General features: G+C 54.3%; 7 protein-coding genes across 11 annotated transcripts in view; 5 read left to right on the top strand and 2 right to left on the bottom strand.

Moving 5' to 3' along the window:
• LOC121340762 (5-hydroxytryptamine receptor 3A-like) overlaps positions 1-4,752 on the bottom strand; it is a 6,668-nt gene extending 1,916 nt beyond the window's left edge. Inside the window, exons 1-8 of the mRNA XM_041413730.1 lie at positions 4,686-4,752; positions 2,681-2,844; positions 2,503-2,547; positions 2,060-2,169; positions 1,325-1,494; positions 967-1,127; positions 527-737; positions 161-394 (exon numbers count right to left, since the gene is read on the bottom strand). Coding sequence (XP_041269664.1) covers positions 161-394; positions 527-737; positions 967-1,127; positions 1,325-1,494; positions 2,060-2,169; positions 2,503-2,547; positions 2,681-2,844; positions 4,686-4,752 — 1,162 coding nt within the window. The remainder of the gene's footprint in view (positions 1-160; positions 395-526; positions 738-966; positions 1,128-1,324; positions 1,495-2,059; positions 2,170-2,502; positions 2,548-2,680; positions 2,845-4,685) is intronic.
• A 6,816-nt stretch (positions 4,753-11,568) lies between these two features.
• Positions 11,569-32,706, top strand: USP28 (ubiquitin specific peptidase 28). 3 transcript variants are annotated; one of them, XM_041413708.1, is made up of 26 exons: positions 11,610-11,639; positions 14,245-14,322; positions 14,579-14,711; positions 15,189-15,300; positions 15,493-15,655; positions 16,591-16,677; positions 17,112-17,249; positions 17,660-17,733; positions 18,231-18,307; positions 18,425-18,573; positions 20,572-20,699; positions 20,872-20,967; positions 21,331-21,510; positions 22,192-22,406; positions 22,643-22,713; positions 23,026-23,254; positions 24,619-24,822; positions 25,335-25,474; positions 25,665-25,850; positions 26,761-26,856; positions 27,703-27,881; positions 27,975-28,053; positions 28,356-28,435; positions 29,409-29,532; positions 30,027-30,225; positions 31,583-32,706. In XM_041413708.1, the coding sequence occupies exons 1-26, from the start codon at positions 11,625-11,627 to the stop codon at positions 31,756-31,758; spliced, it is 3,408 nt and encodes a 1,135-aa protein (XP_041269642.1). In that variant the 5' UTR covers positions 11,610-11,624; the 3' UTR covers positions 31,759-32,706. The 3 variants fall into 3 exon arrangements, with proteins under 3 accessions (XP_041269644.1, XP_041269642.1, XP_041269643.1); XM_041413709.1 differs by lacking the exon at positions 11,610-11,639 and adding an exon at positions 13,787-14,024; XM_041413710.1 differs by lacking the exons at positions 25,665-25,850; positions 26,761-26,856 and having other exon boundaries at positions 11,569-11,639.
• Positions 32,707-34,360: 1,654 nt separating this feature from the next.
• Positions 34,361-35,470, bottom strand: CLDN25 (claudin 25). The gene has a single exon (XM_041413724.1). The coding sequence runs from the start codon at positions 35,430-35,432 to the stop codon at positions 34,758-34,760; it is 675 nt and encodes a 224-aa protein (XP_041269658.1). The 5' UTR covers positions 35,433-35,470; the 3' UTR covers positions 34,361-34,757.
• Positions 35,471-36,763: 1,293 nt separating this feature from the next.
• On the top strand, positions 36,764-39,657 carry LOC121340750 (G protein-activated inward rectifier potassium channel 4-like). Of its 3 annotated transcripts, XM_041413715.1 has the most exons (4): positions 36,764-36,927; positions 37,611-37,832; positions 37,935-39,120; positions 39,338-39,657. In XM_041413715.1, exons 2-4 carry the CDS (start codon positions 37,656-37,658, stop codon positions 39,634-39,636), a joined length of 1,662 nt encoding a protein of 553 aa, XP_041269649.1. In that variant the 5' UTR covers positions 36,764-36,927; positions 37,611-37,655; the 3' UTR covers positions 39,637-39,657. The 3 variants fall into 3 exon arrangements, with proteins under 3 accessions (XP_041269649.1, XP_041269650.1, XP_041269648.1); XM_041413716.1 differs by lacking the exon at positions 37,611-37,832; XM_041413714.1 differs by lacking the exon at positions 36,764-36,927 and having other exon boundaries at positions 37,346-37,832.
• A 1,962-nt stretch (positions 39,658-41,619) lies between these two features.
• On the top strand, positions 41,620-51,762 carry UBE4A (ubiquitination factor E4A). Its single transcript, XM_041413711.1, has 20 exons — positions 41,620-41,679; positions 42,016-42,180; positions 42,277-42,453; positions 42,567-42,679; positions 43,592-43,744; positions 43,829-43,988; positions 44,195-44,397; positions 44,585-44,776; positions 45,588-45,921; positions 46,202-46,328; positions 47,263-47,570; positions 48,141-48,273; positions 48,487-48,674; positions 48,760-48,860; positions 48,958-49,071; positions 49,753-49,927; positions 50,068-50,248; positions 50,449-50,596; positions 50,832-50,989; positions 51,122-51,762. Exons 2-20 carry the CDS (start codon positions 42,057-42,059, stop codon positions 51,261-51,263), a joined length of 3,231 nt encoding a protein of 1,076 aa, XP_041269645.1. The 5' UTR covers positions 41,620-41,679; positions 42,016-42,056; the 3' UTR covers positions 51,264-51,762.
• ATP5MG (ATP synthase membrane subunit g) lies at positions 51,631-53,251 on the top strand. The gene is made up of 3 exons (XM_041413725.1): positions 51,631-52,036; positions 52,352-52,512; positions 53,073-53,251. Exons 1-3 carry the CDS (start codon positions 51,646-51,648, stop codon positions 53,169-53,171), a joined length of 651 nt encoding a protein of 216 aa, XP_041269659.1. The 5' UTR covers positions 51,631-51,645; the 3' UTR covers positions 53,172-53,251.
• A 10,475-nt stretch (positions 53,252-63,726) lies between these two features.
• KMT2A (lysine methyltransferase 2A) overlaps positions 63,727-65,766 on the top strand; it is a 33,349-nt gene continuing 31,309 nt past the window's right edge. Inside the window, exons 1-2 of the mRNA XM_041413707.1 lie at positions 63,727-63,748; positions 64,790-65,766. The exon at positions 64,790-65,766 is cut by the window's right edge and continues 1,689 nt beyond it. Of these exons, the coding sequence (XP_041269641.1) occupies positions 64,909-65,766 (858 nt within the window). The 5' untranslated portion in view covers positions 63,727-63,748; positions 64,790-64,908. The remainder of the gene's footprint in view (positions 63,749-64,789) is intronic.

Below are 65,766 nucleotides of genomic sequence, written 5' to 3'. Positions count from 1 at the left end.
ATGTGAAAAACCTATTTAGACAGAGAACTGGGATTTGTGAGGGTGAACTAGGCACCCAGTTCACCCAGGCACCCAGTTCACCATGCAAAGAATGGCTATGTAGGTGTAGATGGCTACAGAGCACCTAGACTCCTTCAGGCCCCCTCTGTGCCACCCTTACCTGTGCTGTCATTGTTCTCCACCTGCCTGGAGGTGTCCAAGCTTTGCATCCTGCTTTGGCTCAATTTCTTCCTGTCCCGGATACAGAGCAGGATGGTGGCTCTCTCCAGCAGCAGGCGTTTCACCCACTCAGGGACGTGGGGCTGCAGGTCTTGCTTGTGCACCAGGTGCACAATCAGGATGGTCTCTGTCAGGCTGATGACGAGCAGCGCCATGCACACCACAAAGTAGATGCCTGCAGAGGCATCAGTGAGGTGAGTGACCTGCAAAGGCTGGTGCACAGAGCAAACCCTCCCTGCTCAGCTCTCAGGGCCCTGTGGTCCCTGCCCACAGCTGCCGTGGCAGCTGGGTGGGAGAAGCAGCGTACCTATCAACGGGGTGCCGACGGCCGTGGCTGGCAGCGTGTCAGATACAATAATGAGGAAAACCGAGTAGCCCAGCAGGAGAGTGATCTTGAAAGAGACCCTCTCACCGCTGTGGGGAGGCAGGTAGAAGCCCACAATGTCCATAACCATCAGGAAGATGCTGGGGAGCAGCAGGCTGACCGTGTAGAAGAGGGGGCGTCTGCGGATGACTACCTGCAGGACAGAGACAGAAAAGGCTGTGAAGGGTGAAATGAGGCCTTCGGCTGGTGTGGCTCTTTGCCAGGGCAGGTGAGGATGGTGGGGGGCACTAAGGTGAGGAAGGGCTCACTAGCAGGAGCCTCCCACCTGCAGGCAGGAGCTGCAGCACAGAGCAGCGACAGGGATGGGGCAAGTCCCCTCCCTCGTGCCACATCCCCGAGAAACACGGGGCCGAGGCTCTTACATAGAACTTCATCTCAGCGTAGCTGTCACTGCTCTTGACACTGAACTCCTGGAAGTGGCTGAGGACGTAGAGCAGCTCCCACTCGCCCTGGTTCATGAAGACACTTCGGTCGAACTTGAGGAGCTCCGGCTGACGCCACAGCGAGAGGTTGATATCACGAACTGGGGGGGCAGAGGAGAGCTCGGAACTGGGGGCACCCCGCCCGAAGCGCCGGCAGCTGGCGGTGCCTGCCCTCCCCGCACGCTTCCCCGATCCGCTGGGGCCATCTAGAGGGACGAGCTGCCTTCTGCACGGAGCTGCGGCCAGCACGGCCCCTGCCGCCCCCGAGCCCCCCGGCCGTGCACCGCCCGGCACTCACCGTGGTGCAGCCAGCTGGTGAAGGTGAGAGAGCAGTTCTGGATGTCGAAGGGGAAGTTGTAGATGTCCAGGCTGCAGGAAGTCATCACCTGGATGGGTTTGAGGTTCTGCACCTCCCCGTGATGGCTGACGTAAACGTAGGGGACGTGTGGGGACTTTCCAACATCCACACTGAGGGACAGGAGGGACAGAGATGTGGGCTGGAGAGCACTCTGGGCAGGGCTTCCTTCTGCCAAGTGGAATTTCAGGGGGGAACTGCCCAAGAGCCAGGGATTTGCCTCCTGTTCTGCTTTTTTGGTAATACCCTTGCAGGCATTTCTGCCTCGCATCACCTCTGCACTGCCCAGACTGCTTCCTTCTCCCAGCCTGAGAAGTTCCAGAGCCCTTAGGAAGCACTGGGAGCACCTTAAATCCCCACGGAGTGGGAAGGACACCAGATAGCTCCACGGGAAGGGCCAGCAGCTCTGCAGCTGCCCTGGCATTGTACTGTCTTCACAAAGCCTTTCTCCTGATATCTGGATCTCACCCCCAGCACAGTGAGGGTAATTACTGATGGTTGTGGTTAGCCAGCATTGGAAATGGCCCAGCTGCAGAGCCAATCCCCATCTGCAGCTCCCCGATGTGGGGAGGCTGCCAGCTCTGTGCCAGGAATACAAAGCACAGGAGGGTACGTGCCCGTGGTGGGTGAGGAGTCCCAGCCCCAGCCCGTGTCCCTGGAGACTTTGGCTGCACTCACAACTCGTTGATGAGGATGTCGGGCACCCAGATGCTCTCTACAGGGAGGGAGATCTGCGTCAGGTTGTCGAAGTGAGCTGGGTCCCACTTGAGGAACTCGTCTGTCCAGTGCTGGGGACAATGGAGAGGGGACTTGGTGGGTGAGGTCCTTCCACTCTGCCAGCACACAGACCCCAGGCTAGCCCCAGGCAAGCTTCCCACCCGTGGGAGGGAGGGAAGAGTGATCCTTCAGCTTGCACAGCAGCCAGCAGTGCAAAGCAGGGAGCATGAAAGCTGAGCCGTGGGGTGCATGTGCTACAGAGGCCTCGCCAGCCCCCAGGATGTTTCCCCCCACGGCTCTCCTGCAGGACTGCACACTCCTCTCACAGGAAAACACGGGGGTTTGGGGGTGCTGGACCCCGAGGGGGGCCAGCAGGGAAGGAGTGAGGTTTCGTGGCTACTCACCTGCCTGTACCAGATGTAGGTGGTCAGCACCTGGTCCTTCTCATCCTGTGAAGATGCGAAGGGTCAGAACGGGGGGCTGACACTCGGGAAGATGGGCAGAGCACGCTGGGAGCATGCTGCACGCCAGGTACCACTCCCCTCCCTGCGGCCAGGCGCGGGATGGGAGCAGGGGACTCACCACGCTGAGGATGGCATAGACCATGAGGTCGATGGCCACGTTGGTGGTCGTTCGCCAGTCCCGCACAGGCCGGGTGCCCTTCTGGTAGTGTGCCAGGAGGTGGTGGCACAGGCGGCGCAGGGCGGGCTCGGGGGGCTCCGGGGTCCCGGCCCCGCGCTGGGAGCCTGCTCAGCAGAGGGAGAAAGGGGGCAAGGGAGGCTGCTCCCCCTGCCACCACCCTGGCTGTGCCACGGGCTGCGGCTGCTGCCAGCTGCCTGCCCTCACTCACCAGTTGGGGTTTCCCATCCAACTTTAACAGGAGCATCCTGATGGGAAACGAGCCTGGACACCAGAACCATCACCTCGTATGCTACTGGCATCCTGTGCCGTGCAGGTCGTGACCTTCCCCAGCCTCAGAGGGCACAGCTGCCAGCCCTCACCTCTCTAGACAAGTGCCAGGACAGCAGCAGCGGGGAGCCACGAGGGACACACTGCCCCTGGGAAAGTTTCATACCATTCGCTCCCGCCAGGGGCATTTCTTTGCTCAGCAGGTGGAGATGGTGAAGGTTAGAGATGAAGCGGGATGCTAAATTCATTTGTTAGCTATCTTGGTGTTTGCTTCCTGTGAAAACAGTCCCTTCACTGGTGCCAGCAGCATCAAGCAAGGGCAAATTGCTTTCAGCACCATGTCCTCACTGCCAGGCACCTGGAATGCCACAGCTGGGCCGGGGCAGCCGTGCTGCACTTGTGGCTGTGCTCTGTAGCACACCCAGCCCCAAGTACAATTCTGGCATAATGAAAGAGACTAATTGGAATAGATCTATGGGAACTTGGGAAAAGCTACTGGAAGGGAATTTTAATCTGTATTTTAAGCTTAAAAAAAAGAAAAAGCAACAGCCTCAGCCCCTCTGACGTTGCTCGTGAGTGGTAGTACTGGGGAGCCAGCTGGGTGCATGAGGCTCGCCCAGGCAGGCAGGAACTAACAGAGGCAGTGAGATGGGGGATGAGGCAGCAATTAGGGTGAGGGGAGGAAATACAGCTGCTGCCATCACCACAGCTCGGCCAAGTGACCTTTCCTGCTGCAGCTGGTGGCAGCTGGCTCGTGCTTGCTCTCCTCCACCTTCTCCTCACATCCACGCCACCCCTATCTGCATCAGGATGTTCTGGCAGCAGGGAAATGGCTTTGCAGAGGGAGGACTGGGCTGGGTTCACCTCAGATGCTCTTTGCCTCTGCTCCACACACCATGCTGGTCTGCCCAGCCCAAATCTGTGCCAGGGTTGTGCCAGCAACTCACCTGGTGCAGCTCGGCACAACCCTGGCACAGCCCTAACACATGGGGATCTGTCTGCACAGCCCTTCCTGCCTCCTGGCCAGCATTGCCAGGGTGAGCACATCACTGCTCCCACTCCTTTTCTGCCACCTGAGCTGTGCTAACAGTGGGAGAGGGCTTGGGAGATGGGTGACAGGAGCTACATGACCTATCCAGAGGTTTGAGTCAGTTTGAGCTGAACATTTTCAGCTGGGCTGGTGCAAAACAGCTCAAGGATTTTCGTGCTATTTCCCAGGAACATTAGATGAGAAAATAATAATGGAATAACAACAAAATATGTTGGCTGTCAATTTTGCACTGCGCAGAGCTACAATTACAAACTATAGGCACAGCATCGTGCCCAAAACCCAGCTCTTGGTTATGAAGGGGGACTAAACATTATATTGGAGCAAGCCCTTCATCGGGCAGGGGGCTCAGGCAGCATCTCTCAGGCAGAGATGATCTGGAGATCTCCCTCCAGAGCACCTCAAGGTCCCAGAGAGCAGAGCTGGGTTCTAAGGCTACGTCACCTTGCTGCCAGTGTTCCCCGGGCAGGATGCACCTCCAGCCTCTGCACCGGAGCTCTCCCACGCTCCAGCCTCTCCCAGGTAAGTCACTTCCCAACAGCACGAAGGTTTCCCCGCAGAGCAGCCTTTTCTGGGAAGGTCCCGCTGCGCCTCAGCTCCCCAGCCCTGCCCACGGGTCCCCCACCTTACCTGGGCTCTGCAGCGTCGAGGCCAGCGGCAGCAGGGCCAGGAGCGCCCCGAGAGCCGTGGGCACCATGGATGCGCTGGCTGCAGCTCGGCGGAGCGCTGAGCGGAGCAGGGAGGCAGGCGGCACTCCTGTGGCTTTCCCCCCGCCGTCGGCTTTTTGAGAACGCCCAGTTAATCTCGCGATCAGCCTCTCCCGCTGCATCAAGTTTCAGGCTGGGAGGGTGCGAGTGGGGCCCACCCCCGCCCAGCTTCCAAAGAGCTGCCCCGTCCTCTGCCCAGGTGCCTGCTGGTGGCACAGCGGGTTTTGGGGTGCGAGCATCATGCCCATGTGCAGCGGGGGGCACGATGGGGGCAGAGGGCGCTGCAGGTGCCAGGAGATGCTCAGCAGCTGGAAAGATGGGGAAACCCCCCGAGAGGCAGGGAGGGGAGCCTGCCCAGGGGCGTGCCACTGACACAGGGTGGGTTTCCACCAGCAGGGGAGAGGGGAGCTCTGGATGTACCGGGCTCCCCTTCACACCCTGCGTCAGGTGGCTCTGACAGTGGCTCTGACAGTCGCAGGTGAGGGCAGCATGTGCAGCCAGCCCTTGGCACCCCTGCCTGGGGCAGCAGCTTTCCCCCAACCCCTCCGACCTGTGCCTATACTGGAGTCTGTTTTCACCGCAGAAATGCGCATTTGTTGTAAATTTCAGCAAACAAAGTTCTTCCTACTGTTTTCAGCTTCCCAAAATATTTAACGCCTTGGAGCAAACAAGACTAGAGGCAAAGCCTGCTCAGGTATTACGGAGAGTCAAAAGGCCCTCGGTGTCACCCCTGCGTGGGTGCCCTGCTCAGGCTGCACACTCATCCCTCCATGTCACAGCATCACAGCCTTGGGCTGGGCAGTGTCCCTCTGCCTGGCAGGGGGGCTTCCCCTCGACCCTAAGGCTCTGTAATCTTCTGTATTCCTGTATGTCTGCACTGTGCTTGTGCGTGCTGCAGGTGCCTGTGCCCCCACAAAGCTGCCAGCTGCTGGAAATCCTGGGGAAGCGGCGGCCAGGGACCAAAGCCTGCGGCGGTGGCGTGGAGCAAATTGCATCAGATGCCGACATGGAGTCACTTAAACGAGATAAGAATTAGTGCGGGGCTCTGATGAACTCCCCGTTGGCTGCCGACAGCGGTGTCAGGGAGAGAGCGAGAGCAGAGCTGGGGCTAATTTGATTTCTCGGCTCCGTTAGTGGCTGGCAAGTCACCTCCCAGGGAGCGCCAGCAGCTCACGGCGCTCTCCCCTTATTGAATCTGGGTAATGAGAATCACGGGCAGCGCCACCGTGGTGTTGGGGACTGTGCCCCGCTCTGCCCCCTCTCCTGCAGCCTCCTGCGTCTGCAGCCGGCAGGACGGGGCCAAGGGGGCGTGGGCTGCTCCAGTGGAGCCTCTGCTGCAGCATCGTTAACTCTGAATTTTCTCCCTCGGGTTTTACATCTTCATCTTAAAGAGATTTTAATGTAGTTCCTATCAGCCCTCCTGTTATTGGATATCTAATTAGCGTGATCTACGGTGGCTCGTGTTCCGCGCGCACGCGGGGGCTCTTGCGGGACGCTTTGTGGGACGGCTGATATCAATCGGCAGCGCCCAGATCAGATTTACTTTCCGAAATAGCATAATGGGATTTTATTAGCCCTGTAATCTGCTGCACGGTAATTGCTTTTCTGGGAATCGAAGTGCTCAGCGCCTGGGGCTTCCCACAGCGCAGCCCTGCGTCCTGTCCAGGCCCCGCTGCAGCCAGGCACGGCAGCATCGCTGCACTGCCATGGACGGGCACTCAGGCCTCTCTCCTGGGGCAGCCACAACGTGAGCACGTTCCCTGGCTGGGCAGGCGGGTATTTAGCCCAGAGCAGCAGTTTCAGAGGCTGGGGGGAGCACAGGGGCACAAGCACAAGATCCCCAACATGTGATGGCACAAACGATGCTCTGCATTCCCTCCTCACCCCGACCTGACCTCATCCCACGTCCTGGGTGTGCAGCACCATGCACTGTAGTCCTTTGGCAGCTCCCAGCCCACGCCGTGGGATGTGCTGGGGGCTGTGGAGCTGCGGCAGGGGCATGGCTGGGCTCTGTGCAGGATGGGGTGCTGTGGCCAGGCTGGGGACCACAGTGGAACAGGGAGGGAGGCCTCAGCTGTGGCGCTTGCCGGTGCGGAGCGGGCAGGAGAGGGAAGCAGCTCTCCTCCAGGCTGCCAGCGCTCGCCTTTCAGAGCGCGTTTGGAGCGTCAAAAACAATAAAGCATCAGCAAGGAGCCCTGGCAGCACAGCTGCCTGATGGCCCCGGCCCCATCACGCGCCCGGGGCCGCCCATTAGGGAGCCTGGCGCTCCCCGAATTGCATGTCTGCTGTGATTTAACGCTGCGAGACATGAAACAAACACCAACACCGCGGGCAGGCAGGACCCTGCCTGTGATTTAACGCTAACGCTGCGAGACATGAAACAAACACCGCGGGCAGGCAGGACCCTGCCCCCAGGGACAGCCCTCCTCCGGGAGGCTCGGGATTGCTGGCATCCCTGGGCACTGCAGAGGGCCGGGGGACACAGGATCTCTGCTCTGGGCTCACCTTGTGCAGCTCCAAGACCGAAGCACAGAACAAATGCCTGCTGGTTTTGGCACCCTTGGCTAATTTAATTTTATTTAGGGATGCTGGTAGCTTTGTCCCTTGGGTGCAAACTGCATGGCCCTTGGAGAAGCCAAAAATTGCCCACTCCAGCTACCAAGCCCATCCTCACCCCAGTGAAGGAGCCCAATGCTTTTGAATCCCCCAGAGAAGGGATGGGAGTGTTTTCCTTTCAAGTCCTCTCTTTCATTAGACACCCTTCAGATGTTTGCAATATTCTGCCACTGTTTCATTACCACTAAAGGCAGGCAATAATAAGCACATGAAGGTATTTGGAGCCCGTTGCTGTTAATGAAGGAGATCTGGCTGATGCTGAGTGGGATGGCAGTGGTGCATCACAGGCTGAGCACCATCTCAGGACGTGGAAGGAGAGGGCAGGTCTGCAGCCTGCTCTGTCTGACCGTGTACAATCTCCCCCTAGTAAATTATCTTGGAGGTAACAGTGCTGTGACTGCACTTAATGCTGCAGACAAATTGTTCTACACCCTAGTTAATTGTCACAGCATTAATCAGGCTGCTAAACATTAAACACAGCCTGGACAAACCCGGGGCTAGAAATAGGGGTCTGAGTTTATCTTTGTGACAGGGGCATTCAGAATTTTTATGGTTAATAGTTTTTTAAGGTAGGAAAATCCTGGGGACCCTTACCTCAGCAACGCAGTTTGGGTAGAGCACCATTCCCTCTGCAGTGCATGAGGGTCTCAGAGAGAAAATCACAGTGCCCAGCACTACCTCCCTGTCCCTGACTATTAATAGCTTGGCAGGCTCCCCAAATGAGTAGAATTTCTTACTTTGTTGCATTTAAGGATCACTGTTTGTCTTGTTTATAGTTTGTACATCAGGGAAATTGTTGAACACCAGCTTCCTCAGTTTTTCCTTATCTACACGGCCACCTCCTCCCTCTTCCCTCCCGAATTCCTCATCTGGAGTACCTGTGAGAACCAGGAAACCAGGACAGTCTCGGAGCAGTCCACAATAAGGTCCCACACCTCTCCCAAAACAAAAGGCAAAGGACAGTCTGTGACTATCCAGGACAAATCCAAGTGTGGGAGATGCCCACCCAGCTGGGAAAGGGCACCTTCGAGGGAGAACTGGCAGCCAGGGCATGGCACCGCAGTGCCACAGCTCTGCTGGAAATGCCAGTGCCGCCGGAGCTCCAGTGCCCGGTGGGGATTGACACATTCCTGATGATGCAGGACAGGTTTTCGCCGGTTTCCCCCAAGAGAGCTGAGCCCCGCTGGCTCGTCAGGTTGCCCAGGTGCCTGGGCCACATCCCATCAGCAGGTCGAGCTGCTGCACTGCTGACAGCGTGGGGTCTGCACTCGTACACCTGGATCTGCACAGCCCCGAGGCTCGCTGCTGGGACATCTCTGCTGCACTGCTGACAGCGTGGGGTCTGCCCTCGTACACCTGGATCTGCACCTGGATCTGCCCAGCCCCGGGGCTCGCTGCTGGGACATCTTTCAGTGTCCTTGCACTGAGAGAAAGCTAGAATGCAGGCTGTGCCCTTTGGCTCAGCAGATCTGAGAAAAGCTATTTCCTGCTGCCTCACCCAGGCCCAGAGGAGCATGGGTTTGGCTGGAGCAGAAAGCAGGTGCCGGCCACTCTTGCTTTGAACCTTTTCCTCGCGGTTTTTCCCTGGGGTGCATCCACCCCTGGAGCATCCTGGTCCCCTCCTGCATCCTCCTCTTGCCGCCTGCTCGCAGCCTCCCGCCGGCCAGTACCGACAGCACAGAGCATCACCGGGCAGCACCGGCAGCACCGGGCAGCACCGACAGCATAGAGCAGTACCGGGCAGCACCGGCAGCACCAGCAGCCAGGGCAGCATAGAGCATCACCGGGCAGCACCGGCAGCACCGGCAGCACCGACAGCATAGAGCAGTACCGAGCATCACCGGCAGAATAGAGAAGCACCGGCAGCACCGACAGCATAGAGCATCACCGGGCAGCACCGGCAGCATAGAGAAGCACCGGCAGCACCGGGCAGAACCGGGCAGCACAGAGCAGCACTGGCGGACACCTGCCAGACGCAGGACCACAACAGGGGAGGAGGGTTTATTACTATTGTAAATAAAACAAAATCATTCACTTTTATCAGTACAGAGGGGCGCGGCCGGGGCAGAGCGCCGGCTGGGCCGGTGTTGATGCAGGACAGGTTTTCGCCGGTTTCCCCCAAGAGAGCTGAGCCCCGCTGGCTCGTCAGGTTGCCCAGGTGCCTGGGCCACATCCCATCAGCAGGTCGAGCTGCTGCACTGCTGACAGCGTGGGGTCTGCACTCGTACACCTGGATCTGCACAGCCCCGAGGCTCGCTGCTGGGACATCTCCTTTCAGTGTCCTTGCACTGAGAGAAAGCTAGAATGCAGGCTGTGCCCTTTGGCTCAGCAGATCTGAGAAAAGCTATTTCCTGCTGCCTCACCCAGGCCCAGAGGAGCATGGGTTTGGCTGGAGCAGAAAGCAGGTGCCGGCCACTCTTGCTTTGAACCTTTTCCTCGCGGTTTTTCCCTGGGGTGCATCCATCCCTGGAGCATCCTGGTCCTCTCCTGCATCCTCCTCTTGCCGCCTGCTCGCAGCCTCCCGCCGGCCAGTACCGACAGCATAGAGCATCACCGGGCAGCACCGGCAGCACCGGCAGCACCGGCAGCATAGAGCATCACCGGGCAGCACCGGCAGCACCGACAGCATAGAGCATCACCGGGCAGCACCGGCAGCATAGAGCATCACCGGGCAGCACCGGGCAGCACCGACAGCATAGAGAAACACCGGCAGCACCGGGCAGAACCGGCAGCACAGGCGGACACCTGCCAGACGCAGGACCACAACAGGGGAGGAGGGTTTATTACTATTGTAAATAAAACAAAATCATTCACTTTTATCAGTACAGAGGGGCGCGGCCGGGGCAGAGCGCCGGCTGGGCCGGTGTTCCCGGCTGCCGGGGGAAAGAGCGGGGAGAACGGGCTCGGCGGCCGGGACGGTGATCGGCGGCTTGTCGGGGGGGAACACGGCCGGACACACGGACACACAGACACACGGACACTCGGCCGGACACACGGACACACAGACACACGGACACACAGACACACGGCCGGACACACGGACACACGGACACACGGACACTCGGCCGGGCACACAGACACATGGACACTCGGCAGGACACACAGACACACGGACACACGGCCGGACACACGGCCACACAGACACACGGACACACGGCCGGACACACGGACACTCGGCCGGACACACGGACACTCGGCCGGACACACGGACACTCGGCCGGACACACGGACACTCGGCCGGACACACGGACACTCGGCCGGACACACGGACACTCGGCCGGACACACGGACACTCGGCCGGACACACGGACACTCGGCCGGACACACGGACACTCGGCCGGACACACGGACACTCGGCCGGACACACGGACACTCGGCCGGACACACGGACACTCGGCCGGACACACGGACACTCGGCCGGACACACGGACACTCGGCCGGACACACGGACACTCGGCCGGACACACGGACACTCGGCCGGACACACGGACACTCGGCCGGACACACGGACACTCGGCCGGACACACGGACACTCGGCCGGACACACGGACACTCGGCCGGACACACGGACACTCGGCCGGACACACGGACACTCGGCCGGACACACGGACACTCGGCCGGACACACGGACACTCGGCCGGACACACGGACACTCGGCCGGACACACGGACACTCGGCCGGACACACGGACACTCGGCCGGACACACGGACACTCGGCCGGACACACGGACACTCGGCCGGACACACGGACACTCGGCCGGACACACGGACACTCGGCCGGACACACGGACACTCGGCCGGACACACGGACACTCGGCCGGACACACGGACACTCGGCCGGACACACCGCGGCCGCTCGGGGCCGGCCCGCAGCGCTGCCCCGCTCTGCGCGCTGCCGGCGCCCCGTCCCGTCGGGCAGCGCTGCCGTCCGCGCGTGTTTCGTTGGGAATAACGGGCTCCGCGCGCGGTGCGCCGGTACCACGGGAAGGGGCTCGGGCGGGCGCTCAGACACCCTCCGCTCTGCGGGGAGCTCCCCGCCGCTGAGCAGCATCTCCTGGGGCAACTTAACGAAAACTGCTGCTCCCAAACTTCAGGGCGCTGCCCAGACTGGCTCTGAAGGGACCCGGACAGGACCGGACACAGCGAGGCTGTGTCAGTGCCCACGGGACTGAAGCCCAGACCAGCCCGGATTGAGCCAGGGCTCTGCACTGTCCTGTAGCATCTCGGTGCTCTTAGGACCCAAGAGATGCGTTTCAGAGAGGTCAGAGTTACAGGGCGGGATGGGGTGAGGGTATCAGCCCTTCGCTGGTGCCTGAGCAGCGGCGTTAGTGCGGCAGCCGTGCCCGGGTCTGGCGGGGACGGTGCCCGGACCGTGCCCCCTGTGTGCATCTTGTGCACCTTAATGCAGGACGAGCTGCGTGCTGCTTCTTGTTGTGACGGATGTTGGTTTGTGCAAGCCTTGCCCAGGAACGTGGGCTTTGTTCCTGCTGCCGCCGGTGGGTTTCCAGCCCTCTCCATATCCATTCTCCCCCAGTGAGAAGTGTGGCTGAGGAGCAGAGGCTGAAGGCCAAGGCTCTGTGTGCCTCTTCTGTGCTGCAGCCTTCCTCCTCCTTGCGTGCAGTTATTTCTGGAGCCCCCTTGAATCTCTTGCGCTGCATTTGCTCCTTTCCCTGTTCACAGTTTCTCATCAAAACAAACTTCTGAGGGCGGTGAGTCACCTCAGAGCAGGGAAAACAGCAAAACCTTCCTATTCTATCATTCCTGGCTGACCTTGTAATTTTATCTCTAGTACCCTCCTTCCTCCCAGCCTCTTGATTTTTTACTCATCTCTTGTTGCTGTAATTTAATACTAATAGGATTTGGGTTTGGGTTGTTATTTTTCCAGCAGGTAGGGCTTTGGTTCAGTTTGGGTTTGCAAGTGCAGGGTGTGTTAGCAGTGGCAGCACACTGGTGTTAATTACCAGCTACAGAGCTTGTTTTATAGCCCCGTGGCGCGTAACCTCAGAAAGGAATAACCAGACTAGTTATGGCAACAAAACCACGCACACTCCCCAAAATCTTAACAAATTGGTTGCACAAAGAGTGGTTCCTGGTGGCTTCTGTGGGCTGCCAGGCAGCCACAACCCTTTCAGAAGTGGTACAGGATAAGCTCTCTGCCATTAGCACAAACCTTCCCTCAAAGGCTGAATAAAAGCATGCAGAAATCATTGAAATATTAAATGGTAACTTAGAGCAGAGGATCAGTAATTGGCCTTTATGCTTACAGCAGCCTTTGTGAGTTCTCTGTTTGCTGGAGCAGAAAAACCCCAGAAAATCATGCCCTGTCCTGCCTCAGGTTTCATTGTTATAATGCAGTGTGTTAGCAAGGGTGTTTGTGGGGTTTTTTCTCCACTGGAAAAATCCGCCCTGCGGCGTAAGGTGGGGTCAGCCGACATGCACGGCACGCGCTACGGCAGCAAAATTAGCAACATGATTTAAGTGGTTTGCCTTTGTGGGAGTATGCCTGCCCCGAGCCTCTCGGCCTTGGCTCCTCATCAGGCAGCTCCTCCTGGGGCTTCTGAGGTGTTCCAGGGTGTCCTGGCTTTTCTCAGGATAAAAAGAGCACTTGGGACGAGTTGAGGGGGGTTGCACACACATGTGTGCTCTTTCTTGTGAAAGTTGAGCAAAAGCAATGTTCTAAATGGGTCAGAGAATTGCCACCAAAAGTTTTTTTGTTTGAATAGCTGACACAGGTGTGTGCTGTCTTTGTGTGTGGAGTATTGTCCATGACCAGTATGGGTGGGAGGCTCAAAAAAGTAGTTGATTCATTACTCAATGGATGGAACTTGTGCTCCAGTGGCCTGGAAGCATCTTAATATTTTTTTCTCAATGGTGAGAGTAAGTAGAAACTGGAGTTCATTTGCCTGCAGCTTTGCTGGTTCAGATTAATTAAAAGTGTGATCTTAAGGAGCTGGGATTGATCAGGCTGTGCTGACTGCAGGATCCTCTGCATTTACAGGAGCCTCTGTAAATCGGGATACACGACACAGGCCCAGCAGTTGTTCCTGCTGTAATGTTTTTCCCATACCACAGCAATGCCAGTTATGGAGCTGCATCTCAGTTGTCACCCAGGCTGAGCCGTTGGCAGCAGCATCAGCTGAACTGCAGCCACGAGCAGGGGTGGTGGGACCCCCAGTGCTGGGGGTGCCTCTCCTAGTAGTCATTGACTGAGGTTGTTTGTGCTTGCCATGTGCACTGACCACCCTGTGGTGAGCCTGGGCTGCAAAGATTTTATAAATCTGGTAAAGAGAGTTTCTGTAATCATTTGTTTTAAGTGGCTGAACCAACCATAGCATGGGGCCTTGAGCAGCGAGTGCCTCACCAAACCTCAAGTGGTCTGTGTGGAGTGGGAAGGGGGAGCAACAACAGGCTGCTGGGCCCTTGCTCTGACACCTTATTGTCAGTAAGAAGTGACATGCACAAATGGCATGTGCCACCACACTGAAAATAGCTCCTGAGCGTGCCCTGGGAGCAGGCGGCCGCCTTATATGTCCTGCTGCACATGCTGCTGCCTCGGGGTGGGGGAGCCCCTTCCCAGCACAGGTGCTGCACATCCCACAGCGAGGGTGGCCTGCCTGCATTCTCCTGAGGACACGAGGGGCTGAATGTCAGTCTGTGAATTTAGCAGGGAAAAAACTGAGTGTGATGTCCGAGATGATGTTGCTGTTTGCGTTAAGCAAGTGTGGCTGGGCTTGAGTGTCAGTCTGTCAGCAGAAAGGAAGGAAAGAAGCAGTGCTCCTCTGGGTGCTCAGCAAGCCTTGCAGAAACAGCTTGATGTCCATCCTGGTCACCTTTTCACATAAGCTTTCTCTATTTCTTGCACATAGGATTGCCAGGTGCTCTTAAATCAGATGAAAGAGATCACAGGAATTCAGGATTCAGCATTCCTGCTTGCTGCTCTAAAGGTTTGTGTATATTGCCATTGTTTTGGGGAAAGAGAGCTCTGACGTTGTCCAAAAAGCCAGGCAAGTTCAGGCTCCCGCCCAGCGTAGCGCACAGGTGTTTGCTGTGTGTTTGTCAGCTGATGATGGCTGGTCCTCGTTAGAATGGTCCATGTGTGGCCTGAGAGTGACACAGGGTCAGCCTGGATGCATGAGAGGCAAAGGGTAAATCCTCTGCTGTTCTTCTCCTCACTGGTGCTTTCCCCTCTCATTCCACCAGGCTGCTGATGGAGATCTCATGGAAGCAGTCACCTTCCTGACAGAGGACCCTGCTCCAGAGCCAGTGCTGAACCCAGCTGCTGCAGAGCCATCCGCCTGGGAAGGAGGCACAGTGGGCAAACAGCTCCCACAGGGTAAGCTTACCTCTGCTCACCCTACAGCTTCATGTGTTTGCACATCCATCCTCCCTGCTTCTGCCAGCAGTACCTCCCTCCAGCTTCTGTTCTGGTGCATATTTTGTCAGTACTGATCACTTAGTAGTGTTTTAATAATGTTTGGAGGTGACATATCACAGTTAAAAAGCTGATGTTCCTGTCTCATTATTTCAAGAGCTGTGAACTGTTTAAGCTCTGAATTTGGCTGTAAGGAAATCTGGGTAGTGCACAGCTGCATGCTTTGCCCTGTTCTGCTCATCCAGCTCACTCAGTGGCCCCTAGATTGCCTGGCATGATCTGAACAGGGATTTCTGTTTAAAACCTGAGCTAGAAGATTTTGCTTGTATTGATTGAAGAGCCATGTTTGTGAAGCGTGATGTTTTCAGAATTTCCTCTTAAAGAGAATGTTTGCTGCTGCTGGTGGAAAACTGATCAGAGTGCTGCCTCTACTTCTAGATGTTGGTGCTGCACCTGCCCCTCACAACCAAGACAACCTCCGCACAGCCAACGCTGTCAGACCACTGGAATCACCAAAAGCTCCAGCTGCAGAAAGGGATGCAGCTGAAAGGTCAGTGGAGCTGTAAATGCCCCCCACTTTGGTTTTCCCAGATATCATAAGTGGGTTCTGAAGCTAGTAACTGTAGAACTACCATGGATCACCTGCCAGGTGGACAGCTACTGGCTGGAGGGGAGTTTGATTCCTGTAGCTCTTGTGCATCTTTGGGAGGTGTTTTACAGCACAGTGTTTCTCTTGTGACAGACCACAGGATGCCCATTCTGCTGAAAACAAAAACCGCTCCAAAAGGAAACGCTGTGAAGTCTGGGGAGAGAACCCCAAGCAGAATGACTGGAGAAGAGCTGGTGACTGGCCTGTTGGAATGAAAAATATAGGAAATACGTGTTGGTTTAGTGCTGTTATACAGGTAATGGGCAAAAAAGTTCTCTTTTTCTGATATCAAACTTGCTATGGTCTTGAAGTCAGAATGTTTCTCAGTTAGAAGCAGTTTTGTGAGGGAGTCATTGTATGCAGATGAGTGAATGTGTCCCTGCTCAAACACAGAAACTTCTGGGTTTATGTGATGTGCTTATACAGAAAGAGCCAAAGAGCAATTCAATAGGCTTTACTTAAAAATAGCTACAGATACAGAGAATCTGTGTGTCTGTGTGCAGGGAGTTGTGCAGTGATGGCCAAGTGCCTGCTGAAATGATAGAAGCTTGCCTGGCAAAGTGAACTGATAATTTAATTTTACTGCAGTTATTGTTGGCTCGATAACACATGGTGTATCATATTTCAGTTAATGGAATACACTGCCATAGATGCTTGGACAAATAAACAACTAGGCAGCATATATTATTAGTAATGACCTGAAGAAGAGACAGTAGTAAGTAGAACTGAGCAGATTTGTCTCTCCTAACCATTTCACATCAGCAGAGAGATGTTAATCACTTGTCTTCAGCTCTGAGAGGAACCAAGAAAGCTGCAAATGGTTCTTCTCACCATGGCTCGTTCTTGGATGCTTTTCTGAGCCTGCCTGTGTAGAATAGAATGATTTTCCTAAAAGGTTTATATCTATCCTAGAAATGACAGGATGAGATTTCGCCCTTGGCTGGGTACAAACATGCTGATGATCTCAAAGGTCTGTTCCAGCCCAGTTAAATCTGTGATTCTGACTCTGTGCTGGCCCAGCAAGGGGCTGCTCACACTGTAAACGTGCGTTCAGTAACACGGGACCATTGGGAATGTGAAGTTCACAAAAGAAACCCGTCAGGTCAGAGTGAAAGCAGGGCATCAGGTTGCAGTGAGCACAGTCCTTGCAGGTGCTGACTGAGCTTTGCCTCTCCTCTCCTCTCCTTTCAGTCTCTGTTTCAGCTGCCAGAATTCCGGAGGCTGGTCCTTGGGTACTCCCTCCCACAGAATGTGCTTGAAAGTTGTCGTAGTCACACTGTAAGTCTTGATTCAGTAACAATGTCAAGTTTCCCTCTTTTATGGTGTAGCATTCTGCTCTTTCTCCAGCCAGTTTAATTTGGGGCCATCTGAGACCTGAGGCTTTAAAATCATCTGGCTACATTTAAGACAAATTTAGGAAATTCTCAAAAACAGAGTCAGGATAGGGAAAACAAGGGCTGCTTCTTGTACCTCTGCCCTCTAGAGCCTTTAACTGCTGTGTGGGGAGATGTTTTTCCTATAAAACTTCTTCGGCAGCTCCAGATTACTCCTTGGTTTGCATGCATGGTAGAAGAACTGGTGTTTGAGCCAGTGTGCAGCTGGTTGGGTACCTTTTACAATATGTGCCTGTGGTGTTGGGTAGCACTGCGTTTTGAGGTGATGCTTTTTAGAGCTGCAGGAAGGCTTTGACTTTTCTTCTTTTTGCAATGCAGGAAAAAAGAAATATTGCATTCATGCAAGAACTTCAGTGTCTGTTTGCATTAATGCTGGGGACATGGCGTAAGTTTGTAGACCCTTCTGCAGCACTGGAGCTCTTGAGGGACGTGTTCAGATCAGCTGAACAACCACAGGTAAAACCACGTTGAAAAGCCTTTTGCCCTCTTCAAACCAGCAGTCACAGCCACGGCAGCCCCATTTTGCCTGATCCTGCTGGTACTTTGAGAGGCCTTTTCCCATGTTTGTCAGCCCACAAGCAGCTGTCCCTGTGTCGTTAGAGCAGAGCGTGCTAATTAACCAGCCAGTGTAGCGTGGCACTACCCAGTGCCATCTGCGTAGTCGGGGAGCGATCACGATAATTTCCTCTGATCTAGTGTTCAGATGAGCAGGGTTCATTATCAGTCTAAATCAGCACTTCAGTCTCGTGTAGCTCAGCTGAGTGGGTGCAGCAGTGCCAGTCAGGCTGTGTTCAGTGTTCAGCAGACTGGGGGAACGCTTTCTGGTGGGTGTCATGACTGACTCTCCACTTTCATCTCTCTTCTAGCAAGATGTGAGTGAGTTTACACACAAACTGCTGGACTGGCTGGAGGATGCATTCCAGCTCACTGTGAATGCCACGTGAGTGCTCTGTGGTCTTGGGAGTTTGACCTAAGGAGGGTTTTAATAAATTGGAGGACTTTATGTGAAAATTTTGAGCAAATGAGTGTTCTTTGTTTCCTGTGGATGAGGCTTACTAAGCTTGAAATGTTGTGTTTGCATCTCCTGTTGGTGTGTGGGACTTCACTCAGTGCCAATATGGCCTGCAGAGTAAATGAACTTTTGAGGGAGCTCAGCAGCCCCTCAAAAACCCCTCAGCAGGTGAACAGAAGAGCTCTGGTAGTTTGAAACTTCCTTTCAGAAGCTGGCATCTTAACCCTTTTTTTTCCACTCCTGCCAGTGTGTTATCATGTGCTTTGGAACATGAAAATTAATGAGATGCTTCCTCTTTATTTAATGCTTGGATAGAAAAATGTATTTTTGCCTGTAGGCCCCCAAGCAGAGGTTTAGATTATGACTTGGGGTTCTTTTGAAGCCTCCAGCTGCAAATTAAAGTGTGCTTTTGCTCTCTGAAACAGGAGCCTTGGGGACAAATCTGAAAACCCAATGGTGCAGCTCTTCTACGGGACTTTCCTGACTGAGGGTGTCCATGAGGGTGAGTTAAGGCTTTGGTAGATTCAGCTTGTTAACTCCTTTGAGGGTTTTGGAGTTAACCAGAATTCTTTGTTCTCTTGAGTTAGCTCATGGTTTCTGTATGGTTTCCATCATCCAGGCAACACTTTTTCCAAGATTGAGACCTTTGGTCAGTATCCCCTTCAGGTAAATGGGTACCGGAACTTGAACGAGTGCTTGGAAGGAGCCATGGTGGAGGGAGAGATGGATGAGGCAACAGCATCTCAGTCAGTGAAGTATGGACAGGAGGTTAGTTTGACCTTTTTTTGTTGAGCCTTTGGTTGCCTGCTGCAGAAAAGTGCAGCACACAAAGTGCAGGGCAACTGATAACTTTAAATGGCAGCTGCGAGTGTTCTCTAAGAATTGAATACAAAACATTTTCTGGATACCTGGAATCTCATGTAGATGTCTGCTAGTGTTAGATGTTCAGACACTAAGTGTGCTTAGACACTAAGTCTTTGCTGATTTTTAAAGATGTGATGTCCTATGTAACCAGTTCAGAGACTGTATTTTAAATTGCAAAGGTCAATGCCTCTGAGTCGAGTGTGATCAAGTCTCTCTCTTTCTGTTGAAGCCTACCTGTACCTGAGTAGGGGGAGACCTACTGCCTCCATATTTTCGGAGGGTAAAAGTACAGTGCTTAACTCCATGGTATGCCATTTGGAATTTGTCTCTTTCTCCCTATTATATTGTGTACGGTTTGGGGTTTCTCTTCTTGGTTTCACTCTTATTTTCTGACTGTGATGATTTTATTTCTTTTTTTTTCATCTCACTAATCACAAACCAATCATAAAAAACATGGTTGCATCAAGGTGAAGAAGCACCATTGCATTCAGCATCCTCTGTGTGTAGGTGCAGCAAAAGTTAGCTTGGAGAGAGGCTGGGAAACAGCATTGGCAAAGGTATCTGGTGTAGGCAGGGCAGGGAAGAGCATTTCAGTTCTATGAGAATGTCTGAAAATTGTGTTGCTGTGGTTTAAACTAGCAAAGGAGAAACAGTATTGAGCAGGGGAGCCCTGTTCTGACTCTGGACTCAAGTGTTTGTCCTGGGTTTTCCTGGTTTCTGCCTGAGGCAGTTCAGGTGCATTTACAGGGGATGTGGGTGTAGCTGGTGTTGGCTGGCACTGGAGACAAAGGCATGTTAGAGCTCATCAGGCAGGTTTGTTTCAATCCAAGCTTTTTTAGTTCCTCAAAATTCTTTCCCAAAATTAAGGGAAATTTGACCTGTCATGGAGCTGTTTTAATTCTTCTATCTGCACAGATAGGAGGAAAAGGCTCTGCCTTAATTTCTGAGAAGCCTTACTGGGAAAATTGTGATCTTAGTTTCACTTCCTAGGATGTGGTGGGTAAAGGGTGGCATGGCAGGGGACATAAGGGAACAAGGTGATTTTGTCTTTTGAGCACAAAGGGAAGTGCACTGAAAGTAAAAGCAGCAGGGGAATTAACAGAAACTTCTCTAGGCTATGGGAGCATAAATCATTCCTCCTTTGTGGTTATGGGCTGCTTCTTAGAAAGCTCTGGTGTGGGGGAGTTTTGTTGCTGCAGCACATCTGACATGAATTCCACAAAGGAGAAGGAGCTTAGTGTGCTCATCCTGAATCCAGAGGGGAGCATGAAGTGGGTGGTGCCAAGCTAAAATAGGTAAAGGAAGTTTCTGGCAGTGGATGCTGGAAGTTGTTGTGAATCCAGGAAGAGAAAGAGGAAGTGTAAATTCTACTGAGAATTTTTCTTTCAGCATAACTCTTTGAAATAGTGTATGAAGTTACAGAAAGTAGCTGGGGGTCTTCTTTGTATCCCCTAAATCAAGTAGTTTTCAAGTAGACTGAGAGAGAATAAGGATTCTGGTGCTGCAGGAGGACTCCTGGTTTATCACTGCATGTGATCTGCCTCAGAAGAGAACTCTCTTGGGGGCTCCTAGATGATGTGCAGATGGTGTGTAGCCTCAACTAATTTGTAAAATTCGGTGCTGGACTTAATAATCCATCAAGCTGGATGCATCAGGCAATGACAAGTAATGTTGAGAGCAATTATGAGACTTTTTCACAGTAAAAATGTAAAATGGAAACATAAATTACTAACTTGTAAAATTTGGCTTTCTGACTAGTCACTCTGCAAACAAAACCTAATTCTGTGCTTAAAGACAGAGACTTTTAAATCAGTCTGAAATCATATAGGATCAGTCTAAAATGTGCCATTAGCAGTCATCTTAAAACATTTCCCTCTGGGGGCATTTCTGCTTTTGTTACAGCGCTGGTTTACAAAACTCCCACCAGTTCTGACCTTTGAACTCTCCCGATTTGAGTTCAATCAGTCACTAGGACAGCCAGAGAAAATTCACACCAAGCTAGAGTTTCCCCAGACTATTTATATGGACAGGTGAGTTGTCCTGTTGTACGGTATGTTTAAAGCTGTTGCTTTGTTATAAATAAATAAATTTAAAAGGTTGTTTGGGTGAGCAAGGAAAGATTCTAAAATATTTACAGAAGATTGTGGATGTTAGAGATAAACAAATCTCACCTGGCAAACGGGGCTCTGTATTTCTGTTTAGGTACCTCTACTGCAATAAAGATCTTATTCAGATGAAAAGAGAGGAAATGAAGAGATTGAAGGAGAAAATGGTGACTCTGCAGCAGAAACTGGAAAGGTGAGTGGTCAGCTGGTTTTATTTTTATGCCCTCTGGAAGAGTGCAAGTGTTTCCTTTTAAATGAGCTTTCCAGTAGCAGAGAAGCTTGTAGGGGAAAGAGAAACATCAACATGCTTGTTCTGAAGAATGGGAGAAGGAAGTGTATTTTCAAAAACAAACCTGTCTCTTCAATTGTTTCTGAATTTTACTGATACTGTTACAGGAATAAATTCTTTAAAGATCAGGGCTGACACTGTCATCTGCACTGGCAGTGGAGGTGAGGAAGCCCAGTAGCACATTACAGAAAAAGTTATTGTTCTCTCTTCCCATGAGGTTTAAACCCATCTCGTTCCTTCATCCACGCACCCTGCATTTCTCTGCAGGTACATGGAGTATGGCTCTGGCCCAGCCCGCTTTCCACTGCCTGACATGCTGCAGTACGTGCTCGAGTTCATTGCGACAAAGCCAGCCGTGGCTGCGTCCTCCGCTCAGGGCTCTCACACAGCAGCCCTGCGCTCCCGAGCCAAGCCCGACGTCCTGGGCGTGCTGTCACAGCCAAACAGGTCAGGAAACAAAGAAAAAGGACACTTCACTTCCCAACGAAATGGTCCTGGGTGGCATTCCAAAAGTGGGTACTTATCTGGGCACTGGTGAACACGATGCTGTAAAGTGCAAATGCTTGTGCAAGTAGTGGGTCGCTGCTTTGCTGGTCGTTTGGTTCTGTTGGTGTAAGTAGAGCACTGCTCCTTGATCTGTTCTTTCCCCTTGTCCAAAAGCATCCCTATATTCCTTGCCTAAGCAGCAGTTAAGAACTAAATTATGTGCTCTTTTTGGTTAGGCTACTCATTTTTTTGCTTCGTTGACCAGTAAATTACAGCAATATTGGATTATTGTAACCCGGGCCAGCATGGTTGGTTTAACACTCTAAATTAAGCTGAGTAAACACACACGTTTTCTTAGTAGTAATGGAAGGAATTTTTAGCATTGCTCATTGTGGATCTGTGCTTAGAGAGTTCTCTAAGAATTTTCCTTAGTATTTTTCCTATATTGTAGTTTGAATTGTGAAGGCAGAAGCACATTGCAGTGTACTTGTTCTCTCTACATTTTATACTGCTCTGGAAAGAAAATCCTGCTCCAGCTCTGGAGTAACTTTTGTTTGGTTTATTTTGTATCATTTTCCAAAAAAAGAAAAACTAGAGAAATATTAAAAAACCTGCCCACTACTCTTGGACTTTGCTCCACAGCATACAAGAAAGGACTGATACCAGGACTGAAGATGAAGCCTTCTTTGTGGCAAATTCTTCGCCACAGCAAAGCTCCAGCGTGGAGCTCCAGCCTCCTGTTCCACCAGCAGAGCTGTCTGAAGGTCCAGCTCCTCACGTGGTCTCCAGGGAAGAGCTGAACCTGGTGCAGACATGTCTGCAGCGATGGAGAAACGAGATCGAGCAAGACGTGCAAGGTTGGCCCCAGATGCATTCGTAGGGATTTTCCTCCTGAATGCCCCCCTGGTTTCTCCTCTGTGGCTTTGCTGGATGCAGCCTGAACTACAGATGATTTTGTCCCTGTTTGAGCTCTGGTGTTGAGTCTGATGTTCTCTGCATGGCCTCAAACTCTTTGAAGTGAAAGGAGCTAGCATAGCCTGATGAGTAGTCATTAATTTTTATGCATTTCTCTCATTGTTGATGTTCTTGGCAGATCTGAAGGAGTCTATTGCCAGAGTCAACCTGTCCATCCAACAGATGTACTGTGACCCTCTCCTCCAGCAGGTAGGAAATGCAGCTTCAGTATGTAAATATTAACCTAGTATTGCTGATCCTCATTTTTGTTAGTACATGATGGTTTAAATTGCCCCTTCCACTGTATTTTTAAATTTCCAGTCATGAAGCAGAGAAAGATTTACTTAGGGAAATCTTGTTTCTTCTTTCCCTAGAAGTCAGTTTTCACATAGTAAGAAATGCATCAAATTGCTCGACTCTGTGCCATGCTCCACCTACAAACATTCCCACTGTTCATGTGCAGAGGTCAGGCAGGATCAGTCCCTGCCTGCACACCTGAGTGGTGTCCATGTCACTTGGCAGGTTCCCTATCGCCTGCATGCAGTCCTGGTCCATGAGGGGCAAGCAAATGCTGGGCACTACTGGGCCTTCATCTATGACCAGCCTCGTAAAAGATGGCTCAAGTACAATGACATCTCAGTGACAGAGTCCTCGTGGGAAGAGCTGGAGCGAGAGTCCTTCGGAGGCTTGAGGAACGCCAGTGCCTACTGCCTGATGTACATCAGTGACCAGGTGTCCCCTGCTGGTGCAGGTACACAGCCACACTGCTGGTTAATGCGATGCTTGTGTCTGGTGTGTCTCTGGCCTGCGTGGTCCTTATGTTCCTCAGCTTCTCCAGCACAGTTGTCTTTTGACAAAGCGCAAAACTTCACCTCAGATAGGATTGAAATAATCTGCTTCGTGCTTGATTCATTTCTAAGTCCCTGATAGGGCTGGAAACTGCCAGGAGAAGCATCCAGGTGAGATTAGAAACAGCACCTCATGAGTGAATTATGTGTGTACGGACTGACACTGCCCTTTTGCCACATTCAGCGTGCATCTAGTGCTGGTGTTCTTCATTTTGACTTTTGTACTGTTTATGTGGCAGCATTTGTTTCCTCAGGGCATGTAAAACACCCCCTTTTATCTCTCCCGTTTTTGTCACACTCCCTGACTCGTTTGCTTGGTCTTTGATGACTGTTACACTGAGTCCAAATGGGCTCTTTTTTGTGCAGCCTTTCCCCGAGAGGTGTTGGTACCTGAGTGGCTCAGAATTAGTGTGTTTGCAGTGTCAGTGCTTTGTGGAGAATTGCTGTGCACGTGGCTCTAGCCGTGGCAAACAGCTGTACAAGGACCCAGTCATTTCACACGTGGCTCATTTTGATGTAATAAATGGAAAGAAACAATGGAGAGCTGACATTCTGTTCATTGCTAAATGTGGCTGATGAGGATCTGGAGGTTGTTCTTTGTTTTCTTATGACAGTTCTGAAATGAACCCATGGGGTGTGTTTTTTCTCCTATTTAATGCAATTTTTTGTTGTTTTTTAAAGCATTTTGCAAAGGGTGCATAAAAATATCTGCTGTAGAAAGTTGCCATTTGCTTTTGATAAATTTTAGGACTTGTCTGAAGCTGATGCTTCTTGGGTTTTGTGCTGTTTTAAAAGAGAATACTGAAGTAGATCTAAAAAGCACTAAGAAATATCAGCATGGTACTCATGCAGCCCTTAGCTTTACCTGCTGTTCAGTGGTGAAGGTGTCACCTCTGGCTGAGCTGTGAACTTTCCAGCTGTTGGCAGCTGAGTGCTGCTCCCTGTACACCTGGAGCCCTTGGGTCAGGATGTGTCTGACCTGCATCAGCAGGCACTGCCTCTGGAATTGCTCTGTGTAGATGCTGTCCAGTAGTAGAACAAAACAGGGGTTTGTTTTAGATAACTCTGTAGATTTGTCTTTATTTTTTGCGCCTTTGCTTCTGGATCACCTTAAATTACAGAGCCAGTAGAAAATTTGGCTTCTTTCCCCTTTTATCCCTCAGCCAGTTTCCTTGTGGCTGCCCATGATATTGTGTGTGTGCTTAGTCCCTGAAGGTGGTGCCCTGCCACAGTGTGTTTCCTCATGCCAGTCTTGCATTTCCTGCAGATGAGGATGAGGGCCCAGAGGCTAGACAGCTCCAGAAAGAAGTGGAAGCCTTGTCCCCAGAACTGAGGCACTACATCCAGGAGGACAACTGGCGCCTGGAGCAGGAGGCAGAGGAGTGGGATGAGGAGCAGTCTTGCAAGATTCCTCAGATGGAGCCTTCACCTTCTTCTGAATTGCAGGACCTCTCCTCTGAGTCAGGACCAGGTAATCTCACTCTGAATTTGCAAACCGTGTCAGAACCAGGAGCAGCCAGCTGGTCAGCAGTACCACCGTGTTGAAACCTTGCACAAATGTGTCAGAATGCAGGAGCAGCCGTGCAAGAGGCAGCAAAGGCAGCTGCTGGAGGCTCTGCCCCGACAGCACCAAAGGCTGTTCTGCTGGCTTTGCATGTGCATCCTCCCAAGCCTGTCCCCAGAAATGCTGTTTCCCATTCACTTAATCATCATGGACTAATATCAGTTCATTTCCAGCTGTTTCTTTTTTTTTATTTTATAAATGTGGAGGGGACAAGTGCTGTTCTGTGGAGTGGGAAGCGTTACTTGGCAGTCCCTGGTGTGCCATTCCCACTGGAAAGGGGTACGCGCACGCTGGCGTGCAGGGCCTTCACCTGGGGGGTGTGTAAAACTGCATGGACAAGCTGCAAAACATTTTAGAACACGAGAGAAAAAAAAGTCTTGCAGCTCTTGCTGACTAGCACCACACGTGTGTCCCGGCAGAGCAATCACCGGTCTGTGAGCCGAGCGTGCACTCCCTGTCCTCGGAGCATGCCAGGATTGCCAAGGAGCAGACTGCCAAGGCCATTGCCAACACTGCTGATGCCTACGAGAAGAACGGTGTCGAGGCAGCTCTGTGTGAGGTAGGAGCTCAGCCTTGGACCAACAACCTCCCCCTTCTGCTCTCTGTATTATTCTTCTTGATAGATCTTTGCTTTTCCCGTTTCTGTGAAGTTCTGTAGCTGTGCCACGTTTAGCTCGGTCCCCTTTGGCTTTCCTGTATTTTGCTTTGGATTTTCTTACTCTCTCTCTTCTTTTTCTTCTTGGCCACAGCGCAAGGAGGTAGAGCCTCTGAAGGCCCATCCAGAAGAAACATCCCCCTCAGTTCAGGCAGAGCAGCCCCAGGACACTCAGGAAGCAGAGGCTGCTGCCCAAACTAGCTCACAGGTCTCTGAAGTGGAAATCCCCAGTGTGGGGAAGATTCCCGTTAGATCCGATGCAGATGGATATAATGAGGAGGTACAGATCCCAGTGCAGGGGTTAATTACTGCTGCTCGTTAGGCTGTGGCTTTGTAGATAGCTGGCTTTCAGCTGCCCTAAGGGTGGGTGTCACAGTGTCTGTCATAGGAGCAGCGCCCTGTACAAAGTCAGTTTTCCTACTGTGCAAGGGAAGGGGAACCACATAGTTCCATAATTCCCTTTTTAAACGTCATCAGAAAAGGAGCTCTGTAAGAGCACTCGATTTGTCAATCTGCATGTTGGTCATGAGTCCTCTTTCTGGCACAATTCTATCAAAATTGATCCTGCCTGTGTTAATTTCTTTGCAAGTCTCTTTGCTGGCTTCAGTTACTATTTTGTCCCCAGTCAAAGACCTTAATCCCAACAGCATAATTTACATACCCCGCCCACTGATTTTTTGGGATCTGACTTTAACTGCTCTCATACATGCTCAAGCAGTGTTTTGGAAGTTCCCTCACAAGTTGGATTTCACACAAACACTGGGGATGTCACTCCTTGAGTAGGTTTGAGATGTTCTTGAGTGATGTTGGCTGAAGGAACTGCTGCACCACAGGTTCTGCATTTATTTTACATGTCTTAGGAAGATTGAGTGGGACGTGGTGGGGACATGGCCAGCCTGCTTTTACTTTCTCACTTGTTGAATTTAAAAATTCAAGTGTTTGGAGTGACCAGCTTTGAGACCTTTAAATGCCAAAAAAAAAGCCCAGCATGTAAAAGTGCATGTGATGGATAGAGTCAGTAGCATGCGAGTAACTCGCAGCCCCAGTCATCACACCTGTACTCATACAATTTCCTTTAAAACTTACCTTTTGAAAGTTTCTTCCATTCTTCACTATGCTGTCTCTTCTTTCCCTGTCTGTCACTGTTTTCCTTGTTCCTGTTTGTGTCTGTTCTCCTGCTTCTGTGGTAGGTGATGCTGAGTCCAGCCATGCAAGGTGTCATCCTGGCTATTGCAAAAGCCCGCCAGACCTTTGATCGTGATGGGTCTGAAGCAGGGCTTGTTAAGGTATTGATTTGTTTGCTAAATCAAATAGTATGGATATCTGTTTGCCCAGAATAGAGTATGTGCCATATTGACAGGTCAGGAATGTAAAGGGAACGATTTGTGCACTTTTTCTTCTAGTTAATGGCCTTTGCCCCACATTTCAGTTCCTGTTCTCTTACAGTGATGAGATATCCATGGGTTCAAAACAATTGTTAGAGCTTGCAGGAGAGCACCCTCTTCCCAGTAAAAACAGAAACTTTCCTTTTTTCTGCTTATTCTTTTAGTACTGTAAAATTTGGTTTTTTGATCCTGAACATACTTGCTTACTGTGACCTCTGCTGTCAAAGACATCCTCAAGAAGTGTCTGTGTGAACAGAGGTTTGAAAGCATAACCACTGCTGAATGCTGAAGCTGGTGTTAGGTTTACAGGCAGGTAGACTTAAGTAAAAATACCACATGGAAAAAATCATCCATGCTGGTAATCTAAGGGAATATAAATCACAAGATACTCTTGCACCTCCTGCAGGTAGAAATGTGTCCCAGTGGATTTTGGCAGTCTGGGCACTTGTCACAGGGTTACCAAATCTGTCTAAGGCAGCTGTACCCCCTCTGTCAAAGGCATTTACACACCCTGGCACTTCTGGAAGCTCACACTTGGCACGTGGGGTTTGCCTGGCTGTGGGGGCCGTTGGTTCAGAGCTGAGGTGTTGGTGGGCCTCCTTTGACCACTGGGGCATCACCAGCAGAGGAGGCTCGGTGTCACCAGAGGAGCCCTTCCAGGCAGGACCGGTTTGAGCTCCTGTTGGCTGCTGTGGCACTGCCACGGGCAGACAGGTGGATCTGTCAGTGCCTGTGTTCCATTGGCAGGCATTCCATGAGGAGTACTCCCGGCTGTACCTGCTTTCCAAAGAGACCCCAACCCCCCAGAACGATGCCCGCTTGCAGCACGTGCTCATCTACTTCCTGCAGAACAACGCTCCGCAGCAGGTGGTGGAGCGGACCCTCCTCGAGCAGTTTGCAGACAAAAACCTCAGCTACGACGAACGGTGAGTGCCCAGCACTCCAGGGTAGGCTTTTCCCAGCGGGATGTGGCCGAGGCCGCTGTTGTGATTTTTCTCCTTTCTGCTCACATGGAGCAGGTCCATCAGCATCATGAAGGTGGCACGGGCCAAGCTGAGCGAAATCGGTCCTGACGATGTTGACATGGAGGAGTACAAGGTGAGGGATGAGTGCTGTCTGATCCTTGCAGCTGTCCTAGCTGGCTCTGCCCAGACTGGGAACTGGGGAGCACAGCATGGAGCTGGGTGGCCAGCACAGTGGGTGTCTGAGGAGGCTGCTGAGGGAGAAGGAATACAACGAAAACCTGAGCTTGGAGGAGTGTCTGCACTTGGCTAGATTCATTTATGTGTCACTCAGGAGAGACAGTTAAACGCTTCAAAGGGTGGAACTAGGGACCCCAGACTATGCATGTGAGTGTGCCAGGTGAGGCTGATGCTCTGCTTTCCTCCTCCTCCTCACAGAGATGGCACGAAGACTACAGCCTTTTTCGCAAGGTGTCCATTTACCTGCTGACAGGGTTGGAACTCTACCAGAATAGAAAGTAAGTTCCTCTAATTGTGTTTGGACAAGATAAGTTGTAGCTAAAAGTAAAGGCCACCGTGACAATTTTTTTTCTTTCTGAACTACAATGGCCTGTGTTTGAGGCCAGTGGGAGCTTTTTTGACCTGCTAATAGTTCTTCTTGAATCCACAATCAAGCTTGGTTAACAGTTTAAAAAATACGAGGCTGAGCTGCTAGCTGCCTGCCTGACAATTCCGAGAGTTTCCCCTAAGATTTCCCTTTGGGAAGTAGAGCTTTATATTCTGTTTTCCAGAGATGGATTGGCAGGAATGATTGCCATCACTTTGGGATTTTTCACCTTGGACTTCTGTATTAAAAGGAAACTGCCTCGAAATGGATGTTACACTTTGTGTAAACACACACTGTGGAGCCCTCTAGACTCAAAGGGCTTTGGTTTCCTCCTTACCATTCTAGAACCTGTATTTTCCTTAAATGGTGCAGGCTTTCAGAAATTATTCCTGAATGGAAACAGAACTGAATTCTGAGGTAGTTCACAGTGACAAGCCACCAAACTCAGGTGGGCAAATTGACGTGAGGCATGACAAGAGCAGCTTAGAATTCCCCCAAATTGACCTAATCCCTGTCAGCAGTTTTCTCACCTGAAGCTTGTAACGTGTGAGAGACTGAAATACACAGCCCTTCTTGGGGTGTCCTCTCATAGTGCAGTTCCTGGAGCAGTACAGAAAACAAACGTGGAACAAACACATTGCACATGAACTTGGTTTTAACTGCCCAGACACTTGTTTGGCATTCTGGGCAAAAAGGAGCAGGAATGGCTTGACATGGGGCATGTGTTCATTAGTGCTTTGGCAAGGAAATACAGCTTTTCCCATCGAGCCTGCTGCTCCCAGCCAGGCCCTGCAGGGAAGGTTTCCTGAGCTGAGCCACGGGAGTGGCTGTAGCCATGGCCCTGGCAGAGCCCCAGGCCTGCAGAGCTGACCCTCTTCTTGCAGGTACCAAGAGTCACTCACCTACCTGGTCTACGCCTACCAAAGCAACACCAAGCTGCTGCTGAAGGGAACCAACCGCGGCGTGAGCGAGTCGCTGATCGCCCTGTACCGGAGGAAGTGTCTCCTGGTTGGTATTGAGGAGCTCAGCACTCCCTTGGGAGAGGAGGGGAGGGAGCAGCCAGGGTAGCCAGGACCAGTGTAACTGCTTCTGTTATGTCTTTGGTGTGATTCTGCCCCTTGCTGAGTGCCAGCAGCAGTATGGAAAGCTAACAATAATCATAATTCAATTAAAGAGCGTGCCACATAGGTTTCGGGGAGTCTAGGCAAAGGCAGGTCTGGATCTTGCCATCTTCAAACCAGAATTGTAAATAAGCTGTATGCTCTCTGTGTACAGATACAGCAAATTGCATGTATGTGTATGAATATATTATTTTCCAGTTTGTTTTCTGTGGTGTGTTTCCCATGACCGAAAGTGGCTGTTCCACCAGAAGCTGGTGCTGTTAGTCCTTATTTTCTGCATGGCTGCCAGTGCAGGGCCCAGGCTGGGCCTTTCCTGGATGGTTGTCCATGGTCCATGCTTGCTCTTTACAAGTCTGTCCCCAATTCTCCTTCCACCCCCAGAAGCTGAACGAGGTGGCAGCTTCTCTTTTTGTCAGCTGCGAAGAAGCTCATGTGTCAGAGGGTGTGAGCATCCTGAACGAGCTGATCATCCCCTGCATGCATCTCATGAACAACTTTGAGATCTCCAAGGAGGACCTGGATGCCATCGAGGTCATGAGGAACCGCTGGTGCTCCTATTTGGGACGAGAAGACATGGATGGTAGGAAATGGCTGCTGTGCATGGGCAGGGTAGTATTGGGATCTGAACTGGGAAAGAATTAAAGACCATCTAAAATTCTTGGTGTCTGCACTGCAGCCCATCAAGGCCCTTCTAATTGTGGGAGGAGAAATGCATTTGAGTCACCTATTAAATCCTGTTACAGAAGAATTAATCTTTTGTGCTAAAAGAGGCTGCAGAAATGTCCCTCATCCCTAAAATGGGACAGCTGATGTCCCAAGAATGGCTTAGAGCTCCCTTGAGGGCCTTGGGTCTTCTGTTGAGGTTTCTCCCCAACTGGAGGTACCCAGGAATGGCAGGTGAATGCAGACATGCTTGGTGGCATGGCATGCTCCTCTTCAGGAGGGAGGAGCAGGTGTTATCGGAGCCAAGGTTATGGAGGATGGAATGGGGGAGCAGATTTGGGGCATCTCTGCCTTCTGAAGAGGAGTTTGTCATTGTAGAGCTGAATGTTGGTTCTGAGCAGCTGTTCTTGTTCTGTATTTTCTTCTGGAGTCAGCCTCTGTGACTCCCTTCGGGTCATTTCTCTTCAGACAAATTTGTCCTGACTTGCCTTGATGTGTGCATGAAGGTCTGGGGAGTTTTTATCACTAACAGAGGGTAAATTACTTCAGACAAATTTGTCCTGACTTGCCTTGATGTGTTCATGAAGGTCTGGGGAGTCCCTGCAGAGTTTTTATCACTAACAGAGGGTAAACTTGATGAAAGAAAATTATGTAAAACCACAGAGGTTTACCCTCAAAGTACAGTTGTAAAAATTAATACTGGATAAATCTGTCCCAGTTCCTGGCCTTGATGTGACAGCCTCTGCTTACACAGAGGTTTTAAAGAACCAGAGGCTGAGTGCTCACCCCTCCCAGGCTGCGTGAGCTGGCTCAGGTGTTGCCTGCTCTTCTTCACCCCAGAGGGGCTGTGGTGTGTTGTGCACTCCAGTGGCCTCTGGGCACGGAGCTGCCCTGGGAGTGGATGGTACCAGCTCAGCACGGGCTGAACTGGCCTGTCTGAGGGCATACAGCATGTGAAGGCTCCGTTCCCCTAACTGCACAGTCAATATTTGAGTGTCACCCCGAAGCAGGCAGCAATTCTTCAGCTGACAGCCGGGACAGCGGCGCCTCTCCAGGGAAGGCGCTGCCTCAGGGGACATGGCGTGTCCTCAGGCAGCCAGGTGGCAGTGGAGCTTCCCTCACGGAGCCCCGGGAGGCTGCTCCTCCCTGGTGGTGGGCTGGGCAGCTCTCAGCGCAGGGAGAGCAGTCTGCAAAAGGCTCCGCAGCTCCTTAACTCCTCCTGGAGCCCTCTGCCATTTGCTGCCTCTGACTGTTTCCTCCTTTCCCCTTGACAGCAAAGCTGCAGAGGAAGCTGGGTGAGCTGCTGCCCCGGCTGCTGGACGGCTCCACTGAGGTCATAGTGCTGAAAGAGCCGCCGAAGATCCGGCCCAACTCCCCCTACGACCTGTGCAGCCGCTTTGCGGCCGTCATGGAGTCCATCCACGGGGCCTCCGCCGTGGCCGTGAAGTAGCCGCGGGCCGCGGCCGCGCCACGGCCCGCCAGGCAGAGCTGCAGCGGGGAGGAGAGGGGCGGTTCGGATTCCGAGCTGCGCTCTTTGTAAATATGAGCGGATAAAAAGCAGTATTGCACTTCTGAGGCAAAACGTAAGGCAGGAACTCGAAGGACCTGGACCACTGTTGCAGCGCAAGGCGCAGGCCCCGGCAGCACCGTGGGGCCTCTTCTGTCCTGGCGGCCTTCTAGATGCAGCCCCCGGGCCCGTGACGGCACGGGAGCCCAGCTCTGCTCAGCACCGCGCGCTGTGGCTGGGCCGGCGGGCACTTGCACAGCTCCCTGAGTCCATGGCCACTGCCAGAGGTGCATGTTCCAGCCCAGCCAGACTCCTGCTCGCAGGAGCCTGGGCTGAGCGAGGAGGAGGCAGCAAGGAGCAGCGGCTCGCGCTCTGCAGCGTGGGCGGTCATGCACGCAGCTGACTGTTGTGGTCAAGCCAAGCAGGCTTTTGCCTTTTGTACTCCAGCTGGCACCAGAAACCACGCAGGAGCCTTCCTTGAAGAAGCACAGGCAAATCCTGGCAGTGAGGAGCCAGGACGGGGCTGTGGGTTTGTGCCTGGCAGGAGCTGACTGGCTCAGGGCAATCACAGCACCCCAAAGGATATTCCCCTTGTGGCTGGAAAGCAAACTTCCTTCTCCCCTCGGGTGGTGGGTCAGGGCTGGATTACTGTTGATGACAGCTGGGAGGGCTCAGATCAGCCCGTTCTGTTGGTGGTGGGTGTTTGTGTTGACTTTGTTAACAAAGTGCCCTGTTGGCATTTCCTTTTGCGGTCGCCCTGTGCTTGCATTTGAGCTGCAGCACTTGTAAGCCAAAAGTTCTGAGTCAGTGGAGGGGGATCCTGTTTTTTGGAACTATGCAGAGTTTTCTAACAGTGCAATAAAAGCATTTGTTCTATGTTAGAATGAAAAAGCTCCTTCCATGTCTTTATTTCACCCTAGGGTTCTGCCTGAAGGTTCCCCCTGTACAGAATGTGTTGTTATTAGCAGAGCTGCCTTAAAGGTGGCTCCACCATCCTGTCAGGGGATGTTTCCCCAGTATTTAGGAGTAAAATGCTCACGTGGGGGAATCTTGCACTCTCCTGGTGAGTTTATGAGAGGTAGAACTGCTGTTAGCCACAGGCACTCTGGCTGCCAGTGTCCCAGCAGCCACCCACGCCTCCTCAGGGACCGGGGTGCTGCAGTGCCTGCGTGCTGCTCTCGCAGCTTGTTTCCCCCGTGGTTGTGACAGCAGTGGGATGAGGCCTGCAGCTCACTGCTCAGGTGCTTGACCTTCCATGAATGGAAGCACGGGGCTCTTGAACAGAGCCCCCAGGCCATCAGCCACCCGGGGCGTGCTACCTCCTCCCAGCCAGCACTTGGCATTGCCAGGCGGCTTTTGTGCACGTGGAAGCAGTAGGATGTGGTTTGGGAAGAGGAGAGCCTGTTTGTTCTTTCTCGTGAAACAGCGGCTTTGCCCTGCTCTTTGTGTTGCTGCCAGAAGCTGAAATGCCCAGCCCGTGCCCACAGCCTGCCTCAAGGAACCAACGGAGAGTGTCAGGAGTACAGAGAGGTGCCGGGGACGTCACGGTGTTTGGACTGGGCTGGACAGCAGGAGTGTTCCCAGGCTGGAAGCCTTTGCTCACTGTCCTGTCCTCCCATTTCCCAAGGGAATTACAGCCAAAACAGCCTCTTTGTGCTCCCTGGGTCGGTCAGCCCTCCTAGGGAGCTGGCAGGGGCTGCAGCTCCTTGGAGGGTGATGGCCAGGACCACTGCCCCTCAGTTCTACCTTGTTTGATTCTCTTTCAGAAGGACTGAGCACCTGCCTCTTCCACTTCACTCTCAGCAGCACCCACTCTGCCCCCAGTCCTGCAGCACCAGAACTCCCCGGGATCATCACTGCTCCCTTTCCTTGCCCATCCGCTCCTTCCTCTCCTCCAGCTGAGCAAAGTGCAGGTTTCAAAATGGGACTTAGAGGGAGTGGACTTTGCTTCCCGCAGGAATGCCGCTGTCGGCCGGGCCTTCCTTGAGATGGGTCACGCGCCCACGGCTTTGAGCCTGCAGGGATTAAACCAGCGCTGAACTCCCTTTCCAACCAGTGCCGTGGCAGCGGGCAGGCCCCTGTCAGGACTCCGGGTGCTAATCCAGCCTGATGGTCCATGCTCTTGCTCACAGAGGTGTGTAATCAGCCTTTATTTTTACAGCTGAATCAGGAAAATGTGGAAGGAACAGTTGAGACCAGCAGAAACCCTTTCTTGCCTCTTGTGCACAGGTAAATGATGCAGTCAAGGAACTTTTGACACAAAGGTCTGTGGCACTTATCGGCTTTATCATCTTAGCCATGAGAAGATGAGGCTCCTGCAGGGCACGCGGTCACTGCCATCCCACCTTTGCAGCAGGGACAGAACTTGGTGCTGCCTTGTCTCTCATTTTCCTCCTTCCCCCTTGTTTTCCATTTTTCTCTCTTTTCCTCCAATCTTTTCTGAACCGACCAAACCACAGCTGCAGCAGCAGTGCTGCCCCTTGCAGCTCCCACCCTGCATCCCACCTCTCCAAGATACAGCTGCATGTTCAGAGCACAGACACACTGCCAACGGACAAGATAATTTATTGCAAATACATCAGAGCAACACAGACATGCAAGGACAGAGCTGCTGCACTGGGGCGCAGCATTAGCCACGACAGACTTGGCTGTGGGGGACTCGCCAGGGATGCCAACAGTGTCACCCATCAGTGATGGTACCACGGTGTCACCAGCAGTACAAAGTGCTGCCTGCTGCTTGTTGCCTTCCCACACTTGCTTGGTGAGTGCTGCAGGGAAATCTGCTGCTCCTTAACAGAGAAAAAGTGAAGCAGACACGCAGAGGAAGGAGAGAAACCTGCAGAGCTGCCGTAGCAATTAGCGAATCATCCTGTGAAACAAGCAGGAGCCCTCCCTGCCAGGGGAAGAGCCACGAGGTGCACAGGGCACAGCACCCTGAGGCCCTAGATGACCAAGTCTGCGTTTTTGGGGTGCAGGGGGTGGCCCCCAGCCAGCCCTCGTGCAGCAGGGGCCTGGCGGCCGGCGGGGGCCAGCGGCGTTGCGGTGCTCGTGGAGCGGGCACTGCAGGCAAGGAGCAGTCCTCCGGCGGCCAGGAAGGCTCCAGCAAACCACCCCAGGAAGGTGGCCTCCCCAAACTCCCACCTGGGGACGATGTCGGGGACAGTCTCGTCCCAGAAGTCGAGGACGGTGTCGTAGGCGACCCAGGAGACCGGCACCAGCGTGGTGATCCCTGCCATGCCAAGCGTCGCTCCCCCGCCAAGCAGGAGCTGCCGCTTTCGCCCAGGTTTGTCCTCGCAGGTTCTCCAGCCCTCCAGCCCCAGGGCAGCGAGGAGACAGCCCAGCAGCCCCAGCCCGTTGGACAGGCACATCAGGAGGCGGGAGATGCGCAGCTCGGGGGGCAGCGCCAGGAAGGAGCCGTGGGCTTGGCATTCAACCACCCCCTCCTCCTGGGTGATGCAGACCTGCCAGAGCCCCATGTTCCAGACCTCCAGCTCGTTCAGGTCCAGGTTGAGGTTCTTCCAGAGTGGCACGAAGGTGGTGACGCAGGAGCTGATCCAGCCGAGGACAGCCAGCAGCATCCCCCCTCCCTGCGCCTTTGCCCAGCAGCCCCCGGCCATGCCGCCGCCGCCCCGCTGACCGCCGCGCCCCGATCAGCCTCCCGAGCGGCGGCCGCGGGCATTAACGCTTGTGCGGCAGCGTCCGCCCGGCCGCGTCTGCCGCCCGGGGGGGCGAATTCAAGCCTGCTCCTCCAACGCCGGGGTGTGGCCACGGTCGTTTTCCAGCTCTTGTTGGTTTTTCCACGCTAAAAGGAGAGCCCGGCTCAGCAGGAAAAGCCGGGTGCATCCCGCGGTAACTCCGAGCGGGGTCCCGCCGCCGCCTCGCCGTGCCCAGGAGGGTTAAGGCAAAGCACGCAAATCCTCCGAGCCTTGGCCACCCCGGAGCGAGGGCCTTGGCAGGGAGAGCGATTCTCGGCAGCAGCAGCAGGTCCAGCCTCGGTGGGGCACGGCTGGCACCGCAGCGCGAGATGCAGGCAGCAGAGAGCCGGCATCGGGCTTTTCTCGGGAGTCAGAGCCTCGGTTGGAGGCCTTGATCCTCATTCGGGCATTAATTAAATATGCAAAGGAGCCTTTGAGGGCTGCCTTGAGAATGGGGATGCCCAAGGGAGGCAGCAGGTTTCAGGTGGGCCCTTCTCGCAGGTGGGCATTGATCCCCCTGTCCTGCACGCAGCACTTCACCAGCAGATGAGACTCATGGTGCTTGTGTGTCCTGATAGGAAACACCCTGCTGCAGCTGGGGAAAACCCATGTCCATCAGCTTGGTCCGGTGGAAGGTGTTCCTGTGGCAGGGGGTTGGAGCTGGACTGCTCTTTAAGACCCTCTCCAACCCAAGCCGTTCTGGGGTTCTCTGAAAAGGATGAAAAGAAGGAAAATCCCAAGTTTGTGCTGGCACTCGGCTCCCATCCTCCCCCACGTGCATTGCCTCCGCGGGGTCCAGCTTGCAGATTCATCTTCCCTGGGAGATTAGCGACTAATCTCTCCTTCATCCGCCGTCTTTCTTATCTGTATCGGGAGCCAGACTGGAAATTACTGAGTCCTGCTGGTCCCGGGGTCCAGCCCTGGTGATTGTCAGGAGGATCTTTGCAGGGGGCTCCCACAAGGAGGGGCCGAGGCAGCACCGACCACGTTCAACGTGGAGGCACAGACCAGGCAGGAGAAAGGGGATGTTTTCCAGCCCTTGCTGAGCATCCCGTTCCTAAGACCAGACAGGGAGCATCACCCCGAGGGCAAGGGCAGGGAAATCCGCTGGGAAACCCCTCCTGCTCCTTCCCCCAGGCATTGGGGCACCTGCTTCTTCCGATTAAATCGTCTCAAGGTAATTGTGCCTGTCACTGAGACAGATTAACGGGTGACCTTCTGCCGCTGGAGCAGGATTGGCGGCCGCCGCCGAGCTCCCAGTCCTTCTTTCCCTCCCACCGGCCACGGTGGCACGGCCGGGCAGAGGATTCCCGTCCGCAACCGGTGGGAAGATGCCCGGCAGTGGCCGGGGCGCAGCGGGAGCCACCAGCCGAGAACGACGTCTGCCGGGCTGGCAGCCGCTCTGCCTGGACATGAGGTGGGTGTCTCCCGCGCCCTGGGGTCTGGGGAGCCGGGAGCTTGGTCCGGAGGGTGACATCCTCCCTCCATCGTGGCACTGAGGCCGCTGGTCCCGCTGCTCTGCAGCGCCAGGGGATGCTCGACAGAGGCAGAGCGCCAGCACTCCCACCCCATCCCGCCCCATCCCGCCCCATCCCCGCGGGTCGCTGCGCTCCGGGTTGCGTTTCCAGGACCATCATCTCCCACCGCGTCTCCCCTTGGGCACCGGCTGGACTCAGCCTGTCCCGAGGAGCCCGGCGGTGGGGTCTGCATCTCTCTCGCAGGCTGTCCTTCCTCCGCGCCTAGGGGCCATCCATTTCTGCTCGGAGCTTCTTAGAGAACCGGCAGCTACCGCCACGGCCTGGAACACCCGCGGAACAGTGCCTTAGGGGCTCACCCGGAGCTTGCCGGCTGCCGGGGCTGCTTCCCAGCGGAGACGAATGCCTCCTTCCCCGGCCTTGCAGAGCAATTCCGGCCCTTAATGGGCTTAGCCATCTGGAGCCAGCCCGCAGGCACGCCGGCACAGCTCCGGAGCTGGGACACGCGATGCTGGGCAAGGGGGGACCCCGCAGACCCCCCGGCCCCTGGGGACGCGGAGCGGGGCCGGAGCCCCGGGCTGCTTTCCGTGTCCCGAGTAACTCCCGCTTTGTCTCCCCGTGGCAGGAGCCGGCGCGCAGCCCGGGGCTGAGCCGCGGCCCCGGCGCTGCCATGGTGCTCCCCTACGCCCGCAACAGCGGCGGCGCCGGCGGCTGGCTGCCCCCCGAGGAGCCCCGCGGCCGCAGCAACTCCATCCCCCCGGCGCAGACCCCCACGGCCAAGCACATGCTGGCCTACCTGCCCCGGCCGCCCACCGACACCAGCCGCTACGGCACCTTCCCGCAGAAGGTACGGCTCGCCCCGGGGCATCCCCGGCGCACGGTGCCGCGCGGGGCTCGCGGTTGATGTCCGAGGCGATTTCTCACCCAGGGGCTCCTTTCCCCCCCGCAGCCCGATCTCCCGGCCGCCCCCGGGGCTCTCGGGGAGGACGGCGAGCAGAAATCCGCCGCCACCGCTGCCAAGAGAGGCGCCGCGATGCCAAACCACCCCTCTGCACCCCGCCACAGCGGCTCCGTCCCCGGGGAGCCGTCCCTGCCGCCGAGCCGCGGGAGCCTGAGCGCCCAGCAGCCCCGTGGCCGGCCGTCCTGGTGCCCACCGCCCGCCCCACCAGAGGCAGCCCCCCGCTTCTATCCGCTGCACGCCCTGAGCGTGGCCAACATCCCCAACTCGTCCCGCGGCAAGAGCTCGGCCCGCAGCTCCGCCATCCCCACCCCGGAGGGGCTGCAGAGCCGGCGCTGCAAGCTGCTGGAGGAGGACAGCCCCGCCGTCCAGGCCGGCAAGCGGCAGCGGCAGCGCTACGTGACAAAAGTGGGCAAGTGCCAGGTGAGTCTGGGCAACATCCAGGACAAGAAGAGGTTCCTGTCGGACATCTTCACCACCATCGTAGACCTCAAGTACCGCTGGTTCCTCTTCGTGTTCATGATGTGCTACGTGGTCACCTGGGTGGTGTTTGGCTCCATCTACTTCCTGGACGCCTGGCTGCGCGGCGACGTGGGGCACCAGGGCGATCCCGAGTGGCAGGCGTGCATCGAGAACGTGGACGGCTTCGTGTCCGCCCTGCTGCTCTCGGTGGAGAGCCAGCGCACCATCGGCTACGGCACGCGGATGGTGACGGCCAACTGCGCCGAGGGCGTCATCCTGCTGATCGCGCAGTCCATCGTGGGCTCCATGATCGACGCCATGATGGTGGGCTGCATGTTCGTCAAGATCTCCCGGCCCAAGAAGCGCGCCCAGACCCTCATCTTCAGCAAGAACTGCGTCATCTCCCTCCGGGACGAGAAGCTCTGCCTGATGTTCCGTGTGGGGGACCTGCGGGAAAGCCACATGGTGGATGCCAAGATCCGGGCAAAGCTGATCAAGTCCCGTCAGACGGCCGAGGGGGAGTTCATCCCGCTGGAGCAGTCGGAGCTGAACCTGGGCTATGACACGGGGGAGGACCGGCTGTTCCTGGTGGAGCCCCAGATCATCTGCCACGTCATCAACCGTCACAGCCCCTTCTGGGACATGTCGGCCGAGTCGCTGCGCCGGGAGCAGTTCGAAATCATCATCATCCTCGAGGGCATCGTGGAAGCCACAGGCAAGTGTTCTCGGGGAGTCAGGGTGGAGAAGGGGGGCTCCCCTGGGCTCCGGGAGATGCCGGGCAAACCTGGGCCCAGGAGTGGCATCTGAGCAAGAGGGGCTCGGGGTCAAAGCCGTCCCCAGTGGGCCACGGGTGGTGGGGCTGGAAGCCCCCCGTGGGCAGCGGGGGCTCCTCGTGGCACCCGTCACAGCTTCCTGGCCCCTTCCCCCCGCAGGAATGACGTGCCAAGCCCGCACCTCCTACACGGAGGACGAGATCCTCTGGGGATACCGCTTCGAGCCCTGCATGTCCCTGGAGAAAGGCGCCTTCCAGGTGGACTACAGCCGCTTCGAGATGACCTTCGAGGTGCAGACGCCCGCGGGCAGCGCCAAGGAGCTGCAGGAGCTGAAGGAGCTGGAGCGGCAGGAGCACTCCACGCTCAGCCTCTGCTGGGACCACCTGCTGCAGCCGTGTGCGCTGCCGGGGCCCGGCCGGGACGGCAGCGCCCTGCCTGAGCCGCCAACAGTGCCATAGCCCACCCTGCCGGGGCTGAGCCCTCGGCCCCCGTTCCCCCGCGGCAGCCGCGGGGCGCTCGTTTTGCCATAGCCCACCCTGCCGGGGCTGAGCCCTCGGCCCCGTTCCCCCGCGGCAGCCGCTAAGCCGTTCTTTTGTCACAAGGAAAATGAGGTGTAATCAGTGGGAGAGTAAAGGCTGTTCGTGACAAAACCACCGCGTTTGTTTTGGGGAAACCCTCGGGGGGCACGGCAGAGGCAGAGCCCAGAGCCCCCCAGAGCCGTGGGCTCGGTCCCTGTCCCACGGAGCCTGGCACAGCCCCGTGCCCCCCAGCACCCCAAGGTGGGCCCCGGGACTCCCCAGCAGGGAAATGTTGCACCGGGCTGCTGCTGCGAGAGGCTGGACACGGTGGAATTAAATTAATATATTAATAAATTAATAATGCTGCAGGAATGACACCCTGCAGTCACCTGCAGCACTCGGCAGTGCCGGGGCCTGGACTGAAAAAACATCAATAAAATCTGTGTGTGCAGGCTCTGGCTGGGCTGAGGAGCCTCCCTGAGTTCCCCAGTCAGCTTTGCCTCAGGGGGTGCAGAATAACCCTCGGATTTAACCCCTTTTGTCCACCTTTGCCTTTCCTCCATCTCCCCACAGAGCCTTAGGCAGGGAATTTTCTGACCTCAGCTCACCTCTGTGCTGCTTTGGAGCAGCTGGAGGCCCCGGGCCGAGGCACAGCAGGGATGCATGGGGCTGTAATGTAAACATATATGAAATATCCACATGCACATCAGTGTCCCCACCCACACCCCTGCAGCCCCACGTCCCCAGCAAACACAAGACTCCCTGCACGAGGAAAAGTCAAAAAAAAAAAGCTGCAAACAAGTGTTTGTAGGTGCAAAGTTAACAAGGGTCAGTATGCACGTTGACTCGATGTGAAATCACGATTTGATTGAGGAGTGGATTTACATGTCGTTGATATTCAAATGCAGGCCACTGGGTGAATAACAAACACAAACTCGGTTATCACACACACGGTCACGTTTCACAGCACGGACACGCTCGGGTCCCGCCGGGCCGGCCAGGTCCCTGTCCCTGTCCCTGTCCCTGTCCCATTCCCATTCCCGTCCCTGTCCCATCCCTGTCCCTGTCCCATTCCTGTCCCATTCCTGTCCCTGTCCCATTCCCTGTCCCCATCCCACTCCTGTCCCATTCCTGTCCCTGTCCCATCCCTGTCCCTGTCCCATTCCTGTCCCTGTCCCATTCCCATTCCCGTCCCTGTCCCATCCCTGTCCTATTCCCATTCCCGTCCCTGTCCCATTCCTGTCCCTGTCCCATTCCCATCCCTGTCCCTGTCCCATTCCCATTCCCGTCCCTGTCCCATTCCCATTCCTGTTCCCGTCCCTGTCCCATTCCCATTCCTGTCCCTGTCTCATCGCTGTCCCATCGCTGTCCCATTCCCATTCCTGTCCCTGTCCCATCCCTGTCCCATCCCTGTCCCTGTCCCATCCCCATTCCTGTCCCTGTCCCATTCCCATTTCCTGTCCCCATCCCATTCCTGTCCCATTCCTGTCCCTGTCCCATTCCCTGTCCCTGTGTCTATCCCATTCCCACTCCCGTTCCCATTCCCATTCCTGTCCCTGTCTCTCCCGTTCCCATTCTCATTCCCTGTCCCGTTCCCGTGCCCATTCCCGTTCCCGTTCCCATTCCCTGTCCCTGTCCCGTTCCCTGTCCCATTCCTTGTCCCGTTCCCATTCCCGTTCCCGTGCCCGTTCCCTGTCCCGTTCCCGTTCCCATTCCCATTCCCGTTCCTGTTCCCTGTACCGTTCCCGTTCCCATTCCCTGTCCCTGTACCGTTCCCATTCCCATTCCCATTCCCGTTCCCCTTCCCGTTCCCCTTCCCGTCCCCGCGGGTGTCGTTCCCCGTCCCGGTCGCCAGGAGTCGCTGCCGCCGCTCCCGCCCGTTCTCCCTAAGTCCCGCCTCCCGAGCTTCACTTCCGGCGCTTCGCGGTGACGTCAATTGCTGTGCGACGTGGTGACGCGCAGAGCTCTCCGGTGGCGGCCGAGGTGGGACCGGAGCGGGAGCGGGCTGGCACCGGGACGGCCCCGGAGCGGGAGCGGGGTGGGACCGGGACGGCGCGGGAGCGGGAGCGGGAGCGGGACGGCCCCGGAGCGGGAGCGGGGCGGGACCGGGACGGCCCCGGGACGGCGCGGGAGCGGGGTGGGACCGGGACGGCGCGGGAGCGGGAACGGGGTGGGACCGGGCCGGCCCCGGAGCGGGAGCGGGGCCGGGACGGCCCCGGAGCGGGAGCGGGCCGGCCCCGGAACCCCCGCACCGAGCGGGACGAGCCCGCCGCGCCCGGGGGGCAGCGGGCCGGGGCGCTGACGGCCGCCCTCCCGCAGCCTTGCCCCGGCTCACCCGTATGGCGCGGCCCTGAGGGGAGATGACCGACCAGGAGAACAACAACAGCATCTCCAGCAACCCCTTCGCCGCCCTCTTCGGCTCCGTCGCTGCCGCCAAGCACTTCGCCGCCGTCCAGAAGCAGCAGCAGCTGCGGCAGCTGACAGGTGGGGAGGCCGGGCCGGGGCAGGGCCGGGCCCGGGAGGCGAGGCGCTCCGCGCGGGCGGGGCTGTCCCCCGGACGCTGAGGGCTCTGTCGCGCAGGCGAGGAGACCTCCATCAGCCAGGATGACTCCGACAACAGCGTCTCCGAGAGCCTGGACGACTGCGACTACTCGGTGGCCGAGATCAGCCGCTCGTTCCGCTCGCAGCGAGAGCTCTGCGAGCAGCTCAACATCAACCACATGATCCAGAGGATCTTCCTCATCACCCTGGACAACAGTGAGCCCGGGAAGCCCGGCTTGGCGGGGGCAGCTCCGTGTGTCTGTGTGGGAGGGGACAGTGCTGGGGACACTCCTGCCTGCAGCTGGAACAGGTCCCTCTGCCCTTCCCAGGTGACCCCAGCATGAAGAGTGGGAATGGGATCCCAGCGCGCTGTGTCTACCTGGAGGAGATGGCTGCAGACCTGGATGAGCAGGACTGGCTGGACATGGACAATGTGGAGCAGGTAGGGACGCCTGCCTGGGGCCACCTGCAGATTTTGGCCACCAGATTGAGTTTGTTTCCTCAGAATGTACATGTGATGTATCCCAAATCCTTTGCCGCTAAAACCTGGCATGAAGCTGCCACTTATTGTTTTGCTGTAAAAGTCCGTGAGATTTTTGGGGTATGAGACTGAGAAAAGTGTAGAATTTGGGGAATCCAGCCCTTCCTCCTGGAAGCTGCAGGAGTTTCCTGCCCTGCAGGTCTGTGTGGGTGGGAAAGGGAAGAAAAACCAGAGAACTCAGTGTCCATGCACACTCTCATCTTCATGTGCAGCTGTACCAGTCATTCCTGCTGAGCATTTCAGTGGAAATGGTTTCTGCTGGGGGTCCTGTTGTTCCACGGGGGGCTGGAGCATTTGCTCAGGCCAGCAGCAGCTGCGGGTTCTCACTGCAGCACTCTGATCCCTATTGAGGGATAAGGGAGAGCCTTTCCCAGCAGGAATCAGTCCAATCAGCCCGTGTGCTGTGGAGCTTCCTCCTCTGCAGGGCTGGACTGTGCTGTGCTGTGTCCCTGGGGCCATGTCCCTGGGGCCGTGTCCCTGGGGCCGTGTCCCTGGGCTGTGTCCCTGGGCTGTGTCCCTGGGCCCTGTCCCTCGGCTGTGCTGGGCTGTGTCCCTGGGGCGTGTCCCTGGGCCGTGTCCCTGGGCCGTGTCCCTGGGGCTGTGTCCCTGGGGCTGTGTCCCTGGGCCGTGTCCCTGGGCCGTGTCCCTGGGCTGTGTCGTGTTGCTGGGCTGTGTCCCTGGGCTGTGTCCCCGGGCTGCGCTGGGCAGTGTCTCTGGGCTGTGTCCCTGGGTTGTGCTGGGCCGTGTCCCTGGGCCGTGTCCCTGGGCCGTGTCCCTGGCTGTGTCACTGTAGCCCTCTGTGCTGCTGCCCAGGCCCTGTTCACGCGCCTGCTGCTGCCGGAGCCCGGGAGCCACCTGATCCCCATGACGTGTGCCAGCAGCCAGAACCTGTCTGCCGACCGCGACGCCGGCGAGAGGCAGATCCTGCGCTACCTGTACGCCTGCTTCCGCCGGGCCCGCGAGGAGGTGGGCACGGCAGCCCCCCACCCCACCCTGCCCCGCCGCGCCCGCCGGGCTGCGTGACCCAGCTGCCTCGCTGTCCTTGCTCAGATCACCAAGGTCCCCGAGAACCTGCTGCCCTTCGCCGTGCGCTGCCGCAACCTGACGGTGTCCAACGCCCGCACCGTGCTCCTCACCCCCGAGATCTACGTCAACCAGAACGTCTACGAGCAGCTGCTGGACCTGATGCTGGAGACGCTGCGGGGGGCACGTGAGTGTGGCCAGGTTGTGCCCCTGCCTCGGGGCTGCCCTGGAGCGTCGTGCAGTTGGTGACTGTCGTGGGGGCACTGGCACCGTGCCAGCCTCACGCCACGACAGTGGCGCTGTGGCTCCCCTTGCTGCCAAAAGAGGGGCTGTGTTTGGGTGGGTTTGGTGTCGGAGCACTGTGAGTAACAGTATCCTTGTACCTCCTGCCAGAGTTTGAAGACATGACCGAGTTCCTTGAGGAGGTCATAGAGGCCTTAACGATGGACGAGGAGGTGCGCACCTTTGGGGAGGTCATGGTTCCCGTGTTTGACATTCTGCTGGGGAGAATCAAGGAGCTGGACCTCTGCCAGATCCTGCTGTACACGTACCTCGACGTGCTCCTCTACTTCACAAAGCAGAAGGACATAGCAAAGGTGGGTACCCTGGTTAGGCAGGAGCTTTTCGCAGGGGCACCTGTACTAGACTGGACCTGCAGAGGTCAAAGCAGTGTGTGGTGTAACAACACCCAGGGTATGTAGTCATACCCCTCCTCTGCCTTCTTGTAGCGGTTTTGTGCTGGGATTTTGGACAACTGTCAGCATGTCCTGATGTGTTCCCCAGGTTTTTGCAGGCTACATCCAGCCCAAGGATCCCAGCAATGGACAGATGTACCAGAAGACTTTGCTTGGTGTTGTTTTAAATATCTCCTGCTTGTTGAAGACCCCTGGCGTGGTGGAGAACCATGGCTACTTTCTGAATCCATCCCGATCCAGCCCACAGGAGATTAAAGTGCAGGAGTCCAACATCCATCAGGTGGGAGAAGGGGGCAGTTCTGCTTCCTGCACTGTTAGTGGCCTCTCTTTGCCTGAGGGTTCAAAATGTGGTGTCAGGGCTTGAGTTCCACTGCTGGTTCAGGAATAGCCTGGCTTGCAGCTAGGCATGTCCCAAAACTGCTTTGAATTCTCCAGCTGGAGCATGGAAACAGTTTTGCCAGCTGCCTTGGGTGGTTGCAGCCCAAGTCTTTGTGCCTTAACAAAGTTGCCTGAGCTTTTGGAAAAAGGGTGGATGGTACTGGTGGAGCAGACATCAGTAACTTGAGGTGCTACCTGGAGATCATCTGCCTCAGGTGTTGCAATCACCAGGGAGTGATTTTCAGTACCTGTCCTGTAATTAAAACACTAACTGATTCACCAGTTGAGAAAGTGACAGGCAACATTCTTTTTCATTATGCAAGTAAATTTCTTCCTTAGAGGAATACCACTAGGAAAGTTCCAGTAGGTCGGGAGTGAAACATGAGGATGCAGGATATAAATACAGGAGTGAACTGGGGTACAGAGGTCATCCCTGAGAGGGGCTTTCCCACTCGGGTTCTTTCAGGCTGTCAAAAATAGGCAAAGAATGTTGGATTTACTCCGTATGAGAACAAATTGTCTCAGCTGTGCTTTTGAGGACATCCCTGATTGTTGTTTTCTGCCAGCCCCAGGATCTGACCTGCTTGTAACAGCTGTGTGTGATGGGTGATTCTTGGGGTGTGCTGAGGAGCAGGAGAGGGTCTGACAGCAGTGATATCTGAGAGGCAAAAGAACAGCCCCCACATTCAGCTGTGTTCTGTTTCCTCTAACAGTTCATGGCCCAGTTCCACGAGAAGATCTACCAGATGCTGAAGAACCTGTTGCAGTTGTCACCAGAGACGAAGCACAGGATCCTGTCCTGGCTGGGGAACTGCCTCCATGCCAACGCAGGCCGCACCAAAATTTGGGCTAACCAGATGCCAGAGATCTTCTTCCAGATGTACGCCTCAGATGCCTTCTTCCTCAACCTGGGGGCTGCCCTCCTGAAGCTGTGCCAGCCCTTCTGCAAACCCAGATCTCCAAAGCTGCTAACCTTCAACCCTACCTACTGTGCCCTGAAGGAGCTGAACGAAGAGGAGAGGAGGAGCAAGAACGTACACATGAAAGGTACACCTAAGCACTGGGACTGAGGGAATGGGACAGGGAATCTCCTCAGGTCCCCACTTTACCCAGTAGTGCCCTCTCTAATGGTGGATGCCATTAGGGTTAGGGGACAGTTAGAAGTGTGACTAGAGAAGAGCAAGAAGAGAGCTGAATACAAATAAAACGCTGCCAATATCACCAGGAGCCCTTTTGTGTCCTCAGCAGGGACCCTCTTAAGCCCTCAAGCCCTCTCCTCACCAGCACTGCTGGGTAGGACCTGATGCAGAGATGCTTTTCCTTACAGGTTTGGAAAAAGAAACGTGTTTGATCCCTGCTCTGAGCGAGCAAGAGCCGCAGTTTGCGAACAGCTACAACCTGGTGACAGAAAACCTGGTGCTCACTCAGTACACCCTGCACTTGGGGTTTCACAGGTACTTGCTCTCAGTTCCCCTGGGGCTGTTTCCACCCATGTGCAGCTATGCACATTTCAGGAAATACTCTGAACACAGGGTGACCAGCTGAGCTGCTGCTTGAGCTTCAGCCTGGCTGACTGCAGGAAGAAATTTTGCTCACATTTTTGCTAATCAGGATACACTCAGGCTTTAAACAATCATTGTGGGTTTTGATTCTCAAATCCCTTTGGCCTTTCTGCAAGTGTTTTATCCTAATAAAAGAGTCTTGTAGGCTCCATGTTATTTATAGACACCAATAGCCAAGTGCTGGAGATTTGTAGATTGCTCCATTCCCCCTCTCCTTGGGGCAGGAGCTGCATGCAGGTGGCAGAGCACCTGCCCACTGGGAGTGACCTAAACACCCTGATAGCTGGGCTGTATGGAAAACAGCAATGTGAGGAGCTGTCAGCTTCCAGGAGAGGATTTTCTGGACACTAAAACACTCTGTTTTGCACAACTTCCCTCTGCAAATCGTTGCCTAGATACTGTGAGGTCATGTCTGATCCAAGCAGAGTCCCCTTCTGGTTTATTCTCTAAATATAGACATTGACAAAAAAGTTACTATGCAAGTGGCTTGTTGCTGGGAAACTGAAGTGTCACCTTGCAAGCATCTCCAGATCCCTGGATCCCTGACCTCAGTGGCCCAAGGGAGCTCGGTGCTGCAGAGGGCTCTGCCATGTCCCCAGGCCACTCTGCAGGTGCCATGGTCCCTCACAGGGCCTCTACCCTCCCAGGTCCTGCCAAGCCTTTCCCCACGGCTTCCCATTGCCAGAGCCCCAGACAGGGTACCCACGGGCAATTATCTGAATCCACCAGCACGGAGCAGTCTCCCACCAGCTTCTGCACTGGTGAGGCAGCATGTCTGTCTGTCTGTCTGTCTCCTGAGCCCCTCCTTGCCTCCTCTCCCGGGCAGGTTGCACGACCAGATGGTAAAGATAAACCAAAGCCTTCACCGCCTGCAAGTGGCATGGCGAGAAGCTCAGCAGAGCTCCAGCCCCGCTGCTGACAGCCTCAGGGAGCAGTTTGAGCGCCTGATGACCATCTATCTCTCCACCAAGACGGCCATGACGGACCCGCAGATGCTGCAGAACTGCCTGAACCTGCAGGTGTCCATGGCAGTGCTGCTGGTGCAGCTGGCTGTGGGGAACCAGGGCAGCGAGGCGCTGGAGCTGACCTTCCCGCTGCCGCAGGTGGAGCACAGCGCGCTGGCCTACGTGCCAGGTGAGCCCAGGGTGCTGCTGGGGGCCAGCACTGCACACACGGGCACTGCAAGAGCTGCCTGAGCAAGTGCTCCCTGTCCAGGGCAGCACACGCTGCCACCACCGACACTGTGCAGAATATTCTCTCTGAAGAGGATCAGTCTTAGGAAATTTGGGGCTGTTTGAGGGGCCATACTCAGGGTAGTGAGGCTGCTGACCTTTTAGAAGTCCTGCTCATTTGCACGTGGCACGTTCTACATTGATTTAGTGTTTATCTATATGTAAACTCTTTTTTCTGGGGTCTGCTTCAGGATCCTTCCCTTGGGGCTTGTGTAGAAGTGTGTCATCAGCAGACCCATGCTGGATTCACCCCAGAAGTGACCTGACTTTTGGGAGGGAAGAGGGGAAGTGAGTCCCAGGTGTTACTCATACCATCAGGCTGGGCCTTCTTCTCCATGGCAGGTTCTAATACAGCTTGTTAATTACCAATACTTAATCAGCGTCAGGGTGGTGAGGGCACAGTGGATGGGAGGCTGGAAAAGGGCAAGGTGAGCTGTCTGGGGAGGAGCTCAGCTACAATCTCTGTTTGCAGAGTTCTTTGCCGATAATTTGGGCGACTTCTTCATTTTCCTGCGGCGTTTTGCTGATGACATCTTGGAGACTTCTGCCGATTCCCTGGAGCACATCCTTCACTTTGTTACTGTTTTCATGGGTGATGTGGAGAGGTAGGTCCTTGTTGCAGAACACTCGGGGTGACCAAGATTCCACTGTGGCACGGAGTCTGTGCAAGTGAGAGCTGACCCAGGGCTGGCTTTACTGATGGTCTGCAGCAATCTGGCACTCAGGCAGGAGGAGCAGATCCTGGAGTGATTCCTGAGCAGCTCCATGCTGCACCATGGACATGCCGCATCCTGGATGTGCTTTGCTTTCTCTCTCAGGATGAAAAACCCTCACCTGCGCGCCAAGCTGGCCGAAGTGTTGGAAGCTGTGATGCCTCACCTGGATCAGGCTCAGAGCCCCCTCGTGTCCAGCGTGTTTCACCGCAAGCGCGTGTTCTGCTCCTACCAGCACGCCGCCCACCTGGCCGAGGCGCTCATCAAGGTCTTCGTGGATATCGAGTTCACGGGTAGGCACGCGGTGGGAAGAGCTGTGCTCTCTGAGTAGCACCTGTGGGGGACTGTCCATTGAAAGGTTCTTTGGCTTGTGCTCAGGTGACCCTCACCAGTTTGAACAGAAGTTCAACTACCGCCGCCCCATGTATCCCATCCTCAGGTACATGTGGGACACGGATTCCTACCGGGACAGCATAAAGGTGAGGCGAGTGTGCGTGTGGGTGTGCAGCCCACGTGGGGTCACGTGGCTCCGTGTCCTGCCCCAGTGGGAATTTGCTGTTCCCCCTTTCTTTGCAGGCTCTGGCTGATTATGCCTCCGAGAACCTGGAGGCGATGAATCCCCCTCTCTTCTTGCGCTTCCTTAACCTGCTCATGAACGATGCCATTTTCCTCTTGGATGAAGCCATACAGGTAGGGCTGAGCTCACGTTCCATCGTCATCAGGTAAACAAGTTCTCACTTCCTTGGTGCAATGCTGACCTCCAGAACAGGGCCAGCTTGCCTGGCCCTGCCTGGTGAGTCTGCAGTAAGTAGTATGCAGGAAACAATCCCAAGATGGGGTGGCCAATGCCCTGGGAGAAGGGTGAAGGCAGGAGGAAGGGTCTGGGGCCCTGGCTGTGGGTTACCCTTCCTTCCTTTGGGTTCAGGAGGCAGCTCAGAACCAAGAGGAGCAAAAGGGCTTTTTCAGATCCAGCAGGAAGCACGCTGGGAAATCTGCCTGTTCCTAATCTGGATACACTCAGGCTTTAAACAATCACCGTGGGTTTTGATTCTCAAATCCCCGTGGTCTTTCTGCAAGTTTTTCATCCTAAAAGCGGCCTTTTGTCTCCAGGCAGTTCTCCTTTGGGATTACAAGGGAATTTCAGGTGCTCTCGTGTCCCTGGTGTGTGTTAAATGACTCTCCACTCCTTTCAGAGCTGCTGTTGCTGCTAGAAAGGGCTATTTTGGGGAGCTGTTACCTGCCAGAGAACTGATTGCTGGAAGGCCAGCAGATAAGATGGGTGATACGGATGTTGCCTGACTGGTTTTGAGCATTCCTGGACCTCGTTGGCGTCGCCACCCACCCAAACAGCCCATGTGTTCTGTCTTGCAGTACCTCAGCAAGATCAAAGTTCAGCAGATTGAGAAGGACCGAGGCGAGTGGGACAGCCTGTCCCCGGAGGCTCGCCGTGAGAAGGAGTCCAGCCTGCAGATGTTTGGTCAGCTGGCACGTTTCCACAACATCATGTCCAATGAAACCATTGGCACTCTGGCTTTCCTGACTTCAGGTAGGGAAAGTGGCCCCTCCTGCCTGCCAGGACCTGGAGAAGAGCCCTGCCAGGGAGAGAGCAGGCAGGAACTTGGCTTCAGTGTGGTCAGATGAGGATGGAAGTGCTATGAATCTGCAAACTGTTGTTTTGCTTTCCAGAAATCAAGTCCCTGTTTGTGCATCCTTTCCTTGCCGAGCGCATCATCTCCATGCTCAACTACTTCCTGCAACACCTGGTTGGGCCTAAAATGGGAGCTTTGAAGGTGAAGGATTTCAGTGAGTTTGACTTCAAACCACAGCAGCTCGTGTCTGACATCTGCACCATCTACCTAAACCTTGGGTAGGTGACGAGGGGAGTGATCCTGTCGGGAGCCATGAGGAGCCATCTTGGTGATACTGGGGCAGAAATGCTTAGTTACACTCGAGCTTCTCTTTAGCTTTGAGTCCTTTGCTGTGGGAATGTGGCTGCTGTGGGGACCGTTTTGCAGCCCTGATAAATGGGGATTCTTAAGCCTTTCTCTCACGTAACCTGTGGTGCAGGGATGAAGAAAACTTCTGTGCCACCGTCCCCAAGGACGGCCGCTCCTACTCACCGACGCTCTTTGCCCAGACCGTGCGGGTTCTGAAGAAGATTAACAAGCCTGGCAACATGATAGTGTCTTTCAGTAACCTGGCTGAGAGGATCAAGGTGAGCACTGGAGGGAATTCAACCTGCAAAAAAAGATAGAGCTGGTTCCCTGTGTCCTTTTCCCTCTGTGTGTTGCTGCATCTTTGCTGTGGAGCTGGATTTGTGGGAGTGGAGCTTTGTCCAAGGTCCAGGTGGGGCAGCTGGGAGGGTTCCCTGCCTGCACAGAGCTGGGAATGCTCCCTGGTTTTTAGAGAACAGGGAGCCTGAGTCCCTGAAAGCCACGTGTGCTCCCCAGTCTCTTGCAGACAGGCAGCAGCAGGAAGAGGAGACGTACGCAGATGCCTGTGATGAATTCCTGGATCCAATCATGAGCACTCTGATGTCAGACCCCGTGATCCTGCCCTCCTCCCGTGTCACTGTGGACAGATCAACTATAGCCCGGCACCTCCTCAGGTGTGCAGCACAGCCCTCACACCTTGATACTCTTGGGAATCTGTTTCACATGTCCAGTGATTCTTCCTGGCCTTTTTTTAATCTCTAGCACCAGGAGTGTCCAAGTAATCTCCTTGATGTTTTATGTTTCAGTGATCAGACAGATCCTTTCAATCGGAGTCCCCTCACTATGGACCAGATCAGACCGAACACAGAGCTGAAAGAGAAGATACAGAGGTGGCTTGCAGAGAGGAAAAAGCAGAAGGAGGAGGAGCTGGAGGACACGCTGAGCTAAAGACAGGATCTGATCTCTAACCCTCCTGTCATGGGCAAGATCCCAGCCATGCAGGGGGTTCGGCTGGAGCTGCCACCCTAATGACAGCCACATTTAGTGCATTGCCACCACCCTTGGAGTCTCTCCTCAGACCTTCCCTGCCAGCCCTTGTTCTCTTTTCCTTTCAAGACTCTCTCTTTAATACTATGACTTCCCAGAGCCCTGCAGCTCCGGCAGGAGAACACAGCTCCTCATGGTGCGCTGCCCTGGCTCTCCATTACCTGCCCTTTGTGTTGGCCACGTTCCAGCAACACCAAAAGCTTCCCTCGGCTCTGTGTTTAAACTGTAACCATCTTTCAGTGGTGAAAGCAATGCCTCGGCCGCTCCCAGAGCGGGACCGGGGATGGACAGCAGGGGAACGTTTGTCCAACTTCTGTGTGCCAGGGGTGTAGCAGGGTTTGCTTCCCCAGCGAGTGTTGGGAATGGCGGGCGTTGGAAATTAAACACAGAGATCATCTTACGGCTGGTGGTGGAGGTCTGGCGGTGCCGGGAGCTGCGAGAAGCCGCGCGGGGCTCGGTGCGGGGAGCGGCGCGGTCCCGGCCCTGCGCGGGACTCGAACCCGCGGAGCCGGCGCGGCCCCGCCCCGCGCACGTGGCCCGGGGTCCTCGCTGCGGGCTGCCCGCGGAGAACGCCGGGCGCGGTGCGGGCGGTGACATTGAGCGCGCAGCGATGGCCAAGGCGGCGCAGGGGCTGGTGCAGCGGCTGGTGCAGCGCGGGCCCGAGCTCCTCGGCGGTGAGGGGGCCGTGTCCCTGGGGGCGTGTGGGTGTGCAGCCCACGTGGCCGGGGCTGAGGGCACCGGGGCCGGGTCTGAGGGCAGCGGGCCGGGGCTGAGGGCAGCGGGGCCGGGCCCAGGCCTGAGGGCAGCGGGGCCGGGGCTGAGGGCACCGGGGCCGGGTCTGAGGGCAGCGGGCCGGGGCTGAGGGCAGCGGGCCGGGGCTGAGGGCAGCGGGGCCGGGGCTCAGGGAGCGGGGCCGGGGCTCAGGGCAGCGGGCCGGGCGGGCCCCCGCCGTTGGAAGAACACCGTCCGCTCCGCTCCCCCTCCCGCAGCCGCCGTGACCTACTCGAAGCCGCGCTTGGCCACGTTCTGGTACTACGCCAAGGTGGAGCTGGCCCCGCCGACCCCCGCCGAGATTCCGCGGGCCATCGACAGCATGAAGGGCCTGGTCAGGGCCTTCCAGAGCGGCCGCCTGGCGCAGCTCACCGTCAAGGTACCGGCCGGGCGGGACGCGGCAGTGCCGGGGCACAGCTCCGGCGGGAGCCTCCCGGCCACCCAGGACATGCTCTGCTCCTGCCTTGGGAAGCAGTGGGAAATGTTGGCTACGACATGCGAAGCTCATGAAATTCAAGGGCCCAGAGTTTAAAGTGTTTTATATTATTGGCTTTGCTTTAATTCTTCCCTGCCTGGACTAGGCTGATTGTTCCCTTCTGCTCCCAGGAAAGGGAGAATCCATAGGTGGCTGAATGAGCCCAGCCTTCTGGATCAGCTGTGTCATCAGCTGGCCTTGAAATCAGTGTGTTTCCCTTGTGTGGCTAAGAAATGATACTTGAGAGAGCTGTAAAAAGCCACAACCAGCAGGTGACAGTGTACTTAATGTTGTAGAACATTTCTCTGCTGGGACATGTTGAGGGGTGGCCGAACACAGCAAACACTCTGCTCCACTTGTGGGTTTTTGCCTTGAGAGCTGCTGGAGGGCAGGGATGTGGCAGTGAGGGAGGAGCTGTTGTGGGAGTGTGGGATCTGATCTAAGCAGTGGCTTTTTCCTTTCAGGATGCACTGAGGAATGGCCTGGTGGCCACGGAGGTGCTGATGTGGTTTTACATCGGGGAGATCATCGGCAAGGGCGGCATCATCGGCTACAATGTGTGAGCCCTCACCTCAGCAGTGCCAGCTGTGCCACCCTGCTGGCTCTGTAACGGGGTCTGCAACAATAAAACTGGGAGCCTGTACCGAGCTGTTGTCATCCTTGTCTGGTGCCCTGACAGGTGCCAGCCTGTCCTGCAGCAATGCTGGCAGGGATGGCTCCTCAAGAGGGGTCTGAGGGCCAGGCCCAAGGGTGCCAGAGCTGCTTTAGTGACATCACTTTTGGTCACCAGAGCTCTGTGTGCTCTGGGACACTCACTGGGTCCCAGCTGCGGCTCCAGGGGAGGTCTGAGAGCCCCAAAATCAAACAGAGGCTGCAAAGGGGAAACATTCAATTTGTTCCTGGATGTGGTTCCCACCAGTTAGTGGGACACAAAAGCAAATTGCAGTACTTCTTACACTATCAGAAGCAATTTCCATGGCTTATTCCATAGGGAACGCAGCTCTTCTGGTTTGGTGTCTGACTGGTGCAGGGCAAGCCTGTGTAAGTGAGCAGAGCTTTGCTGCCACCAGCCAGAGGCTGAGCTCTCTGGGGTTCTACCACCTTGCTCACTGTCAGCCAGCCCCTGCAGGGCTTTCTACAAAACCTGGTGAGTGCCCTGTGCTCTGACGTGTTCAGAAAATAATTTGTAGGAGTCCTCTGAAGCTAGCAGCCTGTTTTTGCTGTCTTAGAAGATGGTTTTAGCTAGTATTGCTCCTTGTTGATACTGTTGTTGTCCTGCTGCTCCTTTGCTCCTCTGGGCGTTGTGCTGTGCACACCACTGACCCCGCAGCCCCCAGTGACCCAGTGTCTCTGGTGACTGTGCCAGCAGCATGTCACTTGCTCTCCCTGCAGCAGAACTGACCATCCCAGCAGCTCATCCCAGCAGCAGGCCTTGTGTGCTTCTGGCAGGGAGTGCAGGCAGCTCACACTCCACATGTGGTAAGCCCTAGGTTGTTCTGGCATGGATGGAAACCTTTTCTTCTTTCTTGTTAAAAGAAAGCTTCCTGCCCCAGCAGCTCTGGATGACAACTGGCCACAGGTCACTTCCGTGCCACAGGTGGGAAAACTGAGGCTCAGTGAACTCCCCAGCTTCTGTGGGGCAGTCTGCCCCAGGAGCAGTGACTGGCCCTGTGCTTCCAGCCCCCTGCCCAGCCTGGGCCCTGTGCTTGCTTCTCCCAGCAGCCCAGCCAGGACACCTGGCCTGCCTGGCACAGCCCTCCTCCTCGTCCTGCTGCTGCAGAGTGCTGTGATTGCTCAGCCCCAGCAAACCTGACCAGGAGTGGCTGAGCAGGGGTGAACGATGGCCCCCAGAACTGCTCCTCCCCACAAGCTTTTTGCTCCTGTCACCACAAACCCTTCACCCAGCAGGTGGAGAGACCAGCGAGGGGAATGGGCCAGGCCCTGTTGTGAGATTCTGCAGGATGTGTTCCTCAAGGAAAGGGAGATCACACGTGGGATGTCGTGTGTGAGCTTGACTGCAAGGAGGATTCTGAAGCTAAGAGAACCTCACCGAGGGCAAGGCTGTCTGATCTGGCTCCAGCACCTGCCTCTCCTCTCTGACTTGTTCTTGTCCGCACGTCCCCTCTCAAAGCAGGTTCTGGTGGGCATTCAGGAGGCTGCAGCTCACACCAGCACTGGCCTGGCAGCAGCTTCAGTGGGAGGATGGGATTGAGCTGCACCAGTAAAGCATGGGAGAGCTCAACGATTCTCCTGTCCCTAGAGACGAAGAAACCATCTAATTTTAGATCTCCTCCCGGGAATTCCTCGGGAGCAGTCCCTCCCAGCCCCGCTCCCGCAGCCGCCGGTTCGTCCTCTCTAGCCCGGACAAACAGCTCCCCGCCCCTGCCTCCCGCCCTGCCCTCAGCTGATGAACTTGGGAGGAAAACGGGCATTTTATGTCCCCAGGCAGAGGGATTTACATCCCATCCGTGCGTTTGCAGGGCTGTTCTCACAGAAGACGGCGGCACTTGTTGGATGTTAACCCTGCTCTCGCCGTGCTGTGCGCGACGGGGCTGCCAGCCCGGTGCTGTCGCCGCCGCCTCCCTCCCTCCCGGGGGCGGCACCCAGCGGGACGCGGCACCGCCAGGGCGCGGGGCCGCAGGCAGGACACAGCCGGGGCCGGCAGGGCAGGGCGAAGCCGCCCGCCCTCGGTGCCGCGGTCCCGCCGCAGGGACCGGCTCGTCCCGGGCCGAGCAGCGGACTGCGGGCTCTGCCATGCCGGGCCCGGGGCCGCGCCCCGCGCCCCGCATACGGCCCGGCGCTATGCAGGGGGTCGGCAGCACCGCCTATGCCGTATGCGCGGTCCGGGGCGCGGGGCTTCTGCTCCCGCTCGGCATCGCCCTCGGGGTTATGAGGGCTGCTTACGGCCCGTTTATGCGTCAGGCAGGTTCCGGGGCCGGCTCGCGAGGAGCCCTGCGCCTGTATGGCGCTGAGAGCTATGAGGGGCCGCGGCTGCCCGAGGATGCGCTATCCAGGACGGGGGGCTGCACTGGGGCTCGGGCCTGGGGCTCTGCATATCGCCCAGCGTTATGCTGCGCTAGCACTGATCGAGCATGGCTTATTCATGTGCCGGGGCGGCGGGATGGCGGAGCCCCACAACCTGCATGGCACCCGTTGTTATGCAGCGCCTCCACGGGCCGGCGAAGCGCTATGCAGGGCGCGGGGTGCGGCCCGGCCCCGCTCTCTGGCTCGTCGCCTCTCAGTAAAGATGGCGCACAGCGGTCGGTGGCGCTTCCCCGCCCGGCCCGGCAGCGGCGGCTGGGGCCGCCGGGGCCCGGGGGGGTCCCGCCTACGGGTGCCGGCCGTGCATAGCCTGCGGCCGGTCCGTGTCCCGGTGCCGGTCCGTGTCCCGGTGCCGGTCCGTGTCCCGGTGCCCTCGCCGTCCCTCCCCGCGCACGCGACTTGCCGCCGGTGCGTCCTCCCTGCCGCCGCCTCCATTATCCGGCTCCCGCCGCTCCCGCGCCCGCGGCGGGGCCGGGATGCGGTGCGCGCACCCCGCGGCCGGCGGCGAGGTAGGATGGATGCGGCCGGGGGCCGCCCGGTGCGCCCCGGTGCCGAGGATGCTCGGCGGGGTGACGCGTCCTTCCCCGGGCGCGGGGGCTCGAGGGGGCTGGGCTGCCGGCCCCTCCTGCGGGCCCGGCGGTGGGTGTCGCGCACCGGCCCTCCCCCTTCTCCTCCTCCTCCTCCTCCTCCTCTTCCTCCCTTCGCCGCTGTGGATGCCCCAGGCGGGGCTTGGGGCGGCGGGCCCGTTCCGAGAGGCCGTTCGCCGGTACTGGGAGCGTTGGCGCTCCTTTTTTTCTTCTTTTTTTTTTCGAGTTGCTCTTCTTCCTCCCTTCGTTTTTTATTTTTTTTTTAAAGCCTTTCTAAGGCAGCCGGAGTGGGAGTGCGACAACAACCCACCTATTGACAGAGCAGGGAAGACATGATGGGGGTGTGTTACTACGAGCTGCAGCGCTCCTTTCCCCCAGTTGTTTTGCATCGCTCCTTGGCGGCATCCTTGTGCCGGCAAGAGGATTCCCCAGGTCTTTTGTACCAGGAGGGCTTTATTATAGATTTTTTGAAGGGCTAGCTCTGTCTCCTCTTCTCCAGGCAGGTTGTCAGCTGTGGAGTAAGTGTACGTACCTTTGTATTTTGTTTGTATAAAGACCAGTTGTTTGGTTTCCTTTCCCATCACTGGCCGTAGCAGAGTTCATTAAAACACACGTGAAAATACAGTTTTCTTGTGTCTTTCTGGCCTGGTTGTGGCGTTTTCTGTTGGGTGCCATAAAGTGGAGCTCTTTGCTCGTGGCTGAGCTGGAGGAGCTCCTTGGCCATGGAGTGGCAGCTCCCGCGGGCTGCGATGCTGGAGGAGCTGGGTTGTGTTTGCAGAACAGAGCTGAGCGTGGGGACACTCCTGCCCTCACCTGTGCACCCTCTGGGGTGTGAGTCACGCTGCTCTCACTAGCACCATCATCTCAGGGGCTGCACTTTGGGATGCTTCTCTTTTTTGTTGTTTGCAGTAGACATGGCTTGGTGGAATTCATGGAGTCCTCTGGGAAGCAGTTAATATCTCACCAGTGCTAGGTCAGGGATAGAAATGACTTGGGATCTGGCTAACCAAGCTGACCACAGAGTTAATAACCCAGGAGGTTTTTCATGTGGGGGGAGGCAAATTGCTTTGTTTCTTTTCTTTTTTTTTTTTTTTTTCCTAAGATGACATTGGGCTGTGGTTTGTTTAATTCCAGTTGTCTTCAAGTATATTTTTGCATCTCAAAAAAGCCCTAAAACATCTTTGAGATATCCTTTTGAGTTTAGCCTTTAGGGTATTTTTGCTTTAAAGTAAAATAGCTTGAATGCATTGTAGGTGTGGCATCTGATTAACACAGGGTCCTCCTGGATTTTAAGAATTCTATTTATTACATCTCTTTTCTACTTAGCTGCTAATAGCTTTTCCCTAATAACATTGCATACAGTAGAAATAAATGATAAACATTGATTTGTGGCTTGTTGTTTGTAGGTTCAGTTTTGCCTGGCCACTCGTGAGCCAGGCAGGGGCAGACCCCGGGTGTTGCCCCTTGCTCTGGCTTTGCAGCATGCTCAGAGAGGATCCTCACAAATACTGAGGTTGAGTTAACTCGCCCCGTTGGTTCCTTTCCTTTGGTGATGCTCAAGAAACACAGCATTTTTGCATCAAAGGACACAGTTCTCCTGGCTGGTGACTTGTGCACTCGTCATAGTCCCAGCGAAGCTTGCAGTCACCAGAGGCTGCTCCTTTCTGTCTTGCAGTACAGGTTCTCTGTGAGGAGGGGGTGAGGGTGTGAAAAGGGCTCTGGCACATGGGTGCTGCCTGTGGTCTCCCCAGAGGAGAGGGCAGCTTTGTGCAGTGCAGGAACCGTGCAGTTGCTGGTACCCCTGCTCTGGGGGCTTCCACAAGACCCCTTCATGGGGCAGCTTTGTGCAGTGCAGGAACCGTGCAGTTGCTGGTACCCTGCTCTGGGAGCTTCCAGAAGACCCCTTCATATTAGGGCTCACCCTCTCCTCTCAGTAACTGCCTGGTGCTCCTGCTGTTCTTTTCCACAAGGTTGAGGGTCCTTCCTGAGCCAAGCCAGTTACAGTATTCAACTGAGTTGCCATTATTCCTCATCAGGAATAAACTCTGAGCAGTTGTTTTGAGGTCAGGAGCCAGTGACAACCAGAGGAAAAAGCTGTGTTACTTTTTTATTTACAACTTCTGCTCCGCATGCTTGTTTTTTTTCTCCCTCATTCTTGTCTGCACTTGTGTAGGTACCTGTTGAAATTGGGTATTACCACCAAGTTAGCGGGAGAAATGTTGTCCAGAACAAGTATTAGACTCAGTCTTTCCCTTGTCTCCTTGACAGTTTCGTAGTACATAGCAAACTGCATTTCTCATTTAAAAGATACCTGAATTCTGGGGTGGCAGGGCATTCTCCTCAGATTCAGGTCACTTTGTACAAAACCTTGTCTTCTGCTGCAGCTCAGTGTTGCACTGAGTTATCTCGAAACCAGCTCACATTAAAGGAGCCACATTCTGATACTCAATTTTAACACCACAAGAATTGCTGGGGGACTTCTTGCACAGTGAAGCTGTAACTGGTTGAACAGTAGCATTTGTACTGTGTGCTAGCCTTTCAGCTTGTGAGTGGCACTGTAGGAGCAAGAAAAATATGGTTGCATTTTCTTGGTGCATTATGTCAATATTTGGCATAAAACATAGTTGTCAAATATCTGCTCTGCCTGTCAGTTTAGAGCTTCCTGCCTGTCTGTGAAGGGGAATTGAAGCTTTGGGATGTAAAAGTTGAGAGTGTGCTGGATGCATGCTGATAGTTACCTCTGTAAATCTGTATTGGCTGAAAGCTGCAGAAGCTCAGGTTTGGCAGTTGGATGTGGTGGTGATGGTGGTGTCCCTGGTAGCACCTGGGGCATAGTTTTATGAGGTGAATGTTGGAGTTGTGGATGTTTGCTGCTGCCTGGAATGTTTGGAAATGGTACTAGATCCATGTCCTGGGGGAAGGATTACCTTCCATACTGCTGCCAGGGTCATGCCTGAGCTGGAAGTACAGATAATTCTTCTGTTTGCCTCAAAATTTCCTCACATAGTGTTAGGTTGAATGGTCACTGTCAGACTGCTTGGGTGTTTAATGCGTGAGTTGGAGGTGTAGAGCCTTTCCTGTCACTGGAGGTGGTCACTGCACATGCACAGGGAGGGGCTGCTGTGGGTATTGGTGTCTGACAAGAGACACGTGGTGAGTGAGGATGATGCAGGTCATGGCCCAAGAGATGGACGTTCCTTTGTGCACATTCGGGTGCTGCTTTGGCAGACGTGTGAAAATAAAAGTATGTTTCTGTTTTTGTGGTTTGGTCAGCTTTGTTCAGTGCTCCAGACCCTCAGAGGAGGAGTTTTGGGAAGTTTGTTAGGAATTTGGGAAGCTTTTCAAATGAAAGGTGGTGTGGCTCATCCCACTGGCACCAGCAGTGGGCAGGTAAGGCAATTTCAGAGCAGCAGCCGTGCTCTGGTGAGTTTGTTCCAGGGGCTTTTGGGCACTGTGCCTCCTTCAGCTGAAAGCTCCTGGGACAGGCTTGCAGCAGTGCTTGACCATGCACTTCTGTATTGGCACCTGTTGGAGGAACCAGGTAACTCCTCAAGTCAGTGGCTCATCACTTCTCAGGGATACCACAGAATTCCCAGAGCAGGGTTAGCCATTCCCCCAAGCTGAGCTGCAGAGCATAGTTTGACTTCAGTACTGTTTCTTCAGGAATATATGTTTAGGAGCGAAAGATGAGTTTACCACCACAAAAAAAAAAAAAAAAAAAAAATTAATGCATCCATACAGCAGCTCTGGGGCTTTTCTCTCATCATCTGCAAGCTTCATCTTTCTAGGTAGTGGTTTGACTGACCCTCTTCCTTGGAAGTGGTATTACTGAAAGCTTGTTGTGACCAGAATGAGAGTGTTTCATGTGTTCTAATAAGCATTTCTCTGTATTCAGAGTGGAAAGCATAAATCAGAATTTCTCATCCAAGTTGGAACCAGGACTCTGGCAAAACAGATCTGTATTCTCAGTAACACACTTGTGGTAGACCTGCCCTGAGCCTCAGCCCCATAAAGAGCAATATATTCTTTCTAATTCTAAAAAAACCTGGAGTCTGGCAGCTGCAGCCCTGATCAGCATTGTATTGCCATGGGTGATGCCTGAGGGCACTGCTGCAGCAGTGTGCTTTGGGGCTCTCATGTGGAGGTGACCAGGCCAAGGGCTGCTCTGTGATCTCAGGGTGTTCTCTGCAGGTTGGTGCTGCTCCCAGTGAAGCCCCAGCAAAGTCTGTGCATCACTCCTGGTCAGAGCTTTAGTTTAATTAAACAATGGAAGGACGACTGTCCCTCATCTGAGCTGGTGCATAACGATCACCCCAAGTGCTCAGCTGTTTATTGTTGAAGTTGCATCACGAGTAATGGCTTGGGAAGCATCTCCCTAACTCCCAGCAGACTCTGCTCTGCTCCCAGCACTCGGTGTTTGTCTCAGGGTTACTACCTGCCAACTCCCAGGGTGTTTACTCTGCTGAAAGCAGAGGAGTCTGGTAGATGTTGTGCTGCAGTCACTAAGCAGGCATCTGAATGAGCTTCTAAAAATAGCTTATCCCTTTCCAAGAAAGCGAGGTGCTGTCTAACTTGGGCCAAACCCAGGATGGGCAATGGGAAGGACAGCATTGGTCAGGTGACTCTATTGTAAAATAAATTTTTTCAGGTGATGATTGGAGCGGCTGCATTGCTGGTTTAGAGCCCCATGCAACTTCAGATCCATAGTGTTATGGTTTATACTGTTATTCCTCAGACAGAGATCAGAACATCACTTAGTGCCTGCAGGACAGTTTCTCCTTTGAAGGTGGGTTTTCCTGTGAGATCTTTAACTGGAAATTCTTTGGAAAGTAATATTGCTCAAGAGCATTGTGATAGACCTTTGCTTGCAACTTCTCTGTTCTTTAGTAGATGGGTTACTTCAGGAAAAGCTGTTCTTTATCTGCACACAACTCTGAAGTTGAACCCAGCTGGGATACTGTAATGTTTGATGGGTAATGTACGTGCTGCCCACAGAGAGATCATCCCATGCCTGCTTGGTTGGTCTTCATGTCTGGCACGAGGCAAGCCTTCTCTCATCCTTTAATTTATAATCCTGAGTGGCCTTTTTTGCATTGCATTATTCTTTTTCAGGTAAATGAGGCCATGTTCAAAATCTTCGTGGTTTTTAATCGCTCTCCATCTGTCATGACATTTCTGAAAAACTGGAGGGAGGCTGTTCCTGCCTGGTTTGCCTCAACGCTGCATTTTGGCATGTGATGGCCAACTGAATGGTTTAGCCTGGCAAATGCTGAGTGATACTTAGTGGCTTTCTTCATCTTCTCTGACGGGTCACAGCGTTGCCTTCTCTTCTAGTGATAGTGACTGTTCTGAGGTCACCAGTACACTCAGGAATGTCCCCGAACACACAAGCACATGTAACATATTGGTCATACTACTTGTGGTTGTAAATGAAGGGGAAGTGATTGTTTTGTGGAAGGAGCCTATTTGCTGTAGATGCTTCTAGTGACTGGGTGGTAAAAAATGGAAAAAATGATCATTCCCAGGCTATTGGGCCAAAGCCAGTATTGATGTTGGAAACATTACATTTTGTTTAGCCAGTATTAATGTTGGAAACATTACTTTATCTTACATTGGCAAAGTAAGATACCAGAGCTCAGTTTGAAAATAATGCAAGTTGTAATCATGGATTGACAGGTGATTGTCAAAAATACGGCAAGTACTGATTTAGTAGCCAGAGATAAAATAATAACGACTTTAGGACCCAGAATAACAAAATGAAATAAAGATCTGTAGCAGCCACAGAAACTTGGAGGCCAGTGCAAGTCAGGAAATCGCACAGGGTGAGCAGCTGATCCCTCAGCGTTTCTGAACCTGACTGTTCTTAGGTGTTTGTTGTTTCTCTGTGCCTTCTCTGGGTGTCAGCTTCTCCCTCTGTCGGGGCTGGGACCCTTCCCTGCCCAGGCCCGCGGAGCTGCAGCACCCAGCGGTGTTTACATCCTGCTGCAGCCCACGTGCTCTGGAGAGGCAGGCGTGCCTGAGCCACAGTGCTGGGCGCTCCTGCAGCTCTTGCAGCGCTGCAGGACCCAAGTCGGGAAGCAGGAGTTTCTCCCTTTCTGGGAATGGCCTCCAGGGGTTCTGTGTGATGCAAGGTGTCTCGGGCAGAAGCAATGTCTTCCTTCTGGCATCGTTTTATTTCTGTTGTGTTGCTTTATCGTTGCTTTTTCTGGATTTCTTGTCATTTCTGCTGCAAGTGCGAAGAGCAGATAGGCAGCAGGGATGTGAGGAGGGGCAGGGCCACCCCCTGCTCCTGCAGGTGTATGTGCTGGTGGTGCCTTGCAGGGATTACCTGCAGCCCAAGGAGCTGTGTGTTGTATTTAACTGGCCAAAGCATTATCTGCGCCGAGAACCTGGATGTCCACCTGGTGAGGGCGTTTGAATTGTTTACACTGGGGCTCATGAGACACAAACCAGGCAGAAAATTTTGAGAAATACTTTGTTCTAAGTCTTGCTCCTTTTCATCTATCGGGTTGTTGTGTGACTAGCTGAGATGCTCTTCCTGGTCTTCCCTGTAAGTAGATGAAGTAGGAATTCCATGTAAAAAGGATGAGGCAGAACACAAAGAAATGGTGTTATTTCTTTGTGCAGCTCTCCTTCTTTCACAGTCTTGTCCCTTTTCACTTGCAGGATACTGTTCTTGCAGTGCCTGCCCTTCTTAAAGCTTAGCAGCCACATTGCACAGTGCTTTGAAAGGATAAACAGCAAGTAGCATCTCTGTTTCCAAAGTTCATAGGAAAGTTATGACTGGCCAACTAAGTACTTGAGGTGAAAATGGATTAGGAAAGATGGAATGATATAAAAACAAAAAGATGTTGAAAAGATGCCATGCATTTGAGTGGCAGATGAGCTGGATTGACACCTACAGACTCCTGATACACCTGCCTCACTCTGGACCTCATGCCTCCTTCAGAGGAAAGAGCTTCCCAGAAGTCAGGTTTTCATCTCTCCTTAAGACCAAGTCTGAAGGGAATTAAAAAGAGAGGATTTACGTAAGTTTGCGGGAAGTTGGGCTACGTTTGTACTAGAATAATATACACAGAAACATTTCATTTGCTGGAGTGTGTCTTTAGGGTGGTTTGGATAATAGCTTACAGGAGGAAAGCTTTGTTGTTTGATATGAACAGCAGATTTTATGCATTAAGGGTTTGTTTCTGTATATATTTGTAGTTTGTCTTCCTGTAACTCTTTTTGATTGTTCTTTAGCTGTAAACTGTTGTTGCTGTGTATGTGTATATAAAAGCTGTATTTCCTTTTTAGCAATTCTTTGTTAGAGGAGCAAATGCCAGTATCTTTTTTTGGGGAAGGAAAATCCTCTAGAATCCTTTTGTGCTTCATTCACAGTGGAGTTCATTTCAACATTAATATCCATGTCCTCAAACTTCCATCTGCTCTCTCATTGCAGGATGAACAGTTTTTAGGTTTTGGTTCAGATGAAGAAGTTAAAGTACGAAGTCCCACCAGGTCCCCCACAGGTAAGTTCAAGTTGCAGGATTGGGTGTCGACTTTCTGTTTTCTTTTGTGATGATTTTGCTGTGTCTCTCATGTTTGTTCCACCAAATCTCATCCACTATAAAAGCCACACCAGTCTTTAGGTTCAGTGCAGTTAGTTTTGGATTCTCTATGTCTGATCTGTAAAGGAGAAGGGAAAGTCTGAGTAAAGAGTTATACTGATGAAACCAGTATTTGAAACCCCATGTCAGTGTTCTGGAGAGGCAGCTATTTAAAGAGTAAGGGTCTGAAACTGTTTGACTACTTCAGGAACTTTCAGTAGACTCCTTACTGCCTGTGTTGTCAGTAAATGCTCTCACCAGAGCGCTCTGCTCTTCCACCATAATCATCTGCTCAGCTTGGCTTCAGCAGCAAACTGTGGTGGGGTGCCTTGCTACTGCAAGGGAGGATCCAGAAGTGAAATAGCTGGACTTGGTGATAGTGCAGTGAAATGCATTGGTCAAGGTGGGTGATCAAGTCTTGTGCTTGATGGCACCAAGTCGGTGCTGAGTATTAACCGTGTTTCAAAGCTAAAACCAGTTTTTAGTAAACTGTCTTGTATCAGCCTTGTGTAGGTTGTTCTTGCTCTCTTGACCTCTCCCTTAGCAGTGCAGATGGATGGCACTTGAAAGGAAGGATTTTTTTTTCTTTCAACTGGCTGTGAGCTGCTTTAAAAAAATATATTAAAATTCATGTGTTTAAAAGGTAGCATGTGCCCTTGAGAATTATTGCTCCCTCCCAGCATGAGGTTGGTGCTAGGCTTGTGCAATTGCATATATAATTGTTGGGAAAAGACTAGCTTGCATTTTTAAGCAAGTTATCTGTGTGGTATTTTATGTGGGAAAAGACATTTGTTGGGAAGGTATTCTCTACATGTAGTGCTAAAACTGTTTTTATTTGTTGATTATCTGAAATGTTTTGGCAGCATGGGCAGCATGAATGATACTGAGTAAATACTTGTGTGACCTGGGTAAAGCTCATCCCACACTTGGAGAAATTTAATATGTTCCCTGTTTCCCTCTCAGTTAAATCTAGTCCACGGAAACCTCGCGGGAGGCCCCGGAGCAGTTCTGAGCGAAGTTCAGCTGTACTGTCAGACTCTTCATCAGTGTGTTCCCCTTCAAGCAAGTCTGAAACCACAACCATGGAGAAAGTAAAGAAGAAGGAGTCTAAGAGTGGGGAAAAAAGACGAGGAAGACCTCCAGCACTTACAAGTGTGAAGTTCAAATTGTCACAGGAGAAGGACACGTCAGACATTCAGAAGGGCAGCAAAGAAGAAAAAGAGAGTCTGAAAAAAATCAAAAGATCACCATCCACTACATTTCAGCAAGCAACTAAAATCAAGAAATTAAGAACTAGTAAGCTTTCCCCACTGAAATCTAAATTTAAGCCTGGGGCAAAACTTCAGATTGGGAGGAAGAGCGTTCAGATTGTGCGCAGGAGAGGCAGGCCACCATCCTCTGAACGTTTAAAGACTTCCTCAACTTTAGTCATAAACTCACAGCTGGAGAAGCCCCAGAGGATTCGCAAAGAAAAGGATGGCACACCGCCTCTCACGAAGGAGGAGAAGGCTGCTGTCAGACAGAGTCCACGCAGGATTAAGCCTGTCAGGATTATACCTTCCACCAAAAGGACGGATGCTGCGATTGCCAAGCAACTCTTGCAGAGGGCTAAAAAGGGAGCACAAAAAAAGATTGAGAAAGAAGCAGCCAAACTGCAGGGCAGGATGGGGAGAACACAGCTCAAAAATATCCGACAGTTCATCATGCCAGTTGTGAGTGCAATCTCATCACGGATTATCAAAACACCCAAACGGTTTATTGAGGATGAAGACTACGATCCTCCTATTAAAATATCCAGACTAGAATCCACACCAAACAGCAGGTTCAGCACTACATCTTGTGGCTCCAGTGAAAAGTCCAGCGCCGCTTCTCAGCATTCATCTCAGATGTCTTCAGACTCCTCACGGTCCAGCAGCCCCAGCGTGGATACATCTACAGAC

This window comes from Onychostruthus taczanowskii, unplaced genomic scaffold (genome assembly GCF_017590055.1).
Source record: "Onychostruthus taczanowskii isolate IOZ18803 unplaced genomic scaffold, ASM1759005v1 scaffold43, whole genome shotgun sequence".
In the NCBI taxonomy this organism is placed as follows: domain Eukaryota; kingdom Metazoa; phylum Chordata; class Aves; order Passeriformes; family Passeridae; genus Onychostruthus; species Onychostruthus taczanowskii.
The sequence above is the reverse complement of the archived record's forward strand: the minus strand, read 5'-3'. Positions and strand labels throughout refer to the sequence as shown.

Excerpts from the sequence above, each read along its gene's own strand:
- USP28 (XM_041413708.1), top strand. Across the intron at positions 15,301-15,492 it reads GAAAGGGATGCAGCTGAAAG|ACCACAGGATGCCCATTCTG; the intron begins GTCAGTGGAGCT and ends CTCTTGTGACAG. Across the intron at positions 22,407-22,642 it reads GATCGAGCAAGACGTGCAAG|ATCTGAAGGAGTCTATTGCC; the intron begins GTTGGCCCCAGA and ends TGTTCTTGGCAG.
- UBE4A (XM_041413711.1), top strand. The coding sequence starts at position 42,057 with ATGACCGACCAGGAGAACAACAACAGCATCTCCAGCAACCCCTTCGCC. Across the intron at positions 42,680-43,591 it reads ACATGGACAATGTGGAGCAG|GCCCTGTTCACGCGCCTGCT; the intron begins GTAGGGACGCCT and ends GCTGCTGCCCAG. Across the intron at positions 50,597-50,831 it reads ACCTGGCTGAGAGGATCAAG|TCTCTTGCAGACAGGCAGCA; the intron begins GTGAGCACTGGA and ends TGTGCTCCCCAG.
- LOC121340750 (XM_041413714.1), top strand. The coding sequence starts at position 37,494 with ATGCTGGGCAAGGGGGGACCCCGCAGACCCCCCGGCCCCTGGGGACGC. Across the intron at positions 37,833-37,934 it reads ACGGCACCTTCCCGCAGAAG|CCCGATCTCCCGGCCGCCCC; the intron begins GTACGGCTCGCC and ends TCCCCCCCGCAG. Across the intron at positions 39,121-39,337 it reads GGGCATCGTGGAAGCCACAG|GAATGACGTGCCAAGCCCGC; the intron begins GCAAGTGTTCTC and ends TTCCCCCCGCAG.
- ATP5MG (XM_041413725.1), top strand. The coding sequence starts at position 51,646 with ATGGACAGCAGGGGAACGTTTGTCCAACTTCTGTGTGCCAGGGGTGTA. Across the intron at positions 52,037-52,351 it reads CGGGCCCGAGCTCCTCGGCG|CCGCCGTGACCTACTCGAAG; the intron begins GTGAGGGGGCCG and ends CCCCTCCCGCAG. Across the intron at positions 52,513-53,072 it reads TGGCGCAGCTCACCGTCAAG|GATGCACTGAGGAATGGCCT; the intron begins GTACCGGCCGGG and ends TTTTCCTTTCAG.
- CLDN25 (XM_041413724.1), bottom strand. The coding sequence starts at position 35,432 with ATGGCCGGGGGCTGCTGGGCAAAGGCGCAGGGAGGGGGGATGCTGCTG.